General features: G+C 36.2%; 4 protein-coding genes across 13 annotated transcripts; 1 reads left to right on the top strand and 3 right to left on the bottom strand.

The window, feature by feature from the left end:
• Positions 1–20,788: 20,788 nt before the first annotated feature.
• LOC116267342 (40S ribosomal protein S10-1-like) lies at positions 20,789–24,776 on the bottom strand. The gene is made up of 5 exons (XM_031649030.2): positions 24,619–24,776; positions 24,476–24,524; positions 24,067–24,346; positions 23,837–23,963; positions 20,789–21,055 (listed from the first exon to the last, which is right to left on the bottom strand). Exons 1-5 carry the CDS (start codon positions 24,619–24,621, stop codon positions 20,978–20,980), a joined length of 537 nt encoding a protein of 178 aa, XP_031504890.1. The 5' UTR covers positions 24,622–24,776; the 3' UTR covers positions 20,789–20,977.
• Positions 24,777–28,788: 4,012 nt separating this feature from the next.
• Positions 28,789–38,315, top strand: LOC116267277 (transcription initiation factor TFIID subunit 7). 8 transcript variants are annotated; one of them, XM_031648916.2, is made up of 8 exons: positions 28,790–28,983; positions 32,322–32,436; positions 34,874–34,979; positions 35,093–35,176; positions 37,018–37,151; positions 37,230–37,349; positions 37,447–37,519; positions 37,774–38,134. In XM_031648916.2, exons 4-8 carry the CDS (start codon positions 35,167–35,169, stop codon positions 37,914–37,916), a joined length of 480 nt encoding a protein of 159 aa, XP_031504776.1. In that variant the 5' UTR covers positions 28,790–28,983; positions 32,322–32,436; positions 34,874–34,979; positions 35,093–35,166; the 3' UTR covers positions 37,917–38,134. The 8 variants fall into 8 exon arrangements, 7 of the variants coding, with proteins under 7 accessions (XP_031504775.1, XP_031504776.1, XP_031504771.1 ...); XR_004175559.2 differs by lacking the exon at positions 35,093–35,176 and adding an exon at positions 38,164–38,315 and having other exon boundaries at positions 28,791–28,983; positions 34,874–35,027; positions 37,774–38,005; XM_031648915.2 differs by lacking the exon at positions 35,093–35,176 and having other exon boundaries at positions 28,789–28,983; positions 34,874–35,027; positions 37,021–37,151.
• Positions 38,316–46,611: 8,296 nt separating this feature from the next.
• LOC116267139 (uncharacterized) lies at positions 46,612–47,363 on the bottom strand. The gene has a single exon (XM_031648724.2). The coding sequence runs from the start codon at positions 47,296–47,298 to the stop codon at positions 46,780–46,782; it is 519 nt and encodes a 172-aa protein (XP_031504584.1). The 5' UTR covers positions 47,299–47,363; the 3' UTR covers positions 46,612–46,779.
• Positions 47,364–62,796: 15,433 nt separating this feature from the next.
• LOC116267348 (calcium-binding protein CBP) lies at positions 62,797–66,628 on the bottom strand. Of its 3 annotated transcripts, none has more exons than XM_031649038.2 (5): positions 66,488–66,628; positions 66,020–66,347; positions 65,487–65,533; positions 64,061–64,242; positions 62,797–63,968 (listed from the first exon to the last, which is right to left on the bottom strand). In XM_031649038.2, the coding sequence occupies exons 2-5, from the start codon at positions 66,321–66,323 to the stop codon at positions 63,746–63,748; spliced, it is 756 nt and encodes a 251-aa protein (XP_031504898.1). In that variant the 5' UTR covers positions 66,324–66,347; positions 66,488–66,628; the 3' UTR covers positions 62,797–63,745. The 3 variants fall into 3 exon arrangements, with proteins under 3 accessions (XP_031504898.1, XP_031504899.1, XP_031504897.1); XM_031649039.2 differs by lacking the exon at positions 66,488–66,628 and having other exon boundaries at positions 62,797–63,089; positions 63,950–63,968; positions 66,020–66,481; XM_031649037.2 differs by lacking the exon at positions 66,488–66,628 and having other exon boundaries at positions 66,020–66,481.
• Positions 66,629–72,089: the final 5,461 nt, after the last annotated feature.

The raw sequence follows: 72,089 nt of genomic DNA, 5'->3' as shown, positions 1-72,089 counted from the left end.
CCTTTAGCTTTCATGTATGACCTGGTTTGGCTTGTATGTATATTTTCCTCATGTACCCATGCATGGAATTCATTGATCAAGACATCTGATATGTAAGATTGAAATTTATGTGGAGGCCTTAGGGGTGGAGCCAAGACTTTTTCACTAGGGAGACCCAAGTATAGTTTCGGAGCCCAAAAAATAAATTTCTCAAAAATTTGTATATAGACTAAGTAAAAATTAAAAAAAAAATTGCATATATATATATATATATATATATATATATATATATATATAAATTTTGAAAGGGGCCCCTCCCCCTCCTTTAGCCCTAGTGTTTAGGGTCGTGGCGGTGTTTGGTGTAGATCCAATGTATATCAAATAATACAACATTCATTCCATTTGGCACAAAAGCATAGAAGCTATCGAAGTCGAACGGACGACGGATGACTTCACCAGTCCAACTAAATACATTATGGCCTTTGGTATACGTATACTTTGTCATGAGATAATTTCCACTAGGCGACAATTGAAAAATTCATGTAAAAGAAGCAATCTAGTTAAAAAGTACTCCGCAGTAATTTCAAAAGACCATAATCAGTTTGGGAACTGATATGAACTTTATGGACCCACTTGGGAGAACGCTCTCAAACATCATTGAACCGGTATTGAAACTTTATGAACAAGTATGAACAATATAGTGAAAGCCAGTCCAATCCATGGCAGACTTAGCTCAGATATTACGGTCTGGACCTTGTCAATATTGAACTTTTCAAACAAGTATGACAAATAGTCAAACAGCGTGTGAAAAACATTGAGAATAAATTCGTTTAAAAAATAAGGGAGAAATAAGAATATGAAGATTCTCATACGTATATTCCTCAGAAAAGGATGGATGGGTAAACTAACTTTCATTTAGTTTAAACCAACATTCTTTGCATTCATATTTGAATAACTTAGAATATTATGTCAATATATGTATAATTATAATATATAATTATAATAGATATCTTTATGATAAAAAAGAAGTATCAATTAAATGCACCAAGGCACCAATTCTATGACAGATTTCAACTTACCTTTATTTTTAGACTGTTTTTCAAGCATTTTTCAAATGGGAAGTCCTCTTTTGATCTTGAGGCGAATGTTTACAATAACCGAATGCATATTGGCCTGCACCAGCCCATTCACATTGTATCAGCACTTAGTCAATGTGACCCTCCTCCTAAAAAAGCAGCTAATATGAGTAGGGCTGTCAATGAAATGGATTCAAATCGAATATACTCTTAACTACATATGCTTTTTCGGATATCTGATCAAAGAGTTGAAGGAAGGTACATGGTGACCAGGGGCGAAGCCAGGGTAGAGCCTGCAAGGGCCATGGCTCGACCTCAAAAAAAAAAAAATACATGTAAATTTTTAAAAAAATTTACTTGTCTTATATAAAAAATTTGAAAAATGATATTTCTCCCAATGCCAAAATTTAAAAATTTTAAAAACAATCTTGGACCCATGAGCCATGGGGAAGGGGAAATGGGTAGTGTATCATAAACCTCTGCCTTACCTGAAAATAAATAAAACATTAAAGCATTAAAATTGAGAAAGTTTTTAACTAGAATTAACCATTCATACATAATATTTTTCCTCAATCGGTTCATAATATGTATCGTTTTCTGAATTTCAAATTGGACCTTAGGGCTCCCTTGAAAATTCAAACAATTTTCACAAAAAAGAAATAAAAACAATGGGGGACACAATACACAGTCTAAAAGCAATATTATCATAATCAGCCTAAACCAGTTAGTGGTAAAACCGATTTGATTAGGTTGCTGATTCAAGAATGCCATATGCCATTCTTATTTTATTTTAAAAAAAAGTCAAACAATTTCTATTTTAATATTTTTGCTGACACACGACCAACTCAGCTGAATCATCCAATTCGTCGAGTTGGGAGATTGATCAATTCAATTCCAAGGTAACATAAAATTCACTTATAATATTATGAAAATTATAAGAGTAGGAACATGCCTTCTCATATTAGCCGCATAACATAGGATGCACTCACATATCTGTTAGGTCCATGTTTTACATATGAAACTATTTCACAGTTAATCTTTTTCTTTTATAAGTTGGAAATCTTTTCTACCAACTCAACTGTTTGACTGGAGACTGAGCTGAGAGTCCGAAACTATTAGATGTCCTTTTAATGTGTACAGACAATTTGCACTATATTGCATGTTGAGTGGTACTTAGGGCTGAGAAATGAGCTGAACAAACTCAAATAGCTAAATCTCAGTCATGTTTGAGACAGGTAGACTTGTCCCATCAGCTACTTTGTTATAATAAGCGGTTCAGATAATTTAATTTTGAAATATTGAGTTGATTTTTGCTCAATACTTCAAGTACTTTAAAATAATGTGCTTTATAATTCTATCAAATGCTGTAAGGCACACTCAAAGGGCTCCTTCTACTTCCTCCTTATGAATCTGAAATTAAATCTTTTTTTCTCTAGTTTTAGATCAGACATTTCCTAAAGCAAAAAGTAAAATGAGAATTCTACAGTATGGTTCCTAAGTCTAACCAAAGATTTTACGTAGATATTTTGTCTTATCGACAGAAGCATGTTGTATCCTGTCTATGAATCAACCTAAAAACCAGTAGTTATCAAACGCCCCTTGGCGTTTAGGTTTGTCTTCACTTGTGCAGGGACTCTGACACCCATAAAACCCGAACAAAGCGCGGCTTGACTACCCTGAACCCTGGGCCCCAAGGGCCAATTGAACTTGAATCTCACTCCATCGATCTACTGCTCACAAAGTAAGATCCATTAATGGACCCACCGGACACTCCTAAGGGACTACTATTAAGAAGCAGACCAGCCTTTAAAACCCTAGTTTTTCTTTCAAGTTCCTTAAGGTGCACTGACAGATCCGCCTCGGATGCTTTGTGCTGATCTTGTCTTCATATACATATATATATATATATATATATATATATAAACTAAATTTATGTTAAATAGTTTCTTAGACAAAATGTGAACTGTCTAATGTTCTTACGAACACTAATTTTATATAAATCATGTCCTAGTTCAAGTTATTTCAATGAAAAAAATTCATCTTTTTTTATCATCAAAATTTTGATGCTACAAGATACGTTCATTTTTAGATTACTAAAAAAATATAAAAAAAAAACCAACTTAATATATGTTTCACAACCAATCACTCTAAGATCATACCTATAAGGTTAGACTATAAAAATAGTACTTTTAGAATTAATTTTAATGGGCTAGTTTTTTTCCCTTACCCAATTGGTTTGTTGGGTTTTTTTTACTAATTTTCCATGAATTGACTACTCCTAATTTGTTCTCGCTTATGCATCTAAAATTGCAGCATATACACGCACCTTTGTGGCCATGAAGATCTTGTGAAACAAAAACCAAAAAAAAAAGAAGTAAGAGACACTCATCCACCAATAATTGGCATAAGGTAGAGCGATGTGAAAAGGACGGTACAAGAAGTAAAAGCAGGAATAACAACAATCTTGAAGCGAGTGTCCTTTTTTTTTCATGTTGTTTCGCCTCATTTGTGAAAAGGCAGGGAATAGGGATGGTGTTGTCAATATCAGTTTATCATTTGCTGATACACATAGGATCTGCTGCAAACTGAATCAACTCAAGCCGATAATATTTTTTATTATTTGTTAATTAATTTTGAAAAAAAAAAGGAAAATAATAATAAACCGATGCTGCCAACAAACCGAAACGGTATGGAAACCGAGACAGATGATACTCGCAGGGAAGGAGACGTGTTGATCAAAGGACAATTCTGTGATTGAAAAGCAATGCAAGTTAGAATGGTTGAACAAAACATTAAAAAAAAAAAAAACAGACGGAAAACATGAAAATGCAGGGTGAAACTGTATATTCATCACGAGAATCTAAAACTATTGAGAAAAACAAGAAGCTTTAGTTGCTTTTTAACATACATTATAATATGCTGCTGTGTTAGACAGACAATATTTTTCTAATATATATAGCAGCTGCTCATTGAATAAGGGATCAGATCCGAAGTTGCTTATGAAGTTTTGAATTAATAAATATCTGCTTCCAGCTCTTTTTTTCCTAAGATTTACAAACTTTTTTAGCTTTCATGTATGACCTGTTTGGCACATTTATGTATATGCTCCAAATGAACCCATGGATTGCATTGATTAAGATCTTTGTCTGACATCGATACTTTCCACATTAAATGAGAGCTGAAGCATAGGGTTTAGGGCTGTGGCGGTACCTGGTGTAGACCCAATTTATGTAAGATAGAACAACGCTCGCTCCCATTCCATTTGGCATAGAGACATAAAACCCATAGAAATCGAACCGACAAAAGATGACTTCATCTAGCAGCAGCCTCCGACCAGATACATTATGGCCTTTGGGTGCATCATGAGACAATTTCCACTGACCGGCACATGGAAAATTCTTGTAAAAGAAACAATCTGGTTAAAAAGTACTCTGCAATAATTTCAAAAGGCCATTAAATCAGTCTGTGAACTGATGCATAGAGACCCTAAACTGATATGAACTTTATGGACCCGCTTGGGATAATGTTATGAATTGGTCTAAAGCATTATTGAACCGGTATTGAAACTTTATGAACAAGTATGACCAATAGTGAAAGCCAGTCCAGTCCATGGCAGACTTGGTACAGATTATTACGGTCTGGATCTTGCCCATATTGAACTTTTTCTAACAATCATGACAAATAGTCAAACAGCATGTGAAAATCATTGAGAAGAAATTGGTTTAAAAGTAAGGGATGGACAAGAATATGAAGATTCTCATACATATATTTCCCATGAAAGGAAGATGTGGGCACACTAATTTTTAGTTAGTTTAAATTGACATTCTTGGCACTCATATTCTAATAACCTAGAATATTATGTACTTATAGTTAATTGTAATAGATATTTATGAAAAAAAAGAAAAGTATCAATTAAATACACCGAAGCACCAATTCTATGACAGATCTCAACTTACCCTTTATTTTTGTGCTGTTAGTAGACCTATTATTTCCAGCAATTGCAACGATTTCTCATGGTTAAAAAAAGCAATGTTGTCTAGATGTAATGGGACTTAATTTAATCAATTCATTTCAACCTTTGGATCATAGTCACAGATTTTCATTTCATTTAATGGGGCTTGTGTTAGACCAAGTCCTGAGTCAATTCAAAACATGGACGAATCAATCAAGAAGAACTTGATATGGGAAAATCCTAATCATCTACCAAGCATTTGGATTCAAAACAAAACCAAAAAATATAGAATGTCATCCTATGTTAGTAGATCCATATCCAAACCGTTTATCTGGACTGGATTGAAGGTTGAATTAAAAAGAATGAGAACGAACATAGATAGGGTCGGACAAAATTCCAGTTTAGGCAACCAGACTCATCTTGGCATAGCTAATTGGGTTTTGGCTTGTTAGTAGGGATCCGGACCTTAATACGAAACCTTATGCTACTTAGATATTGGTGTCTATAATACCGAGCATATGAAAATTTTGGAGGAGCATCACAAACCCTCCTTCACAATAAAGTGAAAGATGAAACCTAAAATTAAGACGATAAAAGATGGTTAACTATCATTTGGCTGTGACAAATTGTCGTTCAATTAAAGATGAGATCGGCGCTTTCCGGGTGAGCAAGGGGTATTAATCCCACCGCTCGAAAAAGGCCCGAAGGCCCCCCCATTCCCCCTGCCTCCGGGGTCTTGAGCTGCGTCGGTGTCAGCGATAGCAACGGTGCACCCTTCAACTTAGATGCCGCGCCCTACCGCCTTAAGACACAGGAACATAACGCCCACGGGAATCGAACTAGAGACCTGCATTAGTACAGGCCCCTAGCTCAACCAGCTACGCTATGCCCGATCGGCGCTTTCATTGTTTAATGTTTACTTATGGAAAACCGCATTTGGCATAAAAACTGAATTAGCCCAACAACTAACTGAGGTTAGCGCGGATCGCGTATATGCTTTCAATGAGTTGCATAGGTTATGAGAAGACAAAGTTATTCCTAAATTTACTACCTTGGGAGGAGAATTTTCTAATCAGGTTCTCAAATGAATTCAAACTGAATATTGTGCTTGGATAGTGGGAGGTAGAACTTTAGTTACCTCTCGATGGAGCACAGGGTCTTCCTTGTGCATGAATGTGAAGATGAAAACGCCTCTATGGGTATGGCTTCCAAGCCTGCACCCCATTTTATAGAACATAAAAATCTTCAATGTTGTAGGCAAGAGTTTCAAAAGGGAGCATACTCAATGTGGTTTTCCTCATAGAGACAGATTTGCTAGAGTTTGCTTAGACCTCCTCTTGAAAACCCACCTCAAGCCAGAGGGTAGAATTGATAGTTGGAGGCAAATCCTTGATTCATTTGGTAATCTAAAGGCATATACAGTTTTGACAGATGTTATGGAGTGAATTTCCACCACCAAAAGCATGCCCTAAAGTTGATTATTAAAAGAAGATCAAACCTTAATAAGGTGATAACTGAATTAGGGCAAAATCTTGAGATCAACTTGAGTTTCAAAAGATACACTAGCTAACTTTTCTTTCTTTATATTACAAATAATCATTTCCAATCATTAAGGTGCTTTGGTAAGTTTTCATTAAACCTTTTTAAAAAAAAAAAAAAAAACTGGCCTAGTTCTCCTCTTTTAAAGGACTTTTCCAATCATAGTGATCCCTTAACAAAGATTATTTCATTTAAAATATCTCTCCAATCATTTTCTCAAAATGATTCTGGAACTCTTTTTTCAATGACTTACCAAACACTTTCTTGTTTTAAGGACTTACTCTTTTGATTTGTTTTATAAAACTTTAAATTTCTAAAACACTTAATTAAAGTCCTTATCATGCACTACATTGCATATAGGTTGAATATAATGTTTAAGTGAATATGGAAATACACTGAGGATGAACATAGCCCTTGGCTTAGTTATCCCTAGTGAAGGTGCCGTAAGCGTCGTACTAATGCACTGGTCCCTTTTTCAACTTTCAAAACAAATTCTTATTGGCCAACCAAAAGAGATGAAAATAGTATCATTACTGCACATCTTCGTTTTGCTCCATCTAAATAGCTTTAGTCTTACTCTCTCTAGTTTCTTTAATCATTGGGCAACCATAACACCAAATCTCTCGTGCCTCTCACAACAAATGGGCACTGCTCTCTATTATCTCAGCAGCTGAGATACTTAAACTGATACCTTACACAATGAGTATAATCTTGCCTCTCAAAACAAGCCTTAAATACTAAGATATTAGATATGATACGAACATGCTCATAGTTGGAAGAGAACTTTTGGAGCTCTAATTATTAAGCCAGTGCTGATTTACTATGCACTGGTCTAGTACACACATAATATTTTATGATCCCAATCTATTATTTCTCTAGATAAAAGTTTTATCTAGGTTATTGACTATGGAAAAACTTCAGTCCTACAACAAGCAATTACATGTGCAATAAGACGATATAGTCGATGGGGAGACCAGTTCTATCTTGTTGGCTCTTCATGAGGTTAACGTCTCCTATGAGTAAACATGACTTGCAAAAGCTGAGTATCAGTCCTCTTAGCTTTTTCTTCTCTCTAGTCTGCTTTAAGCTGCCTAGGGTTAAATAAACTCCACCCAATATAAAAGTTTCATTAAGACCTTTAACAACACATTTTTGGAACACCCACCAGGAGTCAATAGCAAGCAGACAAACCTAGATCATAGAAGGATTCTAATGTTCAAGTTTACCTAGATCATAGAAGGATTCTAATGTATTAAGTTTCATTAAGATACGCAGCTCTCTCCCACAATGGTCCACATTTAAGTCTCATGCATTGCTATGAAATTTGAACTTAACTTTCTCTATTTCCCTCAAGAAAACCATAGCATTCAAGAGGAAAATACATCCAATATTCAAGATTTTAAGTAGTTCCCTGAGCTCAAGTTGCACCTCTTTTCGTATGAGGCCTCTAATGTTCCAAGAGATGATTCTCATCCTTCCTCGTAGTCTTATACAAGAAGACACTTGCACACTCTCTTGCATTTTATCTAGTCATATTATGTAAGACCGACCCTCTGCAGTTCTTTACCTTTCTGCCTCTGCCTCTACTAAGAGGACTTTTGAAAAGCTTGACATTCAAAACTTGAGGTTCTAGCTTCTGCCCTTCACTTTATGTCATAGCTGCCCATGTTAGACAGCATTTCAATATCCTCAAACTGCATGCCCTCCTTACCTTGTGCCAATTCTATTCTCTCTAGAGGGAGGGAGGATCTGGTCGACTAGTTGAACTTATATCAGTTTCTCTTCTGCCCACTTCCTTTCATCGACATGTTTTAGCAGTGCTACGTGGCATTCCTATCATGACATACATCTACGACAAAAAAGGACATAAAGAAAAATTTTTAGAAAAAAAAAACTATTGGGTTTGCTTGTCATTAAGTATAGGCTTAATGATAGACATCATAATTTCATAAGCATACAAACAAGGGTGGAGCCAGGAATTTTTCACAAAGGTGGTGGATTATAGTTTCAAAATTTTGACAAAGTTTGAAAATAGTTTTCCAAAATTTTTATATAGGATTGTTAGAAATATTTTTTTGAAGTGGGCCAGGGCCCCTGCCGGCTCCTAGCTCCGCCTTTGTGAGCGTAGCAACTTGTGATTTCTGGCTTGAAGAAGTTAGAAAGTTTTAAACTAAAGAACATGAGCTTGGAAATATAACCTTAGAGAGAGACTGACTTGTTTTAGGAAAGAGGCTAGGTTTTTTAGAGAGATTTTAACTCTGTTCTTTTTTCTAAAAAAATCTTCCAACTTCATTATTGATATAGCCTGAAAATGAACTTGAGCTCCGATCCGTTGACATCCGGATTTGAAGAAAAAAAAAAAAAAGTGGCTCTAATGCTCTCCCAAGAGATGGGACTCCTTGAGAGCTGCTCCGACTGGTTGGGTTGAGCTTCACAAGTCCATCACGTGCTCCTCTAAGGTCCTCTCACATTGGAAATGAATGTTTAATATTGAAGATGAAGATCATCAAAATAAAAGACAAAGTGAGGGAAAGATAAGAGAGAAAGGTTGAAGTGGGAGAGAGAAAGCTTCAACACTTAGAATGTGTTTTAGAGAGGAGAAATATGAGTTTATATAGATTTTGAAGGTGTCAAGGTTGATGGATTAGGGCACATCTTACTAAAACATTCTATTGTTACGTTAAGTTTCCAAAATCTATTAAATTTTCTATAAGCTCTTTTGACTTACTACCCAATCTGTAAAAACTGAAAAAAATCTAAAGTAGGCTCGTGTACATCATGCTATTTTCATGAAATTATTTTTAAATAATATGGAACCTTTTAAAACTTGTTTGAAAATTTTATAATCTCGTTGAGATTCTGTATTTTCTTCAAGTCAAAATATGGAGTTTTTATTAAGTTTTTTCAAAGAAAAACATTTTTAGATTCAAACACTGAGGTGACTCAAAATTGGGAATGGCAAGAGTCTAAAACTAGGATCTGAAACCGGATTTGGATCCAAACACTCACACGGGTAAAGATTATCGATTTGGAACACAAAACGAGTATAGATTTTGTCTATATATCTTGAATGTGGATTTAGATATGGTATGGATCTAGACTTGATTCTAAATATCGATCCAGGGCACAGATATAGACCAAAATCTTGAATTGGCTCTAAAATTATGGATTTGAAACAGAATCTTGGATTTGAATCGAGAATGAGATGGAAACATGAAACTTGGCTTTGGAACTTGACTCTGGTTTGGATTTTGTATCAGAATTTTGGATATATGGTTCAATTTTGGATCTAATGCCCATATTTTGGATCTAGGGCTTAGTTTTGAATCCAAAGAGGGAATCAAAGCTAGATATACGTCTAAGAAGCTGGATTTAGGTTAGGAATGGAACGAAGGAGGGGTTGAGCCCTAATATGGACCAGATACAGGTGCTAGAATCAAACTTGAAAACAAGTTTTGGATAAAAAATGAATCTGAAAACATGATATGGATCCAAAATAAAATGGAGCATGACCTGGCTCCCAAATGAGTCTGAATGCATGATATGGAACTGAAAATACATCTAAAGGTAGAATGCAAATCTAGAATTGATCTGAAGACATAGTTTGGATGGAAAATGCATCTAAAGATAGAATTGAAAATAAAGTTTGGGTCTAGAATGGGTTCGAATATAAAATAAGGATTCGAAATACATAGAATTGAGATTGGGATTTGGATTTCGAGTCAAAAATAAGTTGAGATGTGAATTTGGGTTAAGGGGTAAGAATTTGGAACTCCACGGTTGGAAATGTTGAAAAATTATTGGAAATCCTTAAGAAAGTGCTTGAAAACATAGGGCAAGTGTTTTTTGGAAATTTTACGGTAATTACAAGCAATGATACACAAGTCAAGCATGTCAAGGAGGATTGAACAAAATCTAAAATTCCCTGGCGGCAAGGGACTCAAACTTCTTTGGGTTGGAAAAGATGTTTGGGTGAGAATTAATCCAAGCATTGCATGAGGTAGAGGCTATATGAAGGCAAAAAGCTAGACTGAGCTAGAATGATGGTTAACAGTGGCAATCATGGCAACACATATCTTAAGGATGCCAACATTATGAAAATGATCTTTAGCAAATTATGATGGCAAAGATCAAGAAGATGGATTACCGAATGGTAAATAACAAGCACAAATCAAGGAATCATTGTAACTTCTGATAATGAGCATTCAATGAATATCCTGTAACTCCTTAACCTAAAGAGTTATCCCCGCTACAATGGCTTATATACATGAGATTGACACACTCTACCAATTCCAAGGCCGACTGCCTTCTCTAGATAAATAAAATTACTTTAGGCTAATTTATTTTATCTTTATCTTTATTTTTGTCCTTTAACATGGTATAAGAGCAGGATGCTTGATGCAGAAGAACGAAACCCATATATGGCCTGCAGACAACCAAAACATCACTTCCTTCTTCACTAAGGTGAGGATTTGATCCTGTTGAACAAAGATTTTGGGAATCAAACTTGAGCTTTCTAAGTCGCTGCCAAAGTATGACCTACCTTTACAAAATCTCCATGAAAAATTTGGAAATTTTGAAACACCACTCTATTTGAGGGAGGATGAAAAGAATTATGGTTGACCGTGACAATTATGGCAACACATATGATAAGGGTGCCAACATTATGGAAAGAATCTTTAGTAAATGTGACAGCAAAGGTCAAGGCAAAGGATTATACAAATGATTAATAACAAGCACAAATCAAGGAACCGTTGTGTCGTTAATGCTGATAATGAATATCATGTAACAACTCCTTAAAATAAGGAGTTATCCCAACTATAATGGCCTATATACAAGAGATTGGCACATTCTCCGGTCGATAGCCGATAGCCTTCCGTAGATGAATAAAAATACTCCACTTTAAACTTTCTTATTTTATTTTATTTTTGTCTTTTAATAGTTAGGTTGTGGAAGAAGATGGAAACACTAGTTATTTTCAAGCAATTGTAAAAGATATGAAGTAAAGCAACTCGGTCTCATCTATCACCTATAGTTCCAAAACAAATTCAAGCGGTCCTCACGTTCTATAATTGTGCAATCAATACTTCAAACAGTTGCTAGGCTCTATAAAGGGCATTCTCCTTGGTCTAAAAAGTTGTTCTCAGCGTGGACCACATAAGTGGCCCATGCTCGGATGACTTTCCGACTAGCTTCTACTATGACAATTAGGCAACTGTGGGCAACATCTTCGTAGTAGTGAGAAATTTCTTTTAGACTAGTAAGCTTGTTAGGAAGCTAAATATTGATTCTTCAATGAGAATGTGTTATATATGTCATAAATCTAAGGCATATAGCTTCCGTGTTCAAATTGTTACTAAAAATTCTTACTACAAGATGAAGTTTATTCTAAATAGGGTTATTGGTTTAAACCAGTCAGGTTTCCTTTTAGGTAGATCCCTCAATGGCAATATGAAAAGCCTATAACAGATTGGATTGGTGATTCTTCCATAACTCTAAGCCTTTTCTTGGATTTAGTGAGTAATGGGAGAAATAGTGTGTGTGTGTGTGTGTCCATGGCACTCAGTCATTATTGGCATAAGTGGTCAATAAGGAGACTATTTTGAAATGAGAATGAGACTTTGTTAGGGAGATCTCCACACATCCTTTTCACTCATCATAGAGATTAGATTGAGATTTTTCAAGCGAAAGATTGAGCAACAGAGTCTAAAAGTACCATGGATCCCTGGAGTAGTCATATGCCTTGGGGTTCTTGCTTTTCTGATGATATTCTTATGTTTTGAGTAATCACTATAACAGACAGCCTAGTTAGCTAAATTTCCACTTTAGTTTCTCAATAAATAATACAAAGTCTATAAGAGTAGAAGGTCGCAATAGCTCAATGAAAGGGGTTATTAAAGAAATTTTAAGACTATGCTTAGACATGTTTTTGTCTACTCTTGTGCATAACAAGGCTTAGTAGCATATATTGTCACTGATGACAAATGTTTTTAGAATATCATTTTTTATATTATTAAAGTCATATTACCCTTAGTGAAGGTCTTCAGAGCAATTCATTCAGATGAGACCCCAACTATGGAGTTTCTATATAATTGCATCAGAAGGGTATTGCACAATATTTTTTGAACCCGCAATTTATGTTGATGAAAGTGCAGATAAAAATGATGTGGTGAAAGTTAGATTTCTACAGTGTTTGGATGTAATGGCGCTCGATATAGAATAATGATGCAAGACTATTATAGATATGAAAAAGAAGATTGTTTTTTTCGAAAACTTGAAGCAATTGAAACAAAGAAGAGACAATCTCATGGTATTGGACAAGTTTTGTTTTCACATTCGTAGTTGTTTCATGAAAGAATAGATAAAGTCATCATGCAATATATTTGTTACTTTTTTCTTTTGTTAGTTGATTGGTAAAATTCCTTTTTTATGAAAACAAAAGAACTAGGGAATAGTGCAGTACAAATTCTCAGCCAAACTTGGCAGTGCATCAAGATGTGATCACAATTGGGTAAATAACAATAATTTGACATGATTGATTTTGTTCTTTTTGTTTTAAATGTTTATTGTTTAGTATTTATAACTCATGAAATTAGATAATAGATACATAGCATATTCTCCAACTAGGAGAAGAGAGAGGCTCTGCTAGGGTTTTGGCTGATCGAGAGGATTAGGCGTGTTGAGCGCTTCTTCCCCCTCGCGTTAGGTGGGGGAGGGACCGTGGGCCATGAAGATGCCTATGGCATCGAACGAGGACCTCCCTCCTCTGCAAGGATCTGAATCCTCTCCATTTGATAAAGGGGATCTTCCACCTCCTGCCCCCCCCTCACCATCTTCCCTTGGCTGTCGTATGGCCCTTGGCTGTCATATGGAAGGGACAACACTCATGGGCTTCTTTGGTTACTGCTGACAGCCTACCAGAGCATCCTTTGGAGGTGGAGATTCAGGATACCATATTAAAAATCAACATCCCTAAAGAAGCATATGAAGAGATGGACTGGTCGTTCCAATGGCCAGCTTTGGCTCGGCCAAAAGGTTCTTCCTCTAATTGGTGCACCAATTTCTCCTTTGTATTTTTTGAACTCACCAGTCTATAGGTAGGGAAAGCCTACCTGAAGTTCACCATTCTCACTAGTGGCACATTTTTCATTCAGGTTGAGGATGAACAACAACTACGTAGGTCTCTTGTTACCCACTATTGGCAGCTAGGAAAACCACTCACCATGCTGCCTAAGCTCTCTGCCCCTCTTTGGATTCGACTCCCAAATCTGCCTCCGAATATGTGGACTACGTAAATCTTCAACAGCATAGCCAAAGGTCTTCAGGGTGATCTTTTGGAAACAGACACTCAAATCAGAGACATTAATCAAGGGGGTTTTGCCAGAATCATAGTTGAACTTCCTCTGGGTGCCCCACTTCCCCCTTAATTTCAGTTTGTGTTAAATGATAGTCACACCATCACCCAACCCTTAGTCTATGACGGGAGATTACGTTTTTTCAGGTTTTGCAGTGTCAACTATCATACACCCGATAAATGCCCCAAGCGTGAATCCTGCAATCAAGGGACTTATCTTCATGAGGCGGCCAAAGGCAAAGACTCAACGAAGGCTTCCAACTCCAGCAAAGGGCCTAATGTGGAAGGACAAAAGGGATTACCTACAGAAGGATCATACTGATAGAGTTCGTCTGCATCAATCCCACCATGAACCTAGTAACGATATCACTACAAGGAGAGTTAAGGGCAAAGACATTATCAGGGATGCAACTAAGAACCGGGCCAACATGGTTAACCCCCTTCGATCAGATCGAAAGTTTGCCTACTGAAATACCCACGGGCTTTTCATTCAAATCATCCTCTAAGCTCAATTCTCAGCTCATTGTTAACGCTCCCCGTGATGGCCAAGAGGATGTCCATAATGTTGATCCACAAGCTGGTAATTTTCAACTTTTGTTTGCAGCAACGGTGTCACTCATAGTCGCGGGAGGGGCAGCAGACTGTCTGGCCATAGAAAATTTGCTCAGGATACTGCAAATCACAGTTTTGACGATCCGGAACCAGCGGCGCCAGTAGAAAAGCGTAAGTAAGCACGTGAGCTATTGCCTGGTAGAGGCCCCCTCAGACACCGCCCCACCATCTCACACCAATGACTTTCCTACGAGTGGCGGTGAAGGTAATCCTTCCGACCAGGTATCTGTTTCCTCCCCTCTCCAATGAAGTGTTTAGCATGGAATATTCGTGGCTTAGCTAGAAACTTTGCTAGGCACGACTTGCTTCTCACTGTCCAGCATGAGGCTATTGATAGTTTTTTTATTTTTGATACTCTCATTCATGTTGATCGGCTTCACATTAACTTTGGTCTACTTGGTTCTTATGCTACCTTGTCCAATGCTGATTTGTGTGATAGTATTGTACGTATCTTCTGTGGTTGGAAACCACAAAAATTCTTTGTTTTGGTCTTTAATATGAATAGGTATTAGATCCTTCTAGAGGTCACTGACAAACAGTCTCATGTCAAGTTCCTAGCTGGGGGTACCTACCCTCCTCCGCGTTATAGTGAAAGAGCTTGGGAGCTTACAGTTTTGTAGAACATCTTATCTGATTTCCAAGGCCCAACTCTTTTGACTGGGGATTTCAATGCTATGCTGGATAGCTCAGACAAAACCGGCCGCCCAACAAACCTGAACTCCTGCTCTTCTTTTAATAGGTTTGTTTCGAACTGCCATTTGTTTCCGTTGTCTAACCCTGATCACAGGTTTACTTGGAGCAACAACAGACAAAGTGCGAGTGAAATTTTGTGCAGGTTAGATTGGGGTTTTAATGTATGGAAGGCTCAATGGGGAAGCTCTATTAATTTGCAGATCCTTCCTAGATTGACTTATGATCACTCCGTTCTCAAAGTGTCTACTTGTTTCACTCCAAACTCTGCTAATCTGTTTTTTCAGTTCAGATATTTTTCAATTCTGTGCCAGAAGACCTCAGTGTAATTACCTTGTTCAAGAGGCTTGGAGTTCCTGAGCTTTTAGCTGCCCCCTGGTGAGGGTGATCAAGAAATTGAAACTCACTCGATTTAGTCTTCTTAGTTGGGCTAGGAGTTGTGTGGGCGACATTTCGCTTCGTACCAAAGCTTTTATGGGATGAACATGACAAGGTCCAATCTCTTGAACTAGCTTTTACTGTTAGTGACCAGAATCATGAGATTCTAATCTGAAAGATATTGCAAGCATTCGTTGAAGATAAAGGTAGCTTATGGAGGCAAAGAGCTCATGTCAGGTGGATCGCTGAGGGCAACCGTAATACGGCTTACTACCAAGCAATAGTCAAAGGCCGTAGAACGAAGAATTCCTTATCTACCTTGGAGTATGAGGGGACGAGAATCAACGATATGAACCACATTAGATCTATCTGTAATAAATTTTTGTGCTCTTCTTGGTTTCGAGGAGGGCTCAGGCTGCTGCCTGAGTAAGACGGCTGATGGCCCTATATTGTTGTTAGAAGATAATGTTGTCTTACTTCCCCTGACCACTCTTGACGAAGTGAAGCGTGTGGTTTCTCGATGGAATGGAATAGTGCTCTGGACCTGAATGGTTTTCCAGCTTCCTTCAATCAGCACCATTGGGGCATTGTTGGTCATTATTTACTGTAGGTTATTAATAGTTTCCTCTCTACTGGAGAAATTGAAAAATTAATCATAATTATATTGCCCTTATTTTCAAAAAAGAAGGTCTTTGTAAAGTTGATGATCTCAAACCTATTGCCTTATGCAATGTCTTGTATAAGATTATATCTAAGTTCCTCTTTTTTCGCATGAAAAATCACCTGCAGAAAGTCATTAGCAAAGACCAAGGTGTGTTCTTTCCAGGGCGATGAATCACATGGAATATTATCTTTGCTCATTAATGTATTCACTCGTTTGAGGGCCTGCATTAGAGTAATATTTGCTTTAAAATTGATTTTTCCAAAGCTTACGACAGGGTTAGCTAGGCCTTTCTTAAGAATGCTCTTATCGACTTGAGTTTCAGCATAGCTTGGGTTGACAGAGTTATGACATGTGTATCCTCTACTTCTTTTGTTGTCCTCATTGATGGGATTCCAGGAGATTTTCACTTTATGCGTAGAGGTCTGAAGCAGGGAGACCCCATGTCTCTATATCTATTCCTTGTTGTTATGGAAGAACTCTCTAGAAATTTAGAGTACAGACGTTAGAATGGTTCCTTCACCCCTCCCTATATCCCTCAGATAGGGGCTTGCCCTTCTCTTCTCACCTTTGCCGATGACATTATTTTTTCTAGAGGTGACTATCGTTCTTACAATGAGGCTATGCATGCTCTTAAGGCCCTTAAGCTTTCTTATGGGTTATGTGTTAACCCACAAAAATCTCATGTGAATTCCTTTGGGGAACAAAGAACTCCTCTCTCTTTCCTCAGCAAATCAGATTGGATGCAAGGTTGTCTGCCTCTTCATTATTTGGGTGTTCCCCTTTTTGTAGGTAATATGCAGGATAGCTTCTATGTCTCTCTAGTTCTGAAGGTAGAAAGAAACTTTCACTTTGGTCTTCTAAGCTTCTCTCTTAAGCAAGCATCTTTGTTTGATAATGTACGACCTCTTAAGCTTCATTGGCTACTGGTATTCTGTCTTTATGTTCCATAAGTCTATTCAGCATAAACTTGAAATTACTATGGCTAACTTCTTTTGGGGCAGCCAAGAAACTAAGAAAGGTGTACATTTGGTTGCCTGGAAGACTCTCTGCCGCCCGGTGTTAGAGGGGGGTGTTGGGTTGAAGCAGCTTGATGATTGGAACAAAGCTTGTATTGGTCGCATCACGCTGCGCATCTGCTAGGATGATGCCCTTTGGGTGAATTTTATGAGGAAGAAATATCTTTTTTTTCATAGCCTATGGACCTTAAAGCGCCTAAAAATGAGTCTTGGTTCTTCAAAGGTGTTAGGAAAAGCTGGATTCAAATCTAAGATCACAAAGATCAAGTCAGGTGGTCTGCTGGCATCGGCTCAATTCGTGGTGCTCCCCTTATTGCTCAATTGAATTCTTTGGAAAGATCTGCCTTTAAGTTCTCATTCATTAAGCAGGTCCTTACTATGACATGCCTATTCTTGACAACTTCAAGGATTTTCTTTTCCTAGTGGGTATGGAGAGGCCTAACTTAAAATCGTAGCAAGACCTCCTTCTTTGGCATAACTCTCCTGCCTCTAACATCAAAATGTCTGACGTGTGGGAGGTGGTGAGACAGAAATTTGACAAGGAACCTTGGAGGAAGTTGATTTGGTCTCCTCAGGCTCAACCTAGAGCGCAGTGGTATGTTTGGCTGGCTTGCAATGATCGTCTCCCTACCTTCGATCGACAAAAGAAAAGTGATATTTCTTTAGCCAACTGATGTGCTCTTTGTCTCAAAGATGAAGAGTCTGCTCATCATGTTTTGTTTTCTTGTCCGCATTCTTCAAAAATTTGGGGTTCACTACTTTTAAATTCAAGAGAAGTTACAAACCCCACGCACTATTGTCTTGGAGTTAAAACATTGGTTCTATTGTAGCTTCAAAAGATGTTGGCTTATGAAGTGCTGGAAAATCTGTTTTCACATCATACTTTGGAGAATATGGTGTAGGCACAATTCGGCAATCCATAGAGAAGATACATAATCTCCTCAACAAAACTCTCATGCCATCTGGCAGGACTGTGTTGATGGCTTCTATACTATCATGAGCAATTCTGTTGAGGACAGGAGAGACCTACAGGTTGACTACGGGGATTGTTCCTGATAAGTGCCCACATATTTTGACTGGTCAAGCTTGTCTGCAAGTTGTCTTTGTTGCTTCTAATGGTAGATAGGTAGTTGCTTTTCTGTTAAAAGATTCGAATGGTTTGCATCTTGACCAAGGTGTAGCGTGGTGAGAGATTTCAGAATATATTACTGATTTGTAACAACAAGCCTTGGATTAGAAGACTTCGGGCCATGTTTGAAGGTCGTCGGTCCTTCGAGAGTCGGCATAACAACTACAGCAACTTATTTCATAGAGTGCAAATTCTGCAACAACAACATGCTCATGATATTTTGTCTTTTTTAACCCAAACACTGTAAATTTGGTTCCTTAAGCTTTTGGTGTCCTCTTGGTTTGTTTTCCTTTCATGGCTCACTCTAGCCCTTAGGGTAGAGTGACTGCCATTTTTTTTTGTATATATATTTTGCTGTTGGAATAAAAGGTCAGGGGGGCTTTCCCCGCAAGGTTGTTGCGGAGATAAGAGATACATATAAAAATGAGAAATTGTCATCGGCAAAAAAAAAAACTCAACAATTTGGTGTTATCATATACAATATAAAGTTGAGTGACAGACTTAAAAAAAAAAGTGTTGACGATCCCTTATTTAATGATAATATTGATTTATATGATAAATAGATTGTAGAAAAGGAAGATCTTGTTTTACCATTTCTGCATTAAATGATTCTTGTTTAGACCTAGATTTCAATTTATCTTGTTTTGACAATTTCATCAGGTCTTTAGAAAAAAGGTAAGCATGATTATCTTCTACAAGTATGTAGATGACAAAAGTATCTAAACGAAAATAATATTTGAAATTTAGATAAGTATAATCGTCTTTCATGTTTATTAAGTTCTGCTAATTTTATTGTTGTTTTTCAATGAAGAAAAAGAAAGTAAGAGATGAAGAACGTGAAATTTCAAATGATTATGAAGCAAAAGAAGAATTTATCCATTATGTGGATGATTCAAATGAAGGTCCTTTGTCAAGTTCAGATGGAGAAAAAATATTGAAAACATCTGACTTGCCTTAAAAACTTATTATTATTTAACTATTTGTATTATTCCATTTATTTGAATACTTCCGAATGTTGTACTTAAAATCATGCATATTCCTTTTTCACTTTGTTCTTTATTCAAATACTTGTTATTTTGATTGTTGCTTTTTATTTTACATTATCTTAAGAATGTTTTTTAGTTGTGATGCCTACGTTTTGCTTCACAGTGTTGTGCATTAAGCATTATTGTGCATTGCATCGCCTTACAAGCTCAATGCATCGCTTTCTCATAAGGCTGCACAACGAGCCGAGTCAACTCGGGTTCGACTCAAACTCACTCAAAAAATCTCTGTTCATGCTCAACTCATTTGTAAACAAGCCGAGTTCGAGCTTACAAATATACTTGAAATGATAGACGAGTCGAGTTCGACTGGATTCGCAAACCAGCACTTCATATAATATTGTTAAATTCTAGTCCACCGAGTCATTGGTTTTAACTTTTAAAATAAAAACAAATTTTCATAAGTTATACGAGTTGAACGAACTAAACAAATTAATGTTTATACTAGTTAATCGAGTTAATACTTACACAAGTTAACAACTAAACGGGTTAAATGGGTTAAACGAGTCGAGTCGAGCTTGTTATATGGAGCTTGTCTCAAGTTTACTTTTTCATCAATACACTTAACAACATTGCCTAGTTGCATACTCAAATAAATGTGTAACATCTTAAGTAAGAAAAATTAAATGATATTAATAAAATTATACACCACATAATCCCGTCTATTGCTGCGTCAAGAACTATAACCATATGGTTGGTTGATCTTTTCAGAGACACTTTTTTGCACTGCAGTTAAACTAGAGAGACATAGGAATACGTCCCCCGCCAAACCACCCCAATGCAAGTGCCATCAAAATTACTACCAAGAGGATCACCAATCCCACACTCAATGACTCCGGAATAAGCCAAATGGACGACGATGCCTGACCATGTCGCCATGACAGTCCAGCCAACGATGCAAACGCATCGATTCTATCCGTTTACCTACCCGAACTTGAATCTATTAGTCGAATCTGACAAGGAAATTTGGATTCAATCGCTAATCAAATTCAAAATTTGCATAAAGTTTAACTGAAATTGAATTCAAATTCAATATCTGAATTCGATCAGATAAAGATCTAACCCGATTAATTATACATGTCAGACCTTATGTTAGACAAACACAAATTCGATTTTAGCAAAGGGGATTCAAGTTTGAGTTACATTCAAATTGAATGAAGAAAGTGGGGGAAAGGTCGGGCGCAGCCGCTCAGAGACAGGTCCTTTGACAAAGAACAACCATCAAGAACAGGGCAACAGACGAACCTTGCACCACTCCCCATGGCTAAGGAAAACAGAAACAGCACCGCTTCCTCAAGGCTAAGAAAAACGTAAAGAAGCAAGTAGCAAAACAGTGATGACAAGGGGAAAAAAAAGTTAAAAATGACTGCATCAAGTTGACAGGTATCTCTTCTATTCAAGTAAAGCAAAAGGTCATCATAGACCAAATTTTTCAAATACCACACACAGAGACATAAGGTTCCTCCAAAGGCAAATAAATCCCTACAAAATTTTGAGAGACATTTGGAAGTACTTGCAAGACCAGATAAATGGCATGAAATTATCTTAAGAAAGGGAACTCGACGGAGGGCCTCCAGAATAGCCACCACCCCCTCTTCCAAACCCAGGTCGTCCACCTGCACCCTGCAGCAAATCAAAGCAAAATTAGATCAAGCTCAAATGGATTTCCTAGATCCCATACATTACCACATCATAACTAGATCGTCACTCCACAAGCACAGAAAGAGACTCAGTTTAAAAGAACATGTTTTCGACAAAAGGTGAAAGCAGCTTCACACGTCAGGGAGACCAAGTGGCTGGAGATGCCCACATGGCAGAAGGTTGGAAACTTGAAGTTGAAGAATGTTAGTCAAACATGCAAATACGTCTGCTGGCACACCTGCGAGTGTCCCCAAACAGTAGAATGCATCATAGTTGGCAAGCTACAAACTCGGACTCGGATTGGCAGCCAACTGGATCAGCGGATCAGTGGGGAGACTTGGTGACTCAACCGGGTCAAGTACTAAGAACTGAACTATGAACATGCAACCGAGTTACCAAACTGTAGCTCTCTCTTTCTTTTTAATCTTTCCCCAAACGATCTAATTAACTACTCAATGATTAAAAAATTGGTAAAATCAGTAAAATGTAAAAAAAAAAAAAGGGTATGCTCTCTCCAGTGTTGGTAGCCACCGATGGCCGACCGACCACCTTCAGGGCATCAAAGAGAGAGAGAGAGAGAGAGAGAGAGAGAGAGAGAGAGAGAGAGAACATCGCTGGTTTAAGGTTTTGGGCTTGGAGGGAGGTTGCCCGAAAGGTAAAAACCTTCACCAAATGGTCCAACCTCCATCATAAAGGAATATATATATATATATATATATATATATATATATATATAGAGAGAGAGAGAGAGAGAGAACCAATCAATTCAGCCTCTCCTCCCTTTGTTTGGTCTTTCCATTCAGATTCAAGAAAAAGAAAACTGAATCAAAATCAATTTTTATCATTAATTTAGTTTTATATCACCAAAACTCATATTGTGCCTCACAAGTCAGCCGATTCTCAACCAGCCAGCGGTGTCTTGGTGTGGATTGATTATATCTTAACCCGTGAGACTCAATAAGTGAACGGTCCTGATCCGACTCGAGGGATTGTGGGGTTTGCCAAGTGTGGAATCCATATCAAGAAAAAAGGGTGGGTGTAGGGGCGTGTGCCAGGGGTTTCAACTTGTCACTTGAAATTTTTCAGAGGGTAGAAGACAATGACTTAGCTTTCATAAACTTCCAATCAAATGATAACTTCTCCTTTTGATATCTTAAAATTACAAACCAGTTTTTGCTAAAATCTTTCTTAAGTACTAAAATTACCCCCTCTATTTAAACATTTACTGGAATATGCTCAAAATATTAGAATTAGGCATGCGGGAAAAACACAGCAAGTTGGCTAAGATGACTTGCCCCTGTTGACACCTTCGCATTGTCTTACTCTTTGAAGTATAGTTGGTTAATGGTTATACATGTCAGCAAAAACATTGAACTGTCTTTTGAGGTTTTCTTCAAAAACAAATGGTTAAGAAAGACAAGGCCAGCTTATATTCAAGTTTAAGGACTTCCGACTCTTGGGGCACTGATAGTCATCAAAAGTACACAATAACCAGTAATCATTATCACAAGTAGAACATATTTTTTAAAAAAGACCCCTTATTTATGTTCCAATTAATTAAAATGAAAAAAAGTAGACAGACGCTTTTTAAAAAAAAATTGTCAAAACCAATTTAATGTGTTTTTTCACGTTATTTTTTGCTTCAAGTTTAAAAGTTAAGTTGAATTACTCATACTCGTTTTCTGTCCTTCCTAAGACATCATTTCTGTAATTTATCTAGTGAATTTTCTATGTTTCCTTATTAGTTTCTCAATTTGTAACTAATTTTTAACATTTTTCCTTTTAAAGAAAATTGCAAACTTTCCTACGAAAAACAACTTTGCCAGACCATACCCAAGAAAAACTTAAATGGTTAAAACCCGAGAATGATATTTATGCAATGCCAGTAAATGCAATATACTAATCTAGTAGATTCAAAACCCTCCAGTCTCAACAAAAAATCGTAAAATAACATAGCTAAAATAGAAAGAACAAAAACCAAAGGTCCAAACTCTCATAGTTTTTCCGATCTATGCATATCAAGTGAAACAACTTCAAGATTTTCCAGAAACTAAATCACGTGGAACAAAACGAACAAACTGAATTTCCCATCAAGCTTTTAGGAAGCTAAACATTGTGAAGATGGTCAAACAATCAAATAACTGCTCGATAATAGAAATAACATACACAAGCAGAAAACACAATTAACTAGATAAACCACAAGAACCTGCAATAAGAGGAAGCAACTGCCTATGTATTCAAGATCTTAAAAAAAAAAAGTAGCATATTAAAAGGTCGACAGGGCAAAGCCAGCTAAAGAATTGAAGATGTACTCGAAATGTATATTACGAAAAAAAATCCGTCAAAACTAGTTTGTGGTTCACGTATATTTTCTGTCATAAATTCGAACAAGACAATCTCACTAACCGAAAAGACATTGTTTGGTTTTTTAATTCAAAAATTATGTGTATCCTAGGGTTAATAATGTATAAAACCACACGTGAATAAGGAAACAAACTATATGAATCATTGCCCATTTCTTCTAATTTATTTTCATGGAAACTAATTTTACTACATTAATTTCGTGCCTCTACGAAGAATAAAATGCACTTAGCCCCACTTTCGTGACACTGGAATTCCCCCCAATTCAATTGACTCCTCCAAGTATAAATTATAGCTTCATATGCAACAGACAAATTGCTAACCCATTTTCAAGATGGCCACGAAACATAAAACTTCGAATCTGACAGAACGATGTTTTCAAAGATCAGTTAACGTAATTACCCTGAAGGATGGCTGGAATTCAGGCGGCGCTCCACCCTTGTCGCCAAATTCGCCACCACGAGGGCCGCCGCGGTACCCGTCCCGATCACCAAATCTTGGCCTGTCTCCTTCAAAACGTGGAGGGCCTCTGTAATCAATCAAAATAAGCAAATAAAGAATCATAACCAAACCGTAAACCTTGCCGCAGCAACCGGAAAAAACCAAAACGCGCGAAACTCAAATCAAGGGACCTGGGCCTATCACCACCGGGGCCACCCATGGGCCTTCCCATAGGTTTCACAGATTTCTTCAACGTCGCGGGGACAATCTCCGACGGCAGATTCAAGTAGGATCTCAAATACTCGATGCCATCGTTAGTGAGGTACCAATAGTAGTACATCCACGAGAAGGTCTCTCTCACGTACTCCTTCGACTTGAAGCTCTGCATCAACTTGATGACCTGAAGGTTCGGAACATCGATCTCTGGGTGCTTCTGCAGATTGAAATCCTTCTTCGCGTAGAGAACGCCCTCTGAGTAGAATCCCCAAACAAGGATCCAGAAATTCCAAACAAATCAAAATGCAACCGCTCGAACGAAGCCGGAATTCGGCAACAGATAATCGAGAAGGAGAAGAAGAAATACTAGTGACAAAAAGCTACCTTGGAAGAGGTACTTGTAGACCTCGTTCCTGTTCTTCTTAGGGATCAACTGAAGAAGCAAAAGAAGAAAAGGCGAGAGAAGTCACACCAAGGAAAGCCAAGAAAAAGAGGAAAGAGAAGGATGGGTAGAAAAAGACGCTTACCATTATTCGGCCGGAGTGTTCTCTTCCCGGAGGGAAGAAGAGGAGATATCAGGATGAACCAAAACCCTTACAGCAGCGAGCGGACGACGTGCCTCCGGCCGCTCCAGATGACAAAAAGACCAAGGGGTGACGGCGAAACCCTAGACCTCATAAGTACATGCGGCCGACGGGTCACGGATCATATCATAATTGCTCCGAACTTTCTCTCTCTCCCTCCCTGTGGGCCTCTCCTCCTCTCTCACTGTCTCGTATGTTACCATGTTGGTTGTGGTCTCGAGCATCAGGCTTCAATCGAAAACAAAACTTTTTGTTTAGTGGACTTATGGACTTGGCACCATTAATTCTTTCCCTTTTTTTTTAATTCTTGCATTTTTATAATCATTGTTTTGTAAAATCACTCTATGAATTGTTTCTCAAAGCTTTTAACATGACTTTTGAATTTCTTTAATGATATACATATATATATATATATATGAGACAAATTAAATTTAGTTTTATTGTATATTAAAAGACAACTTGTTATATATAAATTTTGACATTTAAAGTTTGTATTTGTATAAAATATGAAAAACAAAATAAAACGTGTTATTTATAGCTAAAGTTTCTTTTAAATATTTGTTCTATTCATAATCAACTTTGTCTCAACCTTCCATGTTGATTTATATATTTGGTAATGAACTTGTTTTTTATCATAACCTCCCAGTGCAATATATCCTTCTTCTTGTTAAGCATGAATAAACAAACTCAATTATTTGCAATGGCTGTCAATGAAACCTGCAACTTGCATGGTTTTTTATTATATGTAAATGTGATACATAAAATGTTATAGGAAGCAATTAAGTAGGAAAAAAAATAGAAACACACAAATAAAATTGTTACAATAAGCATGACATCTACATGAGTTTTGTCAAATGTAATGGTAGTTTTCATTTCAATTGTTTCATCAAGTAATTAATCTTCCATGATTTGGCCTTCTCAACAAGAATCATGTACATAGAAATGGAACATTAATAATGTCTATATTGTAGGTAGATGTGTGAATTTTAAAGTTAAAAAATGAATGTCAACCTTGATTTAATTTTTCTTCCTTATTTATGTAACTCATAGTTTACACATCCAAATCTATTCTCAGTCATAAATTAACTTATTTTGCAACGATGCATGATAAGATTGCTAATTTTGATTTGATCATACTTGTTATTCTCCCAAAGTTGCAAAATTTGTTGGCTGTTCCATCCTTGGATGATCGACATTATGTGTTTTTTGCATGTCATAATATTCCATAACTTTTGACTTGCTTGCTTCCCTAAGATGTTAAAAAGTTTATTATATCTTCAAAAATTATTCATTTAAAAAGCAAATGTTATACAATTCATGCATTGCTATTGTTTCATATCAAGTGAAAATTTAAGATCAGCTGTCTACTAATTGCTGCCAAATGGTTAAATGTTTAAAACCCACTTCTAAAAGCATAAAAAAACTTATAAAAACATTACAAAAACCATCATTACACTATGAACTACTGCTAATTCTACCACAGTATGGAACTTAAATGACAGTTTTGAAATATGTAGTGATCTGGCAACACCTACTTCAATTCCACCATATCAAGTTGGATCAAATCAAATTAAGTTATATCCTCAACAAAAATAGTTATATAGTTAAACAAATCAACATTTAACAGAAAAGATAGCATATTGTTTGACCGATGGCAAAAATTTGCACAATTCTTTTGTGCTCTATAGAAAATTTTTACATATAGCAGAAGTGAATAAATTGTATTAAATATAGGCTGTCCAATAAATGATATAATAAATGATGTTGTTTTAATCATAAGAAACCTCAATACCTTGCATGTATACAAAATAATAATAATCATATTGTATAAACAAGCTTAATGAGAATAAAAAAAACCACTAGTTTCGAAACAATCTTGATACAAAATAATAGGTTATTGATTACGATTTGAAGCTTAAAAGTGATATTTCAAATAAGATGTTTTGTTATCCACATGAACTTCTTAGTTAGCCTATTAACTAATTGACCAAACATACTCCAATAATTAATTGGACTATTAGATCAAATAAATGACAAATATTAATTAAATACATCAATTAATCAAAATGAAAATAATTGTATACAAAAATAATTGAAATAATATAAAGAATCTCAATGAAGGAAGGCTAAAATTTAAAATTATTTATAATTGAGTTTAATATCATAAATAATATCTTTAATATGAAAAAACCAATCTTCTACATACATAAATAATTAAAAGAAACACATAATAAAAAATACAAGTACTTTAGTATTGAGATCAAAATCTATTTGGTTAAAAATCTAAGCAAATAATCTCAAAACCCTTCAAAAGCAGGTTGCATGGTAGACATTGTAGAAATAAACTCGATAATAGTCCTGGCAACTGCTTATTTGTCGAAAACCTTATTTGACATAGAAAATCTTTATGACTGTTTTTACTTATTATAAAAGAAAGCACTTTGTTAATTCAATCAATTAATAAAACATGTTGACATTATTGGAGTATCAAAATTTTCAATAAATGTGTTAATTTCTCTAATGGGGAATAAGAAGAATTTTTAGTTAATAGAAAGTTATTTATTTAAACAATTAATAATATCTTGTTCAATTTAATAATTTTATGTAATAAAAAAAAACCATTTTATCTAACCAGATCAAGTAAGTAACTTTTCTAAAATAACTTGCTTGTTTAATTGGAAAGGTCGAGCAACACATTTAAGGACTCGGAAGAAAAGAAAATTGTTAAAGTTATTATTGGGTTTTAGGTTTGTCATTTTTTTTTATCTTGAGTTTGATGTTTGTCTATTCTGGATGTGTTCTTCCATGGGACAGTGCGGTCACAATTAGACCTTGCTTTAGTTAAAATAGGATTTTGTTGGGTTTGCTTTTATGATTCAAGCTATGTGACATTAGGCACATCCTTGATTTTGTTGGTTTTGATTGGATTCTTGGGACATGGGTGATTTTTTTAGTTGTCTATCCATGTTTTATTCGGTTTGGAGAGTCAGGTTCAGATCCTATTCAGTTCTCAAATTTAAAAACCGGAAACTTAGATGTCAGACTCAGTTAAGATTTGGATTTTGAATCTACAAGTCCGCTTTAGATCGGATCCTGATTTCAAATTTAGAAGTCAGATGTGGCTCAAAAATAATCTTTTCATTGGCCTTAAAATTCAAATCGAATATATGAATATATAGCAGGTCATGTACTCAGGGTAGGTTTTTTGTTAAGTTGTAAATGCTCATCCATCCATATTTATAAAACCCTTGCTCACAAACCTCAAAATGATGACTATTAGATTTCTTCAAAAGGTATGAAGATTCATATCTTAATCTTAGGCTTAACCTTAGCTTGAGGAAAGGAACAGTGCTTGAATTAGCAACTTCATGGTTCATTGATAGGATATAACACAAGTTTTAACTTAAATTGGCAGAAAATCATTGTTAGTATTGATTAAGCGCACTACAGTGCAATCGTCCGATGTAATCCTTTGGAGTCCCATTGTCACAAAAAACCCCATTTAAAAAAAAAAATACGCGTATTTAATGCCAAAAATAGTTCTGCCGTATAATACCCGTACTATTCCTGTTTTTAAAAAAAAAAAGTAAAAAAAAACGCGTATAATACCCGTATTATATGTTATTTTCCTATTTTTTGCTGTTTTTTTATTAATTATTATTTTTTATAATTTTTAAGATGTATTAAATGTTTAATTTTTAAAAAAAATTTGCCGAACTTTTCCCGTTTTATTCCCGATATATAAAACTTTGCCGTATTATACCTGTTTTTTTCCTCGCCGTTTAATACCCATCCCCGTTTTTTGTGACAATGCTTTGGACCAATGCATGCAAAATATGATATGATGATCAACCAAACATTGGCTCTATGGTTTAACTGACCCACATTTACATCAAAATTTAGTGGCCATTTTTCTATTCAATTACCTAAGAGATTACCTTGAGATCCAGTTTTGAGAGCTTTAGTGCGCTCTGAGGCGTCATCAGGACAGAACGCCTCGATGCACTTGCATGAGGCGCAAACTAGCCGGATGCCCCCCCCTGTCCGAAATTTTTTTCTCTTTAAAAAACCATGTAAAAAACACTTTATTCTTTTTGAACGAGATTTGCGTTCTTTCGTTTTTCACCTCGTTAACAAAAACAGGGCTCCTCGATCGCAAACACCGGCGATCCGTCGTCCTGTTTTTTCGCTCCAAGAATCAGAAGGCAGAAGCCCTCTCCTCTCTCTCCACCAGACACCGGCTACCACCTCTCTGTCTCCGGTGTGCCTGTCTCTCTTTCCGGCGAGCCCAGATAAAGACGCGCTCACGTGAGTTTATCTCTCTCTCTCGGTTAAGGCTCCGGCAGCAACGTCAACCGGGCCGGCAGCCATCGCCTCTCTCAGTCCCTTTTTTATATTGAAAATGGTGGGCCGCCGGCTGGCAGCAGTCCTTCCCTCCGTCTATCTCTGCTGCAACATGGACTGCCGGCGGGGAACCCCTCGCCTTACTTTCTGTTTCGTTTCTTTGAGTTTTGCATCATGTTCTTCTTGCGTTGCTTTTGGTCGTTAATCTAGATGTCTTTGACTGTTGATTGTGATTGCTTGGTTTTAGCCTAGTTTTATTAGATTTCTAATGAATGACCAAATTAGCTACTGTTTTATTTCTGTTTTTAATATGACCAGTTTGTTTCGATTTGGTTCTTAGATTAGTATGATGTTAACTGGATGAAACTTGAGTGTCGTTAGATTTTGGTATGGATTTAGGATCTCTTATTATTTTGGCGTCAATTAGATTTTTTGTTTCTCGTTTGATTTCTTTGATGTTGTGTCTAATTAATTAATTGAACATGTTTTTGCATCTTTAATTGATGGTTGCTGCATTTCACAGTTAAGGAGAAGTCTGTGAAGAACTGTTTGTTGAGTGGACATGAACTTGTTCTCTTCAAATGCTAGATTGTGTATGTTTTCTGGATCAATACATGAGCCTGTGCATCTGTTTTTGTGGAATGTTTACACTGCTTCATCTAAGGACTTGGTCCCATCGGCATGTAGCATTTGGAGCATTCTTTTCTGTTCCGATGATGGACTTTGAATACAATAAAACCTAATCTTGTGAAGGCTACTCATTGTCTGAAATATTATCCCTTGTCCAGCCTTCCTTTCCCAATGCCTCCGCTAAGGGGCCGTAATGGTTAGAAAGTCAAATCGCTTAGCCATCTCCTTGTAGGAATCTTGTGGAATCACTAGCCTTTTGTTCCCATTCAATGGGTGTGGTTCACTACCGATGTTGGGCCTCCTTCTTCCTTCCTGCTACTTCCCTCCAACTATGTCCGTGCAAGATTTTGTTCCAAGTTGGGCCAGACTCCCCCCATTTGATATTGTGCAACCTCTTCTTCTTTATTCCCCCTTTTCAGTTGGACATTATCTCTTCGTGATTCCCTAAAATCCACAGCCATCCTCTCCTTGCCTTTTTCACCTTCGTGGCTTCTTCTACACACAAACCTGTTTGTTTGCTCAAACCATCATAGTGGGCATCTCCTCTCACCTCCTTTTGTCAAGAAAGCCAAGACATTTCCACTCCTTAAAACACTAGCCAATGTGAAAAATCTATAGCAGGAGCTTCCATCTCCACTTACTCTCCCCCAGGATGGCTGTTATTTCTTGGTGGTAGATTTAACAGATTCGAAGTTGGTCTCACTTTTGACAATGAGATTAAGATTGGATTTCAAAGTTCGAATTATACATGGATATGCAAAAAAGTTAATTTCATAAAAAGGTGTTATATATTATTGGGTCGAATATTTGTGTGGAACCAAATCAGATTTTTAATGAACTAGATATTGTTATCCAAAACCAAATATGATTCAATTTCATATTGGAATTTGTTTTTTTTGTCTTTCTTCTTGTATGGAACGATTTAAAGTGGTTCAATGGGAGACCAAAATTCATTAACATGCCTAGCAAAATGAGGGATTGAAATAGGGCCAGTTCCAGTTGTAGGGGTTCCCCCACTCGACCTAGGTTGGTGCCCCTAAGGGCTGAGTCCTGGTCGAATCTGCTTCTTCGAGTCTCAATGTATCGTAGCTTCGTTCTGCAACAAGTAATAGCATGAATCATTTGTTCCAACGTGCTTGAGAAGCCTCTCTACCACCTAAGAGAAACTGGAGACTGGAGTCCTGCCATCGCCTACTGGTAGGCAGCAACGTGAGTCTCTCTCTCTTTTTCTTTCCTGCCATTGTCCAACCATAGTCCTGCCATCGCCCAACAGCCACGGGCCTCCCACTGTGTGGTTCTCTCTGTCTCTCCCTCTCTCTTTCTCAACCTTCTGGTCTGCTTCTGTGAGTCTCCATCTTTCTATATTTTGAAAATGGTCGCATAATCCCTTTGATAGTCATTCAATCTGCTTGTGGAAAATGGAATAATGAAATTTCATAAAAATAGGCACAAAATCTCTTATTTGTGTAAACTTTTTCCCTCACCTTCGTATAATCTCTCTCTCTCTTTCTTGCTTGCTTACTAGCTTATTCTTCTTGGGTTGGGGATTTTTTATTTTGTCGTTCAGCCATTTTAGGGTCATTTGGGGATTTTTGGTGGTTTTGCTTCCTGGTTCTTGCTTTTTTGTCTCACATTGTAATTTAGCTGCATGTGCCAATTTTTTAATGCATTTTACAGGCACTTTTCGGTATTGAATTTACCTAGTCATTATGGTTAAAGCAACATTTTTTATGATTGTGGGCCATAATAATTTCATATGCTTTAATTGATGCATTGTTTTTCATCAAACATGGAGAATTTGATCTAATGGTGGTTTGACCCTTATGCTATTTACATTTCGCACCAATGCCTATGATTTACAATTTCCTCTGTCGTGAATGTCCTGACCTATCATATATAATTATCTGTTTGCTGCTGATTATGTATATATATGTATATATATATAGATACATACATGCATACATATACATATATATATATGTATGTACATGCTACATATATATATATGTATGTACATGCATGCATAGACATACATATATATATATATGTATATACATACATGCATGCATATACGTACATATATATATATATGTATGTATTTTTTGTACTAACCATCTTTGCATGAGTGCCACAGACATGGTAAAACATATTATTTTTCACATGCTTGTGTAAGTGTTATTAACTTGAACAACAATTTAAAATAATTTGGAGCAAACACAAGATGCCTGCATGGTAAAACATATTATTTTTCACATGCTTGTGTAAGTGTTATTAACTTGAACAACAATTTAAAATAATTGGGAGCAAACACAAGATGCCTGCATCTCTTAACTAGTCTGTTTTGCCAAGCAGTGCGGTTGAGATCAAAATGGATGGCCTCGACTGGCAGGCAGGACGCTTGTTAATGTGTGCGCACTGACCTTTGAACGTGTCAATAACTTAGTGTGAGGCGTACGCTGACCTGATGCGTGTGCCTCATTGGACTGATGCGTGCACATCAGTCCTGTGCGTACGAAGTGTCTGATGCTCATGCATTATGCGCTGTGTTTATTTTTGTTTAAAATAACATTTTTTGGTTAAAGTAAAGTTAAAAGCATTTTAACTTTGGTTTTAATGAAAATTGGGGAAAAGGTTTCGATCAATTGAAACCCTTTTGCCTCTTCATGTTGCAGCTCATGCTGCTCAACTTCAAACTCACACCAGAAGACTTGGTGCCCGCCCCTCCCTTCAGTGAACAGTCCGGCGGCGACAGTAGTATCTCCACTGGCGTCAGCTCTCTCTCCAATGGTGACAGCTCTTTCTCTGCGGCGGTGGTATTCTTTTCACATTGCAGCTCAAGCTGCTCAATTTCAGAAACTCACACCAGAGATTCAGAAAATGCTGGCATTCACCCTTCCCTTCAATGAATTGGTTTTTTCTTGCTAGAAAATTATCTTGAGAATGATCATATTTAGCTTAAGATTATTTTATCTATGAAATTTGCTTTGTTTTCCTTGAACCCCCACAATTTTCATTCAGTTTCACTCTTTTTTTTTTCCGCTTTCTAGTTAATGGTAGAAGTTCGTAGCATTTGAACCCATCTTGTTTTTTGCAAGTAATCACATCTGAAATGTAGTAGCAGGTTGGAAAAATTCTTTATCCATCCAACTGGTTTGAATGTAACCTTCCCTATTACTATTTTCTGAACTTCATTCTATTGATTGGTCAGGCTGCAATGATCAGCCATGCAAAATACAAACAGAGTAGGAAATCAAGGTCGGTAAATGTTGAATTGGTAGGAAAATTGTCAACTATGAGATTGAACATATTGGATTGGATGAACATTGAAAGGGTAAAAGATCTTATTATCCATGAAATAGGGAAAAAGATTGTGGCATTATCAGTCTAATGGTTGTAGGTAATTTGCTGTAAACAAGTTGCTGCAGAAACAAAAAAAATCAGGTATAATACCGATGCAGAACAAAACAGCAAAAATCAGTAAACCAAACTTTTGAAGGAGAGTTTTTTTATCGCTTTTAAATCACGTCAAATTGGCACTTGAGAATTCAGTTTGGTTTTGATAAAAAACAGTCGGTTTGATCCATGTTCTTGTAATAGTGGCCACAATATTTTTTGATCGGTATGAAATCAACATTTAGAAGTCCAACTAGGCTGATCCATTTAGAGTTTATTACAGGGTGACTAACTGGAAGTCCAACTATGACTATTTGCATTAATCCAGTTAAATAGTATTTAAACATTTATTTGAATATTGTGTTTAATTGCTTCTTCACATTATCTTTTATTCAAATACCTGTTATTTTAATTGTGATTTTTTCTTTTTTACATTATGTTAAGGAGATTATATATTTCAAAATTTTAGTCATGATGCTTACGCATCACTTCGCATTATTATGCATCATATCGCTTCACAGGGTCAATGCATCGCTTCACATCAACGCACTTAACAACATTGATCACAACCCTCGCTGGTCTCCCTGAACAGGAGTGATGCGTGTACCTCATTACAGAACATTGCTGCTCAAATGGTAGTCATAGATATCAGCCATTTGACATCAAGCTTTTCTGTTCCCCTCTTCTCTCGAGAAAAAATGTTAACCTTCTTTTCTTTTTCACCTTCGCTAGTCATGAATGATGAAAGGATCAAATTACAGAAGCAAATTGCTTACTGCAGTACTTTGATATAGAGAGAAATAGGATCCACTTCTTGGTTGCTAATGTCATTCAGGGCATGTTTACTTGTCTATCAGGGATGCCCTTACTGTCTATACTCTATCCTGCACAATGCCACTTAAACACAAAACTATAGGTTCTGGATTTGTTGTTTAGTTTATCACTAAAAACATAAAACTATTATGGTTTTTCAGTATCAAAATTTTAATTTTTCACTTGTAGTTGAAAACTTTGACATGGTAGTGTTTTAGATTTTAGAACGCTTGTTCTCTTTTATATTCATTTTGCCATTGTAAGTGGGACCATTCAAATGCTTGAGGTTAAGGGTTATAGAAATGGTGAGACTAGCTGCCTTCACATATATATTATGCAAACTAGTGTTTTGATCATGCACTAAATGCTTGCTTGTGTTATTGCATAGTTACAAGTATCTTTTGTTTTCTTTGTATCAGTACTCCTCACCCAGAAATGTTTGGCTGTGCCATTTGCCCAAACGTACCCTAATTGTTCCAGCTCATTCATGTGTCATATTATGGGCTTATGGCACTAATAAAATTATCCTCTAGCATATCATGTCATGCATGTAAATTTCTAAATCAGGTCTTTGCTTTTTTTTTTTTGCTCACTCTTGAAAATTAATTCTGCTATTTTTGGTTTGATGTGATAGATAGTTCTATTAGTCAAGACAGCCAGGTCCGATTCCCATTGTGAACTATTCCTCGAGCTTAACGAGAAAAAGTTTCATCATGTTCACTGTTCATTTTCTATTATGTTGGCACTTTTTCTCTTTTTTTCTTTTTGATATCCTAAAATAAGGATATTTCTACATGTATCAAATATTTATGTTGACATAAGTGGGAGCCGGAAACTTGTCAATGTGGGTATCTCAAATTCTTCCTGTTTACTGTTCAATTTAGTTAGTAAGGATAAATTATTCCACATATTCCCAACAGATTTTAATTGGTTTCTTGCATTGTATGGCTGTGCATCCTGAAAATTTGGGTTTCTTGAAAGTCAGTTAGCAACGTAATATCTTATATGTTGTTTGCAGATTGTTCCATTAAAGAGCTTGGTGGTTTTTTAGCACCTTAAGATGGAAGAGCAATTTATTCTAAGAGTTCCTCCTTCTGTTTCTGAGCGAATAGATCGTCTTTTAAGTGAGAAGGGAACTTCTGAGGACAATTCACTTGATTTGTCTTTTTCTGGTACTTTTTCCTATTCCTTGGAGTATGATCTAGTTAATTTCCGTGATTTGTCTTTTGTAATTTAGTTGCACTGTGCTTAAGGACTCTGTAGTGAGCTGGCTACTTCAGTTCAGCATATCCAAGTTGGTAGTAACATGGAATGCAAAATGGTGTGCCGCCTCCCCCTCTGCATTCAGTTATTATGTTGAGCATTCGTGTGTGCATATTAATGTGTGTGCAATGCATGAGGTTCAGGAAATTAGCAGGCTTTTGATTTTTAAACTAGTTTTTAACTGAGAAGACTGCTCTAACTCTGTTATAGCGGTGAATGTGTTCCCTTTCCTTTGGGAACAAGAGTGACGTACACGGTTGCCTGTGATGGTAAAAAATCTCTGGTAAAAAATATCTCTATTATTGAAAGTTTATATGTCCTTTGTGAGATCAAGGAAAGGGTGAGTCCTTCAGAAATTTCTCCATCATGGGAGCTGGATTTTTGGAAAAATACTTCCATACATGAAATTCTACCAAGCATGGGAAGTAAATTTTGGTCAAAACAACTTTTTGAGACATTGGCTGCAATGCGTAAGTAATTGAGAATGTAAGAGGAGGTGATGTTTTTTCATTCATGTTGGGAATCATGTTTCCACCGTCATGGAAAACATAATTTCCTTATTCCGAGAAATGAGTCTCCCCATGCAAACTGGTATCCATATTGCAGGGACATAAACCAATATGTCATCATTTGATCAATTATGTCAATTAAATTCACTTTTTAGATGCAAAGCTCATTCTAGTAGGTTTCAGAGCAATTCGAGTGACCTTGGTCCAGGTTGTCGTACAGCTCCTTTAAAACCCTTCCAACCAGAAGCCTCCTGTTGTTTTCATCATGTTTTTTTTCTTCATTTGAAGTTTCTTCCATGTGTTATTGCATAATAAGCTGTTCCTTCAACATGTCTTATATTTTGTGGAAGTGGCACATTGGATTGCCTTTTTCAATTTTAAGTACTTTAATTGTGTTACATGGAATGTTATTATCTTGGTTCTTTGTCGAGAAAAAGTTGTTGGGAGTAAAATTGAAAGATTAATGAATTAATTATTAAATGGTTGCAACCCAGTCACAGTCACAGGATGCCTATTATTATTTATTTTAAGTGGCCTGAAGTTGAAGATGGTCAGGAATGCATTGTCTTGGACATTGAGTAAATGTCGGTCAGTGAAGCTTAACATATCTTTTCTTCTATCTCTGATAATTGTTTGGATCTTCTCATGCATAAAGAGCTTATCAGAAAGAAAACAATGCAATAGTACTTAGGGCTTATGCTTTGGTTTTGCTGGTTGTACAAATAAAGGATTAGTGAGATATGAGGCAGGCAAAGTAAAGAAAGTTCTAATGAGTTAGTGGGCAGGCGCGGTCAGTGTATGTGAGAGAGAGAGGGAGAGATGACAAGGTGCAGCATGAAAGTTATTATGCTGTTTCAGAAAATAAAAAGCGGTCGGTGTATGTGAGAGAGAGAGGGAGAGATGGCAAGGTGCAACATGAAAGTTATTATGCTGTTTCTGAAAATAAAAATAAAAACTGTATTTCGAGAGTCTTCGCTGTATAACCAATATTAGTTAAAGAAAGGGTAGTGTATAAACATTTTATTCTAGAACTATCTATATAATAATATAATACTTGTGGAGCTTCAAGTGGAGTATGTATGAAGCATGAACAAGGGAATGGAGCTCATATCTGACGTGGCTGTTCTTCTTTTCCAAAGGCTAGTACAATAAGCTGACAAACGTTGATTTATCTTTGGTCTTCCCAAATCCCAACTTAGACATGCCATGTCCTGCATATCTAAGTGTTGGACACTTGAAAGTTCAAAATATTCTTGTCAGACTTCTGTCAAGAGGCATGGGCCTCAGATTTTGGGGGTGTTTATGTAGATTTTGTTTCATCTTGCTATTTGTTTTCTTGGATTGATAAGCATCAGCAAGTCTAAATTTTTTGTTTCTATAAATATGACAGAAGATGGACGAAATGGAACATTCGTTATTGGTAATGATCGTTTCCCTGTCTCCCTACTGGATCTTCCATGCATCGTTGAGTCATACAAGACCTATGATGATAATGTGCTGATTAAAACTGCCGATATTGGTCAGGTAGGTCTCAATTGTTCTGCAAGCTTCCACTTGAAAATTCTGTCATCTCTACGGTTACTAAATGTGTGCTAGTGGTAGATAATCACTGTGAGGGAAGAAGGTGATCCTGCTCCAGACAATGTTGAATACAGGCATGGTCTCACTCCTCCAATGAGGGATGCCCGTAGAAGACGATTTCGTAGAGAGCCTGACATAAATGTATGCTTTATCTGAAAAGTGCTGGCTGCTTTTGTTTTGTTCTCTCTTTGTTCTTTTTGCATGTCATGTGGAGTTCATGTTGATTATTTTAATGCAGCCAGAATTTGTTGACAAGGTTGAGAGAGACATTGTCAACATTCTCACATATCGTGGTACCACAGAGAATGTAGATATCCTTTTTCCTGCCATCCTTTTTTTTTTTTCTGTGATACGATATATACAATATTTCTTTCTTTCTTTTTGAGCATCTCTGCTGGTTCTGTGATTGTGTGCCTCAGAATCAGGAGCTACGCCAATATAAAAAAATGTGTTCTTCCTGGGGTTCAGATTCGTCTTGATTTCTGTATTGTTGGTTCTTTGGACTTTCTCCTGGTAGTTTACTTCACTTAAATTTCTTGTTAGACCTTGACAAATTGCAGTTCACGCACTGAAGCTACGGAGCATGAAGATGCCAATGGTGTTGGCACTAAAAACAGACATGCACCATCTGAGAAGCCAGAGAATACTGGTACAAGAGGGGCTGATGATGATCCTGATAGAAGTGAAAGTGACGATTCTGATGATTAATGTGGTCCATAGTCAGCGAAGTATGGCTTGGTGGATTAACCATGGAAGCAACAAAAGAACTTGTACAAGCTTCTGCTGCATTTTTAGATGTATATAGAAACTTACCTTAGAATGCCAGCTATAATCATCGTCTATGAGATTTGATGTGCAATAACTTGTTTTTGTAAATGTAATTTGTTGTTGCTAAATAAGGTATCATATGAATTATTTTTGACTAATGTGTTGACGTTGATCGATGATACTGCAGCACAGGGAGATGGCGGTTGGTAGGAGCGGAAAAGTAATTCGGTGATAATACTGTGCTGTATGACTGTACTGGGTCTTGAAATAGATTTCATACTCACCACTTTTACATTTCACATGCACTTGTATTTAAAACATATAGTGTGCTGGTTCTCACATGTTGCCAATTTCCTCTAGCATTCGTAGCCTGCTATTCTCACGCATCTATGGCCTCTTTGTAAGGATTTCCATTATATGCATTTCATGTTTTTGTACGAATAAAATTCTATCTCTGCAAATTAGAACGTTATTAAAATCGGAAGCAATTTACTATTCACATGTAAACACCCTCTACCATGGTCTACTTGTTTATGAAAAAATTTAAGGTGGCGCGACGGAGGCTGAATTCTCTGTTTCCAGTCTTTCCATCATTGCCTGCCTTCTAGTTTCAACTTTCATTACTTTCAGAAAAAAGCAGCCGTCAGGGTTCCTGATGATAAATGTTGATCTCTCCTCCTGCCTTGTGATTGCAACTCTAATCTAGCCTCACTAGGAGGAAGCGAAATGTCTAGAAATTTCCATTTGCACTTGACCATGTTAACCTTGCTGGCGTCCGACTTCATCCCCCCCTGAGGGAACTTGTTGAGTCCAAGAGGTTCAGAGAACTTTGTCTGGCTAAAAAATCCTGTTACATGCATAGTTTGCGTCTTCCAAATAGGGTGAACAATGGACCTGACTAGGTAAAGATAGTCTCGAGCCTAAATTCAAGCCAACTCTGTCAACAAATAAGGCAAACACAAGTTTGTAGCGAGTTCGAGTTGAACCAATTCAATAGAATGACTCATTTTTGTAACTGGGTCGAGCTCAGCTCAAGTTCAACCAACTCAATTATTGAACTCAAAGTCAATTTGTAAAATTCAACCAACTCAATTCATAAACTCAAGTAAACTTGTAAAGTTCGAGTAGTCTTCCTGCCTTAATCTTGCCAGTTTTTATTTAACTTTATTTTTTTTCATGCTTCCCAAGTCACCAGATATTACAGGCCTGCGATTTCTTTTCAGCCGCTTCTATCCCCCTCTTGATATACGACGATGATCTTTCACACTTGCGCGGCCAAATTTGCCTTGAAGACTTCCCACCAGTAATTGTAAGATAAGGTTATTCTCCTCACTCTTATAATCCCATCATATCTTATGGTGGGTCACCCTTTCTTACTAATGAGAAAGGTTCCTATAAATAGAAACTTGGTAGCTGGGAGGCATTAGTGGTGTTTTAGGTGGCAAACTCGGGAATTGGACTCCCGTCGGCAGCCAACAAGGTCACAGGTCAATTGGTTGACTTGGTGACTCAGCTGGGTCAAGTACTAAGAATCAGACTACTTGACTCTAGCTCTCTTTTGTTTTCTATTTTTCTCCAAATGATCTAATTAACTACTTAATATTAAAAGACTTGGTAAAATCAATAAAATGTAAAAAAAAATAAAAGTATGTTCTCTCCGGTGTTGGGAGATCACCATGAGCCGACCGACCACCTTCGAGGCATAAAAAAAAAAAGAGAGATCAAGGACGAAGCTTGTTTGGGGTTTTGACCTTGGGGTGTTGTTGGAAAGGCAAAAACCCCCAACAAATGGTTCAACTCCCATTAAATATAAATATAAATATAAATATAAATATAAATAAAAATAAAAATAAATAAATAAATAAATAAATAAATAAATATATATATATATATAGAGAGAGAGAGAGAGAGAGAACCAACCAATTCAGAAAAAAATGAATAAAAATCAATTTTTATCATTAATTTAGCTTTGTATAGCCAAAACTTATATTGTGCCGACTCGATCGAGTCAAGCTAGTCTTGGTCTAGTCAACCGAGTCAATCGATTCTCGGCCAACTCATTCGAGTCTTGGTCAAGTCTTGGTGTGGATCGCTTGGGTCCTAACCCGTGACCCAGGACTATCCTGATCTGACTCGAATTGCCGGGTTTGCCAACTGTGGTGTTAGCAAGCCTTGGTTGCTGAGTTGAACTCCTCTATATACCCATCGACTTCAGATCATGCATAAGTTATTGAGCTCAACTCGATCTTGAGCAAAGCTCGAGCAGGACCTTGAAATTTAGGTTGTGTTCGGATGGATGCAAATGAAATAATTTTAATGAATGGAAAGGAAAAAAAAAAAAAAAAGGAAAGGGAGAAAAATTGATGAATAAAGGTAAATAAGTGAAAGGAAAAAAACTGTTATTGAACCTTGTTTGGATAGGAAGGAAATGAAATTAAACCAAATGTCAAAAATCATGTTTGTAAAGGAAAGAAAAGAAAAAGATTTACCTTTGTTTACAATAATGCCCCCAACACTCATTGTCAGTTTTTATTAGTGTACAAATAATAATATATATCAACAAGTGAAAGAATGATTATTTATTACAACTGTTCACCTGGAAGTTTTAAATGGACAATATGAATGAATGAAAAAATCTTATTATTTATTTGTTACAAACTAAAATGTTAAAGGGAAGGAAAAGGATAATATGTAGCGGCTCACTTATTATATATATATATATATATATATATATATATGTCTGTGTGTGTGTTTTGGATAAATTAAAAAATTCAATGCTAAAAGAATCATCAATCGTCATCATAGCAACATAAACTATCACTGCAGTATCAACCATGGTTAATAATATAGTGATCGTCTTTAAGGGCGATTTTCTTTTTTTTTATATTTAATGGTTTGGCAACATCATCACACACACACACACACACACATATATATATATATATAGAGCCGTAAAAGATTCCATGTGACAATTGCCTTGACACACTTAGGACTTACAAACTTGAAAACATGCCCAACCTTTTGATATGGGGACCACTAAGTTTCCTCATGGCCATCATTTGTCAAAAAGTTATTGAATTAATTATTGAAATGATCACTTTACCGTCTAAGGGACAGTGTAAATAGTATACTTTTTTTTTTCTTTTTTGATTTGAATAAGTCTCCAACATTAACCAAGAAAAAACACCACATTGTTATTTTAGTTATCAATACAAAATTAATTAAGTTATATATAGTTAATAGTGCAAATTTATAAACTTAAATCTTGCCGTTAAGGAGGTTGTCTTGGTCATGTTATCACATTGATCACCATGCATTGTAATAACGTATGCTTAGTTGAAAAGATGTTATTTTTTATTAGTGATGCAAAATTTAGGCATCTTTAAAAATATCCAAAAGATAGTTACTTCGGTTGACCGGAATTTTTTAGGTGTGTTTTTGAAAATTTTCCTAGATTTGGGAGGTGATCATTAATAAAGAAAAAGAAAAACGCTCATAGGGAGCCAGCGAAAAAGAACGACATTCTACATTAATTGCACTCAAACGTTTTGCGCGCTAACAAATTGCTGGGGAGTTGTTATTGTGGGCCTGATGAAGTTTGCCAATGGCAAAATGACAAAACAAAATAACGTGGAGGAGAGAAAGGAAACTTTTGCTTGTATTATTTTTTACATATCTACATATTTATGATGAGCATTACACAGTTTTGGGTAAGTCCCTAAATAAGACAACAGAGATAATGTAGGGATCAGATAAAAAACTGTTGCTTTATCTGTTAAATATGATATTAAAATCTGTTATGGAAAACTTATTTGATAAACCTTCCCAACACTCCCTTTCAAGTTGGCTTTCGTGGATTAAATAGTGCCAACTTGCTTCTTAATGTTTGGAACACTTCTCGCCCTAATGACTTTATGAATAAGTTTACAATTTGTTGAGATGAGGATACAAAGTGAGTTTGAATCTCTCCACTTAAAATTTTATCTTCAACAATATGGCAGTCAATTTCAATATGTTTGGTGCTCATGAAATACATGATTGGCTGCTATGTGCATTACGACTTGATTATTGCAAAATAAAGTGATTGGTTGTATGTGAGGTATCCCAAAATATTGTTGTAGAAGAGCTTTAAGCCATATAAGTTCACGTGTCACAAGTGCCCTGGATCGGTATTAAGCTTCAGTGGAAGATCTATAAACCATTGTTTGTTTTTTAGTTTTCTATGTAATGGGACTGTTGCCGATCATAGTGCATTATCCACTTGTTCGAGTCATGGGACATGATGCCCAGTCTGAATCACAATGTGCCTTAAGTCAAATAGGACATTCTGAAGACAATAATACTCAATGGCCCGCCGTTTCCTTTATGTACTTTAGAAGATGATTCATGACTTTTCTATGCGGGATGTGAGGTTTGCTCATAAATGGACTTAATATCTGTATCGCATGTACAATACTGAGCTTACCAATGATTTTTCTGTAGTGACTGGTATCTTTGAGGACCTCTCCTGCTTCATTATCAAACTTCAAGTGTTGTTTCATAGGAGTTATATGGCTTTGCTCCAATATAGCCTGTTTCATGTAGAATAATGAGAAAATATTTTTCTTGAGATAAAAATATCCCCATTTCAGATATTGCGACTTCAATGCCGAGCATATATCTAAGCTTTCCCAAGTCATTTAACTTGAATTTCTCATTCATCACTAATTTGAGATTCTTGATTCCCACTAAGTCGTTGCCTGAATTAATTATATCGTCTATATAGATCACTAGAAATATGCTTACTCGAGTCGTGGTCTTGGAAAGTAAGGAATAATTTGCATTTGATTGGGAGAAACACAAACTTTTGAGAAATGTTGTCAATTTAGAGGACCGATTTCGTGACGATTGTTTAATCCCATAAATGGATTTGTTCAATCGACATACCATATCTTTCTCCTCCTGTCAAGTGAACCCTGGTATATATACCTCTTCTGCCAAGTTGCCATGAAGAAATGTGTTATTAACATCAACCTGAAATAGATGCCACCTTTTAATGGCTGCAATGGCGAGTAAACAGCGGATGGTAGAAACTTTGGCAACAAGGGTGACAGTTTCATTGTAATCAACACCTTCGGTTTGAATGTATCATTTGGCAACAAGGCATGCCTTGTATCTTTCAATAGATCCATCAAATTGGTATTTGATCTTAAACATCAATTTGCAACCAATTGGGGTTTTGCCGGGAAGGAGCTTGGTGATGATCTAATTCTGGTTGTCTTGTAATGCATCAATTTCAGTGCACATGGCTTTGGGTTGTGCATAGCTTGGGAAAAGATAAAGACCCATGTTGCTCAAGTAAGGTAGTCATGAAACATTTATAATTGGAGGTGAAATTCGAATCATCAATATATAATGCAATTGGATAATGTGTACCTTTTAGTGTGTGCGAACCATCACTTGTCAACCACTTGTTGGAAACGGGTAGGGCAGAAAAATACTTGTAGTCCTTAAGGTGATTGGGCCTGTGTCTTAGGCGAGATGGATAGAATCACTAGTGGTGTCTGGGTTGACATTACTAGTGTCTTGGGTTTAGTTGTCTCGTTGATCACTAGATTGAATATTGTGGTGGTTATGATAAGGAATAGAAAGATCTTGGTGTTGGATCAGATTTGAGAAGATCTCATGCTCACCTAAGATTTGATCACTAAAGGGTTAGGGAAGGATTACTATTTCATCTCCATTAGTAACATTCTCACTTTTGTAAGGAAAATAGTTTTCACAAAAACGAACATCTCTACTGGTGTACAAAACATTGTTTTCAAAATCATAAACTTGATATGCCGCTTGGCCATATGAATATCCAAGAAAGGTACATCTTCTTGCACCCATATCAAATTTATGACTTTTATAAATATTACGAGCATAACATAGATATCCAAACATGCGTAGGTGTTTGTAATTGGGGGTTTGTTGGTACAAGACTTTGTAGGCCATTTTATTGTGATGTTTATCTGTGGGCAACCTATTTAGTAGATAAGCTGCTGTGGTAATGCATTCCCCTGAAAATTTGATAGCAAAATTTGCTTGGAAAAGTAATGATCAAGCCATGTTTAAAAGATCTCTATGTTTGCATTCAACTACACCATTTTGTTGTGGTGTAGCAACACAACTATGTTGATGATCGATCCCTTTTTCTTGAAGAAAATTTTGCATTTGAGAAAAAAATTCAGTCCCATTGTCACTTCTAATAATTTTAATTATTGTTTGAAATTGATTTTCTATAAGAATGGCAAAATTTTTAATCATGCTAAAGACTTCAGATTTCTGTCTCATAAGATAGATCCACGTAGACCTAGAAAAATGATCTATTATGGTTAAGAAATAATGTGCGCCACTTAACGAAGGTGTCTAGTAATCTCGCCACATGTCACAAAAGGTGCATGAGTAGTACTTTTAGCAACAAAGCAAATATCACAATTATCAAACATCATATAGGATTCAATGAGTTTCAAGTGAGACAATTTAAAAAGTTTTGGATTAGAAGCATGCCCAAGTCTGAGATGCCAATGTATTGGTTTGGTTGGGGTTATGCAACTCTTTCTTTATTGAGAACATACAAACCATTTTTAAGTCTACCTATTCCAATCATAGTCGTCGAGTGATGATCCTACAAGAAACAAAAGTTTTCATTAAACTTGTATCACATTTTGAGTCACTACAAAGCTTAGGGATGAAAATGAGATTGAAGCTAAATGTTGGGACATATAAAACATTTTTGAGAGTAATGGCGGAGGAAATAATCATGTCTCCTTGATATGAGACAGAAGTTTTAGAGCCATTGGGTAGGCTGATTGGTGGATGGTTCATGGCTATGGGTTGGTCAAAGTTTGATATGACATTGGTGATGTGGTGCATTGCACAGGTGTTAAGGATCCATAATTGTTTGGTAGTGGCACAAGAAATGAATGATGAGAGCTTACCTAAAAGATTTATTTTGGGGTCATTGGTAACTCGGCTTGAGTTTTCCATGAACTTAAGAACCTTTTGAAATAGCTGAGTTTGAGGCTAGTCAATAGCAAGAGACCCAGTGGCGTTCACCTTCGGCCTTGTTGGTGCATTGGAAGAGCCATACTTGTTAGGAAAATCGACAAGGACATAATACTTTACCTTGATGTGACCGAGTTTCTCGCAATGCTCACATTTTAGTCGAAGTCTTCCCTTGTCCTTGATTAGATTATGTTTGTCTCCATCATGGGATTGAATAGCAACAATAGAAGTATTTTTTCATTTTGTATAATATTGAGGTCGCTTTGTTTTTCTTCTTGGATGAGAAAAGAGTACGCTACGGTTGAAAAAGAAACCATTAGTAAGAGTTGACTTCTAACAGTTGCATAGCTAGCGTTGTGTTCCATTAGAAATTGCATAAGATGGTCATGTTGACGAAGATCTGTAGCAGCTTTTATGGATCCGCAAGAACAGTCAAGAACATCGATATATAATAACGCTAGTTCATCCCACAAGCCATTCATCTTAGTGTAGTAAACTGCAATGGATGATTGATGTTGTCTGCAATTTACAATTTGTTGTTGTTGTATCTTGTATATGCAAGGTCCATTCGTTTGGGTGAATCTGGCCTCAATGTCTTTCCAAACTTCTGCTGTGGACTTGGCATGGATCACACTAACAGTCAAGTCTTTGTGGATTGAGTTCAAGATCCATGACTAGACGAGATTGTTACATCGCTCCCATGTGAATTTGAGAGGTGCAGGGCTCTCGGGCTTGGAGTTTGACCCACTCACAAAGCCAAGCTTGTTTTTTGCACTAAGGGCCATTGTCATGGCCTTGTGACACATATTGTAATTTTCTCTAGTGATGAGATACAAGATCTGTACCTGGTCCATCCGAATGGTAATATGGACTTGACGTATTGAACTCGCTGGCTACATTATGAGAAGCACACAATTCCTTTCCTGTTCCACCGCTTCCTTCTGCCATTCTTTCCTTTGATTAAAGTTGCTTTCATACCGTGATGAAGTGTGTAATGGAAAATGACAAAACGAAATAACATGGAGGAGAGGAAGAAAACTTTTGCTTGTATTGTTCTTTACAGATCTACATATTTATGATGGGCGTTACACAGTTTTGGGTAAGTCCTTAAATAAGACAACAGAGATAATGTAGGGATCAGATCAGAAACTGTTGCTTTATCTGTTAGATATGATTCCAAAATCTTTTATGGAAAACTTATCTGATAAATCATTCCAACAGGCCCTTTTGTGCAACAATTTTTTCTTTCTTTTTAATTTTCATTTTCATAAAATGTTGAATAGATTCTATAAGTATTTATGGATACAGGTAAAAGTAAAACCATATCCTATGAGGCGTTTTGACATTATACATTCATGGAGTTCTGTTTCAACATGGAAACTAGAGGCTTAACAAGGTTAAAAAGTAGTTTGAAAGTAGAGACACGTTGTGACTGCCGTATAAATCTGCCCCAAAGCTTGGAGCAGCTAACGAAACAACAGTTTTAATGTTTCACAAACCTTTCTCAATCTTCACAGGTTCATGTGATACCTACAAATTGTCTCTACTACCAAACAGCCTCTTGACCAATTCACCACCACATAGATTTGGTGCTAACTTCAGTATATGGAATTAATGGAGTTCCACAGTTCACTTCATGAAATTTGAAGACAATTTCATTAACTATAGCTTGTGATCAAGTAATTTCAACAATTACAGGTTCATTCTACTTGGGCATTCTACTGTCTTGTGTTTCTCTGAGAAGCTAGCGAGTATGTTTCTGAATATCTAGATATCATGACAGTTCTAGCAGCTCATCAGATGCTTCCGGTATGCTTCTCAGTGAAGGCGTCCACCCCCTAGAATTTGGAGAATCAAAGCTCTGATCATAGTCACACGTTCCTTTCCATTGGCCTGAGATCATGTCGTCCATGGACACTCCCTTGTTCAGCATATCCGCCAACTGCTGCTTTGTCACAACGAGCTTGACTCTTATCAGCCTTCCACCGCCACAGGCGGATCTGCCATAGCAAGTACCTGCACGATCTTTTAATGCAGTCGATGTAAAAACAGGGCTCTGCTGTGTTTCTGCAGGTTCAGGTGAAGAGACTGGGAGAAGGTGGTAGAGCCTGCCTCCTCGCAGATGAGCTCCCGGTTGAAGATGATGAGAAGCAGCCGGTGATTCGGCAATAACATGGCCTTCGAAAACAGAAAGAACATGCTGAACCTGTAATGGCGCACTGTACTGGAGTACTTCACCATCTTTCTTGATGATTTTGATGACTTTTCCTTCAATAGCTAAGCAATTACCCATCAAAGCAATTGTTAGGTTTACGCAGTGTCCTCTATTCTGTATGAAATGAATGCCAGAGAAAGAGGCAGTACAGATGAATATTTATAGTGAGAAATGTTTTGGGTAGGCAACTTTTTCGTTGTTATTTTTCGATGGATGAACCTTGTCGTCTTGGGTTGCACTTTCTTCAGATGGTGGCAAAATATGCGCTTCCTGTTCTGCATCTTCCCATTGATAGTGGCCACCTGATCGGGCACTTTCTTTTGATCTTTATGATGTCTTGCAACAGAAGCATAAGACGACACGCTTCTTTCATGCCCCTAAAATTCAATAAAGAAACTTGGTGTTGAGAAACAGCAAGAATTATGCAATGTGTCGCAAGTTATAATGTGAACACTGAATATTCTTGTTAGATTAAAAGAAGAAGCGTGTTTTTGTAGACATATGTATTTTGATTTTGTTTTTTCTTTTTACAGCATAGATTTTAACAGCCTGTTCCGTGCTTCTATGATTGCTAATAGTTTCCAATTGCTGTTACCGCTTTATACATCCAGGTATTTATTAGAAAGTCGTAGCTTCACATTTCGTGAGTTTAGGATCTAATATTTTTGGATCAAGGAAACGCATGCCACTAGTTAACCACACATTATTGGGCTTTAAAATGGTAACTAAAGAAGCCCACCTGCGTCCCCTTTTTCCCGATGGATAGTCGGGTATTAGATTTGTCATGGGCTGGGCCAAGTTGGTTAAAGTCAGGTATATATAGGTATATATTGAGGGTCTGACTCGGCCTGATATATACGGCATGATATATACATTTAAACCCCACCTCTTTACATTTTTTATTTTGCTTTTTATTTTCTCTCTTTCTCTCTCTCTCTCTCTCTCTCTATATATATATATATATATATATATATATATATATATATATATATATATAAATTTTCATCATGTTGCTGGTAGCTAACTCCCTTGAAAACTCTTAACGTATTGCCGATGACTCCTTTAAAAACTCTTGATGAGTTGCTGAGTGCTTCTCCATTAGAAACTGTAGTTGCGTCACTGAAGATTTATGACATATTAGAAAAGAAAATGTTAAAGATTTCAAACACGAACTGGTAGATAGACCTGAGACGCTGGGCTTGGCCTGCCAGCAAGGTCTTCAATTATGCTTGAGCCATGCTTTCCAGAGCCTCGGGCGAAGTTGGTCAGCTCTACTTACCTGATAAGTATCAGGATGATTTTTCACACACACACACACATATATATTACTCGATCCTTGAATGGTAGACTTGATTGGGATTGTTAGAGCCATTGATTTTAAGGAAAACTAATAATAAATATTAATTAAAAAGTCCAGTTGTCATTCAAGAGATTGAAATATCCCTCAATAGAGGTAACAAAAGAACTTTATTAATTTTTTATCTTTTATGGATATTTCAGTCTTTTGAAAATATAGCTAAGTTTCTATTTTTTCAACTTAATCTCCATTGTATGATCATTATTTTAAAATCAATGATCCACACAGTTCTTATCAAGTCTGGTATCTACCGACCTTTATCTTTATCTTTATATATATATATATATATATATATATATATATATATATATATATATAACATGGTGATATCAAGTAATTGTTTATGGCAGATAATGAATCCGCTTTATCTGTTATCACGTGATGATTTGAAGTGAATTCTTCTTATAAGCTAATTAGTACTACAGCATAAGTTAAGCTGTGTCTCTAATATCCTAAATGAATGGAATCCGCCAGGTTGCCAATTCAGCAGTTCAGGTGAATTGGTTATGGCTCGGAGAGAAATAATATCTACCATTTAAAAAAACAAAATGCGCAAATATGGAAAACAAATTTAAAAATAAAAAATAAAAATAAAAACTGATCTGAATCAACTAATTCGGGGATTCTAAATTCTAGCTGATTTTGACGACAATGGTGAGGTCAGTCAAGTAAGATAAAGGAGTCCCCCCACTAGATCAACCTGGTGGGTGGATAGATGTCAATAAGCTTGATTGCTAGAGAAGTAAACGGTCCGTTGGATGCTTCGTTTTGCAAAACTTTAATGGATTTCCTTCCTCTTCATCTCCGCCTTTTTGCTTTTACAGGTAAACAAGTCCCGAGCTGTCGGTGGAAAAATCGGTGTTCATGAGTCCTCTTTTCTGCACTGCACCTCAATGTCCTTTACCTTTTTCGCTTTTTATGATGAAGGGGAGCACCTTTTCTTGACCTTATGGAGATGGACGGCGCCGGAGAGATGGGAGGCTTCGACGATGTGCCGGCCCATGTATGAACGGGATCCAACGTATCCAGAGTTGTGGGACCGTCCATCCATAAGATGAACGAAGTAGAAACTTTTTCACAAACGCTCACATATATTTTTCTTTTTTAAGCTTTGTAAACAATTTATTATTATTTTTTTAAAAGGACTAATTTAACTACTATGTGTTATGTGTAGTGCATTCAAAGTTTACAATATAGGAGAGTAGCATTCATGGGAATCGAACTGACAACTGACTTTTCACTGTTATGCCAATCCGACCAGATATACTTAACGCTTTCATTACAATAAGAGCCGACATGATCACCTGTGCCTAGTGCATGCTTGCGACCCGGCCCCAATGCACCAGCTTGCCCTCTCAATAAGAACAACTTTTTGTTTTCTCATTTTGTCATCATAAGTAGGGCATAATCTCTTTCTTTTATGGGCATTCAAGTAATTTCAGGTCCAGAAAATGGTTGATGATGTCTTCATGACACAAACACACAAACAGTGGCCCACTATGAATTTAGGTCATAGTGAGAGTCTCATTCCATGCCAAGATGTTCCTTCCACACTTTTCCCACTTTCATTACTGCCAGTGAGTCGTAATCGCAAATGAGGCGGTGCCACCTTTAAGATAGACCTAATTAGCTTTACCCAGGGATTGGAAGAAATATCTGTGGAAAAAAAAAATCTTGAGATATTTTGGGAAAAAGGTAAAACATTATATAATAATAGCTCGGTGCTACTTATCTAGACTGCAAATGATGGTAATATGATATTTAGTTGACGAAAATGCTATACCATGGGTTTCTAAGTGCCAAAGCAGCCCTGGACACTAGAAGGCTTCCACCTTCTTCGGGGCGGCGACCTTGTCATGCTCAAACCACAATGAAATGCAGTCACCTGAGTTGCTTTTCCACGAGTAACAGGGCTGGAATCCGAAAACATCACAATAATGACAGTCGATCATGCGTCTTAATTTGTCTTGCGAATCTAGTGGCTTTTAGTTATATGTCAAGCAGTCCGGTTGTTACTTTCCTGAGATCTAACCATACAATGGATGTGAAACTTTAAAGAGTTCAAACATGCAAATTAGATGTTTAAGTTAAATTTTGTAAGGTCTTTCTGAATTAGCGATTTAGCTTTTCTCAAATAATTTCCAAATTAAGATTTTTTTAATTTGCACATTCTGACATATTTTGTATATACTAATATGGTTGCTTACGTTTGTGAAAAATAGTTTACAACATTAGGAAGCACTCAAGGGAGGCATATTTGTGGAGACGTATACAATCAAAGAAACATATTATATATTATGGGTTGCTTATTTTGATATATTTTGTATCTACTAATATGGTTGTTTGAATTTGTGAAAAGTAGTTTAAAACATTTGGAAACACTCATTGGAGGCATACTTGTGGAGACATGTACAATCAAAGAAACATATTATATATTATGGGCCAAAAGAAATCTAAGACCATTAATGTTATACAATTTGATGTACACATCAACTTGGGAGATCATCTGTAAAGCAATTTTGTATATTTTTTGGCATGCTTTACTGCTCCATTTTTTGATTTTAGACATTCTGCATCGTGAATCTATAAAAAGACCTGAAAATGGCTAAGTGGCCGGACAACTCCTGTTGGATTTACAATTTGATTTCTTTGCGTAAGATAAGCTTATACTCTTTTTGTGGTATATATATATATATATATATATATATATATATATATATATATATATATATGCATTATCCTTTGGAATTATTCCATTTTTGTTATTATTCATTTGGGTCTATCTTTCACATTTAGCACTAGCTAGGATCAAATAGGTTCACACCATGTAATGGAGCACTACGTTCTCCAAGTCGAATTATTGTCCCCAATAACTTAGTACAGAACCCTTCAGTCTTCAATAAAGAAATTCTCCTCCGTTCTTCTTTTCATATCATGCAGGAGACGTATGATGACGCATTGATTTCCAAATCAAAGCACGAAATCACAAAGGATGCGCGATGCTGAAAATTAAGTCTCTTGATTATTTTCATAAAAGGTAGATCTAATTTTATGCAACTCTAGACAGACATGGCCGGAAAAAACGGAAAAAGAAAAAGAAGGGCGCCCCAAGGACTTCTCCAACAACATTTTTTAACTTAATTTTTTTTCACCCTAGAAAACTGGAGAAAAAGTTGTGTCGGGCACAGTGTGCGGAGTAAAAGATGGAAGGGCATTTTGATAATTTATTAAAAATAAATATTTTTCATTAATTTTTTTTTACTTTTTTATATTTTTCATTTTGTTTTTACAAAATTTTTTTTTTTTTATATGAACTAAGAGTATTTTAGTCATTAACCATATTGACTCATGAAATTCCTGTACCAATATGGCGCTTGTAACCAGGTTCAACAACACGGCACCTAGGTCGAGAGATTTTGTCAGTTGCTGCCTAACTAGTAGCATAAGACTCAGTGGTTTCTCCCCTCACCGCAGGGTCATAACACACGTAGGCAACACCAAGAAGTATGCCATTGAAACCAGGGATTGCCTATTGATCTGCCATTGGTCCAGTGGAACAAGTCCTCCAAGGAAATTTGGAGAATGAAAAATAAACACCTGAAGTGGGTCCTTAATTGCTTTTAATCTACTTTAACCTAAGATCCTTAAGATTTGGGATCAGTGGATTTAAGAGAGAGAGAGAGAGAGAGAGAGTTACAAAAAATAAATAAATAAATAAATAAAAATAATATATATAAATGTATATGTGTGTATGTATGTATTGAATATAAATTTACTTGCAAACGATTTGCGGTAAGGAAAAACTACCCGATCAACTTGGTTGATGGTTCACAAGGTGTCATGTAATGTAATATTTCCAAATCAAAGCACCAATTACCAGCCACGTTTTTATGAAGGAAGCCTGCCTTGAGCTTGAGAGCCTTAAGCCTGAAATATTCCATTTCAGTATTGGGTCTTTAACAAAATGGAATTTCATATTATTGTTGTTAATATTATAACAACCCTAAATTGAACTCTTGTAAATCAATCCATTTGTTTGAGGTCAGAGCTGTTTAGCCACAGTTAATTATAATAATATTTTATGGGGGAGTGAGAGAGTTATCCCATCATCCGGGTGAGAGCCGAAGCCTGCTTCCCCCTCCTTTCTCTTGCCCTCAGGGTTCAAGGCTGTAATGGTATCAACATTAAGATCGATAGGACCTTCAACTTGCATGTAGAACTAGTTCAAGGAGCATAAACATAAACAGGAGACTTTTTTTTTACGTTCCCTATCTTCCTCTTATATAAGAGTAAAGTGCAATCATACACCCAATCACTCTTTTAAAAGAATATATATATATATATATATATATTTGCTTCTCATGCAATAAAAAAGTGTGCCACTAATTGTTAATCTTGTTCAATATGAAATGATATAAGGTCTGTGCCACAATTTCACATAATCCCATAATTTTCTTTTGAAAGAACAAAAAATTAGAGAGTCTGAAACACTACCCTGCAAGAGTTAAAAGGTTTTCATTGGGCCGGCTCGAGACTCGACCCGTTAGTAATCAGGCCGGGCCGATGGATTATCAGGCCTTGGGACCGAATCATTTGCCCGAGGCCCAGCCTGGACGGATTATATAACGAGTCGGTCAGGGCTTAACCTGGCTGGGCCTTAACCAAACATATGATTTACCTAAACAATTTCGTTCAGGTCATCTTCTCTCTGTGAAACCTCACGAGCATTTGTCCTGATGAAGATAAAATCTGGATCAAATTGTTCTAAAAAATCCATTGCTTGCAGTAGCAAAGGGAGAAGAGACTTACACGGTGCCACCATCCGTCCCTCATCTTTTACACTTCAACAGCTGGTGCTAGACAGACGCCGGAGACCACCCCGACTGGTAAGCAACAACTTGCACCTTGTAGGCTGTATGCTATAATTTCAGTTTGCAAACATTTTTTTTTAAAGTGTGTAAAATGTTTATTGGGATTACCGGGCCACCGACAGGCCAATTGTATTGGCTGAGCCCAGCCCATTAGATTATTGGGTTGGGTCAGGCCTGAAAAGTTAGGTCTGATAGGGCCAGCTACAGCGCCTGGGCCCGGGCCCAAGCCTGAGTCGGACCAGGCATCGGATACCTGTTGGTGGCTAGGCTTGGTGCCCAACCTTAAAAGAGAGAGAGAGAGAGAGAGAGAGTTAATTTGTGAGAAATTAGACTTGCTGGAAGGATTGTTAGTTTGAACTGACACCTAATATGCAATGGAAATTAGAAGTGACTCCAATGGTTTTGGTCTAAATGCACTTGTTAGATTTCTCTGTCGAATATTGATTTACTGGGTTGGTTGCAAATGCGTCACAACATTTATTTTTGGATTAGTGAAAGGTACATCCAATTGCCCGAAGGAAAGCCTTCTCCCAGAAAAAAAAAATCAATGCTGCTGTGGGCCTAAGCCATACGTCAATTAATAATAAACTGTTCCTGCCTAATTGATGCAAGGGGATGATGGTCCATCCTTGTCGAACTAGTAACCAGCAGCCTACAAGCAACTGGCCTGAGCCAAGGTTATGACTCTTGGACATGGATACTTATATAAAGGAGCGACTATATACCGATTATGCTAACCTATGTGTCAAAACAACATAAGGTTCTAGCCATCTGAATTTGTCCCTGTGGTTCATGAAAATCGTAACACTTTTGATATTAATGTAATATGTGGGAATTTTGTAATTTTGTTCATTGTGCTAGACCTATACCAAGATGGGAGCTGTAAGCAGGAAAAACACTCATATGTAGGAGAGTTCTAGGTCCAAGCATAAGCAAGTCCGGAAAAAAGTTTGTGATTGGATTCTAATGGAAAGTAAGATGTCGCAGTAGAACTGATAGAAAATATCATGATTTGAACACTTTTTCATATTTGATAATCAGAATAGAGCTTTAAGGGGACAATTGTACAATTTACATTATCAAAGGACCCAAAATATCCTCAAACTGCTTTAAGGGATTCGTGAAATTTTGAATCAAGTGCTTCTCATTTTGTACAAACAATAACGCATCTTCAGCATAAAATTATCATGATGCTTGCCATCAAATTTTCAGGATGGAAGCGAAATTACTAAACTCTATCTTGAAAACTTCAAATCTCGTATCTCTTGAATGTTATTTTAACAATGATAGGAAGCAATAAGAAGGGTATTGGATCTTCTTGTTGAATGCTCTGAGAGCTCCCTGAAAAAATTGTAGACAAAATCTATGTTCTTGAAATTTCAAATATCATATCTTTCAAATGCTACCATACCATTGGTAGGAACTAATAAGACAGTGTTTTATCTTCTCATTGAACACCTCAAGAACTATCCAAAAAAAAATGTCTGGTTCTCTCGGATATATGTTTTTTCACATTCCATGATCCATTCAATAAACATGAAAAATGTAAACAATGTATGAAAAAAAGTCTCCCAATCAATAGCATTTTGAGCTTTAACAAGCTTATATCAAATAAAGAATGTACTTTTAGTTATTCTAAGAGAGTGCGTACCTTCTTGTGTGCAAACAAATCACTTTCTTGGATATGTTTTTCACTTAAAAGATATGTTTTCGGTTTTAAGATATAAGTCTTTAGCAAATACCATATATTTGGCTCACCCTACATTGGTAATTATGAGCTTATATACAACATCACTTATAATAGGTCAAAAGAGTTTAAAAGTATTGGAGTGCTCCATTTTCAAATGAGGATGATGCAAGTGACATTTATGTGCTTTAAAAGTTTTCCACTAGCAAATATAAGATAAATATCTATCTTGCTAGTTTCAATTAAATTTAGACAAGAGAACATATAAAGCTGTCCAGATCACCAAGGGCCTACTCCTTTTTCATTTGAAGCACATCCTTCATTATCTTATCATTAGTCTTATCATTAATAAATGTCCAATATAAAAATTTGTTCTTTTTTTCTCATCATGGAAAGATCCACAAACATTTGTGTTTTAGAAGAAAGACCCTTAAAAAAACAAATAAAATAACTTTGAGTTGTCTCTGTTTAAACAATGTGACCTCTCATCATCAATCATTTGCTAGCAATGTCAATTTAAACCTTTATTTGTAAAAATGAACATTATATTCTCTCCATTAATTAAGAACAAAATATTTTTGCTACCAAAAACTATTCCATCTTTATATGATATTGCAGGTTAAATTTGGAGATCTAATATGTTGTTCAAGAAATAAGTCACCTTCATATGTTGAATTTGGACATGCAAACTATATTTCATTTGCAACACGCTTCTTATGTCATCCTATAACTTCTACACAAGTCAAATTTGACTCATCCAATTGTTGTTTTTTCATAGATGATCATGATGTTGATGTTATCACTGAAAGAACTCTAGAAATTGATGGTAGTAACTATAAATCAACCCAATAAGGGCAACAACATCATTGATGGGAAATGTAATCTTATTTTATTTAAAAAGTAACCTCTTCATTTGCTTGAGCAGTAAGTGTGAGAAAACAAGAAGACATAGGTGAGTGAGAAAGCAAGAAGACATAGGTGACTTTTTTATCTAACGTATACATTTGTTTGTTGATTTATTTCCTTTAACATGATAGTCGAGATTATTTCATCAAGGATAGTTTTTTAACCTTAGCCACCTTGGTGCATTCTCCCCATTGTCAACACTTTTCTATATGGCTTGTTTTAGCGTTTTGGATATAACATCCATGGCTTCTACACCAAGCTCATCAACATCAGAAAAGCAATTTCATTGATAGTACTAAGTTCAGTGCTGACAAACCTCTAATGCTTCATTACAGTTAAGCTTACTTTACTTACTTTTCTTCTATTGAAAAATCAATTTGTTCATATGTTAGTATCATATGTTGTCTATAGTTTTATTAATTGCCCCAAAATATCCCAAAGATTCATAGAAGATAATGGTTCATAAATTGTCAACTCTAGATTCATTAGTTAGTGTTAAACATAACCACATCTTCCTAAGTTAGATGGTTTCCTCTTTATTGGAATCTGTTTCATACAAATTATTGGATTGACAACCTCATATAAAGCATATAATACTTTGATGGATCACCAGTTAAAAGATGTGCTTTGGCTTTAAGATATAAGTCTCTAACAAATACCCTATGTTTGGCTCACTTCACATTGGCAATGATGAGCTTGTATATATGCTTTAAAGGTTTTCCACTAACAAAGATGTTTTCAGTTGCAATGCAAATATCTACCTTACCAGTCCCAATTAGAAGATAACTTGTAAAACTGTTCTGATCACCAAGGGCCTTCACCTTTTTCATTTGAAGCACATCCTTCATTATCTTAAGAGTTAGAAATAGACCACTTAAAATTTGTTCTCGTATTTTCATCACGAAAGGATGTCTAGCATCATAAAAGGTGCCCTCAAACATTTGTGTTTTAGAAGAAATACCCTTAAAAAACCAATAGAATAACTTTGAGTTTGTCTCTGTTTAGACAATTGAAATTTGGATATATGAACTATATTTCTTTGTATGTCATCCTATATGTTCTACACAGGTCAAGTTTGACTCTTTCAATATGAGGTATCTAGATATATAGTCTTTCATTTATAATTGTAAACATGTAATAGACTTGAAGGATATCTAGATAAAAGAAGATCTAAGTCATTTGACAATGAAAGAAAAACCCATTCGACTAGCAAACAAATGTGAAAAGGTGTTTCAAACCAAACAAATCCCCACTAATGGAAAAAGAATAGAAACACCATGATCTCAAGGAATGCACATGGGAGCTGGAATAAGACATGAGAAAGAATTGCCCCCATTAATTTTAAAGGAAAACTATATTTTAATTTTAGGGACAAAATTTTCTTTGAGGGGGATAGAAACATAATATCCGTTAATTCCAAAACGAAAATTTTGGTTTTTTAGCTGTTATTTGGAATAGAAGTAAAAATGCACACATGCTTACCTCTACATGTCAAGTATATGTTCCTATTTGGACCTGTATGTAACCCACACTTTGACACAAACATCATTTCACCCTTGTTTCAATACATAAATTGTCAATATTTGTGATGTTTAGAGTATCTTGGTTGCTCATAAAAGGTTTCCCAACTTATAAGATGCAAAAAACTTTATATGTGGTTGGCTTGATAAAAGAATGCCTAAACCAACAATCCAATTAGTGTTGACATTCTCCTCTTGGTAACGATCATTTGTCTCTCCCATTACAGTAAGAGGGTCATGATTTACTAAGAATGTTGAAGGTTTATTTTCTTAGTTTCCCTTATATGTTATTTTTTCAAAAATTTTCTATGCTGCTTTTTGAAATGACTGATGCCACCATGTTAACAATTAATTTAGATTTTGGTATAAGCTTATACTTGCTTCTTCCTTGTTATTGAAAGCGTCTACGTTCTTCATTGATGGACAAATAAGTAAGCTAGAGCAGTTAGCAATCACCCTTCCAATTTCTTTATTCATCAAACTATTAGTCACATGACTTACGGTCAACACTTCATCTATAGCCCAATTATTGAAGAAAACTATCAAAGTTTCATGACCTTATTTAGAAAAGAAAACAACAAAGTACCTGCAAGTCATTGCTCATTGACATTCTTTTTGGTATAAATTAGTTTACCATATTTTGCATCTCATTTAAATGTTCAACCACCTCGGAGCTTCTATTAAACTTCATATTCATTAATTGCCGAATGAGAAAAACTTCATTAATCTTTTCTTTCATATCATACAAATCATGCAATTTTATGTCTAGAGAGTATGTCATAGATTAAGTTCATATATGATGAACATTACCGTGTAACCATTACCTAATGGTTGCAGTAGCTTTTCTCATCAGACCTCTTGTGATCTTTGTTTAGAGTATGTGCAAGTTTATCTCTTTCAATAGGCATGGTCATACAATTTTTTAATATAAAAATTGTTATCCATTTTAGCCTTTCATACTTGCCAATTTCTTTCATGAAGATTAATCATCCTTTACTTTGTATCTTCAATCTTAATCCACATGAATATGAAGCATGAGTGTCAATTAGCTCTTTACTACTTGTTAGTGAGAAACTCAAAGGTATAGAATAGAAGGCTTCTCTTCTATCTAAATTTTGCAAAAGTTCAATGGACACTTTGTATCTGCAAGAAGCATCCCAAAAGAGTAAATCAATTTCAACTATCACTTCCACGGATGAACATATCATGAAACAATAATAACAAACTATTAAAGGCATCAAACAAAAGAAAGAGCAAATCAATTACATGAAAACTCTATGTGAAATCAGGTACAATGATTTTTTTCTTCCAAGTCTTCAAATTTAAAAAAAGAAAATGATGTATGTTTCTAACGTATTATAAAGCATTGATGAGAGTTTGTTTGCGGTACCTATCAATATTTATGTTTGTTTCTCTCAATATGACTTTGGTGGCTAAAATTGTATTTGGATTGTCTTTGACCCAATAAAGGAATTTGGGGCAGAGGGGGTGGGTGGGTGGTGGCGCCAGGAGCCCTGACCCCCTTCATTTTTTTTAAAATTTTACAAAATTTCACTTGTCCTACATAATTTTGAAAAATGATATTTCGTCCCCTGTCAAATTTTAGAAACTTTAATTCACCCCATCTCATGGAAATTTTTTGGCTCAGTTCTTGTTTGGGATCCAATGTGGCTTCCTAGATATTGGCCAAAATATATTTTTATTGCCGTGAACTATAAATGCCACGGCCCCGATTTGCACTTGTTTTTACTTACAATTTAGTTATGGTAAAAAAATCCATAACACAAGATTCTAAGAGCCAATTCTCTGGGGTCGATGTTGTGACTATCAGTTTTCATCTTGTATTGAAAATCTAATTAAGTGGTATGCTGCTTCGGCTGATATGCAGGCTAATATATATGTGTAGGTGTATACGGGGAACATGAAGAGTAATTTAAAATAATTTATTTTAAAAATGATTTTTACTATTTTATGATTATATCGGCTGACATAGATGGATTTAGCCTTTTCTGTGTTGAATTGACTTCATGTGGGTCAAATGTGTATCGGCTGATAAAGACCATAATGCAATGGTAATGACAAAATTCCCTTGGGATGAAGAAAGGACATGGAGTCGACAAAGATGACATGACAAGCTATCTCTGCTCACAATAATAATGTGACTTCTAGAAGATGTGAGTTTTCTATATCCTCCTCACTTTTGTTTCCCTCTTTTAAAAACGGTCTTTTTTATGCATTTAGGCAAAACTAGGGAAGTCAACCAATCAGATTTGAATAGGTTTTAACCATATCCATTTTTTGGATATTCATATATTCGGATTAAAAATCAGAATTGAAGAAAAATGATATCCAAATCAGAATTGAAAGTCCGATTTCACAATCTGAATTCGATCAGAATATGATTTTTACATTCATATCCGAATTTAAATCTGAATTTTGAACTGTATCTAACCGATTTCAAAAGGTAAGACCATTGGATATATGATATTTATCTAAAACTAAACCTGATCCAATTGGATATATATATATATATATATATATATATATATATATATATTGAATTGGAATTCGAAGTCGAATTGATGCCATTTTTTAAATCCAAATTGATCTGATCCAATTTCTTAATTGAATACTATTTTTTTTTCCATACGCGGTTCGGTTGGATATCCAATAAACAAGATATGTTGACATCCCAAGGCAAAACAATCAATTTGCCTATTCATAAGTTTTTTTTTTTTTTTTGGTTCATGTAAAATAGGTGACAATCAATAATAGCTTTGTCAAGTTAAATGTAAAGGTTTAGGGCACGTTTGGGTGACACTCATAAATGCTGGTTTGTTTAAGGTGTGTTCGGACTGACTGAATTGAAGACAAAATGACTTCTTAAAAAAGGAGTTAATAATTTAGTGCCCTCACGTTATTTACAAAAAATGTCATTTTATGCTACCATCTATCGAATGGTTTCATCATCCCCAGACAAATTTCCTTGTTTTTTTCCCTTTTAAATTTACATGGATCAGTGCTATGAAAATTGGACTTTGAATCGGACGATCCGATTCAGCTACTCTGTGAAATTGGTTATGAATATGAATGCTATTATTTTTTTTTGGGAAACCATAGATGAAACAAGACATAAAATAGTTTTTTAAAATGATAAACAACGACAACGGCACCCAGCATCACGTTGATTCTCATCGATCTGTCACCAATTGAATCTCAATCAAGCAGACAAGTGAAAGTCTAATCATCAGTTTAATTCTCGTGAGTGCGATTCTTTTAAACTGCAAACTGTACATATTTAACACTTAGTTAACGGGTTTCCTACTCCCCACCCAAGTTTCGAAATAGGCTTAGACCCAGAAGGTAGAGGAAAATGGAGAGAGACTTCGGCGTGCATATTCTTTGGTCTGCCTAAAAAGGTTTTTGGCCTTTAATACTTTGGTAACTTTTTTACTTATCCATCGTTGCAAAGCTTACTTCAAGCTACAAGGCAGACAATTTGTCCTTTGACCTTTTCTAATTTCCCATCTTCCTCTCTTTTTCGTAAATTCTTAATGAATAGGATAGAGTTGCTCATGTCTTCCAGCAAGTTTTTTTCTTAAAGACTTAATTAAGCTTTTGGAAGAAGAGTTCTTGCTTCAACATTCAAGATAAGCAGTTGGATGCATTTCCATGGGATATGTTTTTGATACCTTTTCCTATTTTGGACTTCTGGATACTTTTTTTATTTTATCGTTTTGCTTTCCTCATTTACCAATCTTTTACAGTGATAGGACTTGTTACACGAAATGACAACAATTCACTCCTCCAGATTTCTTTCTTGCGTGTTTCTTAAAAAAAATACACCTTGTGGATTTTATACTTCAGTAAAATTTAACCTTTCTCAATATAGCTATACAAATTTGGTTAAGTAAATTGAAAGCCAATTGTTTATGTTTGTCGCATGTCTGAACAAGAACAAAAATGACAAACAAGAATTGTAAAGGAACTACAAATCCTCTCATATGGATTTATTGAATCAATAAAGTTCAAAATCCATGAGAAGCCCCGAGGAAAGACCAGTTACAAGTTTGATTCCCATGAGGTATCTTTCATTGACTGTAAATAGTAACTATGTGATGTTTAGTTAATAGTAACTATGTGATGTTTAGTTGACAGGTGTTTCACTTCATAACCAAGTCCTGAACTAGAACCCCTTTCCCCACCCCCACTCCCCAAAAGGAAAAAAAAGAAAAGAAAAAGCTTCTTAGAAATCTAGTATTTGTAGTTCATGAAACACTCAAGGGCCATTCCAACTATATCCTCACAATTCACAAAGGGTCTGAATAATCATCATTCCTAGAAACGAATCCTTCATATGAAAAGGATGAGGAGATTCCCATTGCCTAAGTGATGCTCAACCTTTCACCATTTCCCCCTAACTCTAGGGTTCAAGTAAGGGTCATATCTGCAGATATCCGATTGAACTGATCTGAAAAAATTAGATATGAAAAAAAAAGAGAAAAATCTCATTGATAAATGAGATTGGATTCAGATTTAAAAAATGACGTCCGATCATATTCAAATTTGCATATACATAAATATCCAATCAAATTTAAATAAAAATTCAAATTGGATTTATTTTTAGACAAATATCGCATATCTAATGCTCGTACATATTGAAAATTAGTAAAATTCGGATTCAGAATATAAAAATCAAATTTGGATTGTAAAATCAAATTCAGATATGGCTTTTTTTTTTTTTTAATTTATATTCAAATCCATGAATATTTGAAAAAGCGGATATGTTTAAAATATATCCAATCCGAATCCGTAAGTCCAAGGCTGCATTGATGTGTGGCACCTCAACTAATACAAGAGTACTACCCCCATTTGCAGCACAAGGGGAGTCGACGCATTGACATGTGACACCACAACAATAGTAAAAAAACTATTGAAGTTTGCTTCCACTGAAAGCGAGCCAGCTTTTGCGTGAAAGCAACAAAAAAAAAAAAACAGCTGTTTTGACAAAATAAACACAATATTTCTTTTAACTAACGAAGAAACTCAAGTGTGTGCTAAAAATTATTGAAATAAAAGATATTATCTCTATATCTGTAAGCCTGATTTTTGAAAACTTCTCCATTGCAGCACAACTGGAACTCCCACATGGGTCAACCCAAAGCATTACTAAGCTAAGAGGGACGCAGTTCCTGTCCACTTGGATGGCCCAACGGAACTGTTTATTACAAAAGATACAGAGAACAATCACCATAGATTAATCTATAATGTTGAGGGCAACGTCCTGATAATTTTACAGATAAAATTGTACAGATGTACATCGCACAGAAGTGTCAACAGATGAACAAATAAAGAAATTGGCATAAACAATACAAATGAGAAAAAAAAAAAACAAAAAGAGGGAGGGTCTCATATTAACCATTTTAGCACGCAATGAATGGAATGATCATTAACATGAAGGAATCATACGAAATGGTAGCTGAGCCTGTATAGCGTGGATCTTTCTCTTTGAATTTGTCTGTCAAACCCTGTATAAAAAGGAAGAACAAAATGGTGAAATCCTGAAAATAGATTGAGATGACCATACAAAGTATCCACCATCTAAAAACATACTAATAAATTCTGCTAGTTTTCAGAAGCATGGTATCCACACATTCAATCAGAGAATCAAAGAACACCTCATTTGCTATAAAACCATTCCGTTCTCCTAAGGTCCAGAATTCACAGTTTGAGGATCATTTTCAGCTAAAGGTTTCCTCCTCTTTTTTTTTTTTTTTTGATCTTTTCTCGGGTCTTCTGCAAAACTAGGTTATCAAGCCTGTTGGTGGCATGGCGTGCTCTCCACAAGCCAAGATTTGGTCCATAGAACGAGGTCCAAAGTCAGAAAGTTGACTCGAAATTTCAGTTGAGCAGAACCAAAAACCACGTAATTACAAACTGGATAAATATAATATGCCTGGGAGTTGGTCGCACCTGACTATTTTCAAGGCAAGACTTAAACACCATAATCGATGAAAAACAAGGGAAAAAGGGAGAAACCCAACTCCCAACAGAGATATGTGTGTCAAATCCCATTCTGATGAAAAGGCTCCTGCATCAGATGGAGACTATGGCCAATGTGGATGGGGCATCTTTTCCGTAACAGGAAATGATTGGATGGTTGGCAAAGCAAAATAAAAATGTCTTATACTTTGGTTAAAACTAGAACAGTCATAATATTAAGTGAACACGAGCCCAGCAAGAGTATGAATACCGTTCTGAACAAATAGTTTGAATAAGAGAGGTAAACCGGTATAACAATAACAGTAAACTTCAAGGGAGAACCCTCAATTATGAGAGATGGTCCAATATTTTGAAAACCACAGTGGAGGTGGTTACTGTTTCTTACCTTGATGATCAATCCACACCTGCAAAGATAGACCAGAAAGTAGAATGAAGCATTAGCCATCAGCCATATCCAACGTCCAGAAACTTACAAGACAGAAAAGCACCAACTTACTCAACAAAACTGTCGAAGTTAAGCACCCCCTGTACTCCATACTGGTCATTGTTTTGATACTTGGACAATAAAACTTGAAGAACTGTGGGTGGAACCGCATAGCCAAGACTCAGTAAAGCATCTCGAAATTCTCCTGCATCAATCTTCCCACTCCTGTCTCTATCAAATCTTTCAAAGATAGCCTGTAGATCATGACCATAGAACAGAAGATTTGGTTAACTGGAAGTATAACTGTTATCAGAATAGACAATTGGTGTATGCTTGTATTTCACGTAAGAAACAAAAAGATAAGGTAGCAAAAGAAATTTGGTGGGTGCATTTTAGGCATCACTTATCCAAAGAGTTGGTGATTTTTGCTGCTTTCCAGCATCGCTTATCTCAAGATTTCTGTTATCTGACGTTGAGGTAAGATTCAGAATAAAAAAAAATCAAGCCCTAGGTTAGTACAAACCTCAACAGCTTTAGATGTTGACAATTTGAAACTACAGACATTTTCTTTATTATGTGCATTCCATTCTCCCATGATCTAATTAATCCTTCCTTTGTATTCATATTTAAATGTTCGTCATCCCTTTCGCATATATCATAGACATTCATTCACGATTTGGGACAAAATATAACCTAAAAGCTTTCTTGTATCAAACCAGAGATAACACCATGACATGGCAGTTCACCAGTAACTAGATTACCATCATTTTGAACTTTAATCAAGACATTATTTGGAATTCTGACATGCAATTTGCTTCTCAGTGGTGTCTTTTTGTGCCAAACAATAATTCCAGAAGCACAACATTTGTCACCTACTTACATCAGAAAGTTTTAGAATGAGCTTCCTATTTAGACTTCATGTACACAATGCATGCATTCTGAGAGGTGCTTCAATGAATTCAGCAAAGAAACACAAAAAGTCAAGACAGATGACGAGATTGGCAGCCAAGGGCTCCATCATAATTCAAAAAGTGAAACTCTTCAGATTTTCTATCCATCAGGGAACAATTGAGAATCACTTTGCTTAATATAGAAAGATGGATATTCGAAAAACAATCCACAGGTTGTGAGGCAAGGGGTACTTATTCTCAGACCAAAAGAAGTTAACTAGCACCAGCTGCAGTTTCCGGCTTATTCAACGATTGCAATTTATCCAAAAGCCTATCACATGTTACTTTTTGGAAAGGAAAGCCTGGTTGTACAAAAACAACAAGAATCATATCCTATAGTTGGCCTCTAGCATCTTCAGCTAGCAGAAGTGACAGATACATTCAGGTTCACAATTTACATATACATGAAAACTAAGATTCAAACCTGACTTCATCATAGGTGGATACAAAAAATTGGTGTATAGACCAGATATGTGTAACTTCTAAGACGCAGAAAGAGACATGTATAAGAGTAAAACAAAGACCGAATTTAAAAGAAAACCACTTACACGCCATTGTCCTAGGCAGGTCCAAAGCGCCACAAACTCATTCGGCCCTGTTCGTAGAAAAGGAACCAGTTGAGAAATTAGCTCCAGTTTAAACACCAATTATCAAAAAATTATGCTAATGGGTAATCTTAGACACTGAACAACGATTAAGAGCAAAAAAAGTCAAGCTATAACTCGATACATTAGGACGAGAAATTACTGCACAATGACGAGGCCATCTCAGAATTTACATGTTAGGCTGAAAAGAGAAAGACCAATAATGGAAAAGTGCCGTATAACATTAGAAATACAGAGCAGGTTGAAGATCAGCCACATCATTCATATACCCAGGCAAATCAAAGATGCCATAGAAAATGAAAAGAAAAAAAGAAGAAAAGATGCAAGCAATAAGCTGAGAATGTAAAGCGCCTGCATCATAAAGCAAAAGTAGCTACGTCAATGGTCAGGCCACTAGCTAACAGACGAAGATCATAAAAGGAAATGATCGATTCCCACGATACATAAACTACTCTAAGGTGTTCAGAAATCCTCACCAATCTTTGAGGAATCGCCGGTCGAGTTGAACAGGAACATGAGGAGGCGGACGGTCCGCATGCTGAACGGGTGGTAGCCTGAGCAGAGGGCCGCCTGTAGCTCCCTCTCGTCGATGAAGCCGCTGAAGTCCCTGTCGACCCTCTGGAAGCAACTCACTATATCCGGCGGAGTCCCCGGAGGGAAGTAGCCGCCACCACCATAGGCCACAGGAGGAGCTGTAGGCGGGTAAGCCTGGCCATAACCTTGAGGATACCTACCAGGAGCAGGCGATTGCGGTCTCTGCCAAGCGGACGATCCGGTCATGGGGGGTGCAGATGGGGCGTTGTACTGATACGGGTAACCGCCATAGTTAGCCATCACCAAGAAATCAATAAAAGGCAAAGCAACGTAGAAGAGAAGGAAATCTTCGATCTGGGGAAAAACAGAAGAAGGCCTGCAATTTTTTCTTAGAAGACCATTTTATAAACCTTAGAAGGACGAAGGCAGAAGGGAGACGTAGATGGGGTCGCCGCCGCCTTTTACCATACGACGGGTTTCCCAGCCGAGCGCCAGCAGCCTTTTGTCCAAGCAGGCAAACGGAGCCGATGAAACTCCGCAGAGACTTCAACCGCGTCTTTACTTCCGATATTTTGTTCGAATAACCGCTTAAGTTCTACTACACTAACCGCCTAAAAATTATTACTGACGACTCAAATATGTAAACTAATTACATCGATAAAATTTATTTTGCCCTTAGTAAGAAACTTTTGATAATTTTATTGATTTTTCAGAAAAAGAAAGACAGAAAATAAAAATTGATAAATTATTGCAAAATCAATTTGAAACTGTAACTTGTCTTTCTAAAATAATAATGTTATTTCTTTGTAACATAGCAATAATTGTAAATATAAATTTATTTACAGTATGCTCCACTATAGTGTTACTGCTCAGATTAAACGCGTGGGCACAAAGATGGGCAAGAAATTTATGACTCGTGTAGTCTTCATGGCGAAGGTTTGGCCAAGTCAAAGGTCCAAGTGGACCCAAGTGCGTCATGCCTTTTCAGTGTGAGTAATGAAATAATTTTTCCGCGTAAGAATTGATTTTAGTAACGAAATAATTTTTCCGCGTAAGAATTGATCTAAGGGACCATTCGGGATACGGAACCAAAACCTTCACTATTATAATACCATTATTTTGTTTGTAGGGTCGGCGGCACGAGGCCTAGCACCACTTATCATTTTTTTTTTAAATGTACATATAAATTTTAAAAAATTTCACTTGTTCTATTTTGAGAAATAAACTTTCGATCCTAATCAAAATTTAGAAACTTAAATTCGGTCCATCCTCACCACAAAATTTCAGTTCCACCCTACTTATCTGTCTTGTATATTGTTTGATAAATGGTTTGATTTTAAGAACAAAACACAACATCTCGTCTTACAGAGCTCTTGTTTCATGTCTGTCTTTCTATCTTGTCTGTTTAGTCCGCGTTTGTTCTACACTAACCGCCTAAAAAATTATTACTGACAACTCAAATATGTAAAATAATTCCATCCATAAAATTTATTTTCCCTTATTAAGAAAGTTTTGACAAAGCGGGCTCTACAATTCACATATTTTAAAAATTATTCAAAATTTTATTGATTTTTCATTTTATTTTAGAAAAAGAAAGACATAAAATAAAGTGTGCGAGAATTAATAAACAATTGCAAAATCATCTTAAAATTGTAACTTTTCTTTCAAAATAATAATAATAATAATTTCTTTGTGACACAATAATTGTAAATAATAATTTATTTACATTATGCTCAACTATGGCTACCACCGAGATTCTAAGTGTGGGTCCTAAGACCCGTAAGGAATTTATGACTCGTGCAGTTTCATGGCGAAGGTTTGGCCAAGTCAAAGGTTCAAGTGGACCAACTGCACCATGCCTTTCTGAGGATGAGCAGATAATTAAATAATTGTGTCGAGTAAAATTTAATTTTTTTATATAATTTAAGGGTGAGTGGTTCATTCTACTATGTATCCGATTTGGATTGGATATCCAACCAAAGCATTATGAAAAAATTAGATATGAAAAAAATTAATATCAGAATAAGAAATTGGATTGCACACGGATTTAAGAAATGACATTGGATTTAATTCAGATTCAGATATACTTAAATATCTGATCGGACTCAGTTACAGATTCAGATCAGATTTATTTTAAATAAATATCATATATCTTATGCTGTTTCATTTAGAAAATCGGCCAAATTCGGTTCAAAATTCAGATTCAGATTTGAATCAAATTCGGACTGTGAAATCAGAATTTTGGATTCGGATATGACTTTTTTTTTTATTCGTATTCGAATCCGAACATGTGAACATCCGAAAAAGCTTGATTAAAATCGGTGGAAACTTTTTTCGAATTTGCTTTTGATATCTGGTATTCATTTCCAGTGTGTTTGCTGTTAGCATCCAATTTTTTAAAATTTGGATTGGGTTCCCTCTTGAACAGTGGAATCCACCCCCTGCAAACACACCTAGGGTTGTACATGAGCAGACTCGGTCAGCTCGACTCTACTCTACTCATATATTGCTCAGTTTGAGCTCAAGTCTAGCAGTACAAATTCACGAGCTCAACTCAATAGACCCAGTCCTCCTTTAAACTTGTTTACCAACTCCCCATTTGACTTGATATCTTTTTTGGGTTTTAAGCTTGGAAATTACAAAAGAAAAAAAGATAACCTAGAGCTTACTCGAATTTGAGTTCATGTAACTCAAACTCAACTTGTTTATAAGCTCGAGTTTTCAGTTAAAGCTTGAGTTCAACTCGAATTGAACATAAGAGAGCCAGTTTGAGCAAAGCTTGAGTTGGCTCGCCTCATTTTGCAGCTCTGAACACACCCCAAGAGATTGTTGAAATAAATAATAAAAAACTATAAATAAAAAAAAGCAAAAAGCAAAATCTGCTCTAGCATGGACGTTGGAGTCAAATTCAAATTCAAGGAAACACCAAAATCACAATACCAAACATATCAAAACCAAATTCAGACGATTGGGTTCAGTTGAATGTCCAAAAAGAAAGTCAGATCTAGAATCCAGTAAAAAATTTATTCTTCTTTCTACTTGTCATTTCTTGCACATGCCTAAAGTAGACAAAAACCTTTAATATGGTTTTCTATATATGCAGAGAGCCAAAGACGAGACCAAGGATGTCTAGGCTTAATTCATATTTCCTACTGGAAATTTAAACCTTTAAATGTCTTTATTCTTTGAACAAGAAAGAACACTGCAATCAAGAGTTCATTTACATGCTTCTGAGTGCGTGAGAAAGAGAAAAGGAGCAAATGGATGATTTTATATGCAAAAAGGAGAACTAATCCGTCATGTTTAAAGACTTGAAAATACCCATCATATCTGTTTTCATGGCCTCAGACCTCATATATATATATATATATATATATATTACCTTGGTAATTAGAAAGAGAGAGAGAGAGTGAGAGAGGTAGAGAGTATACGAATATGATAGGAAACCCTTTGCTTGAATGATAGACAAGGGTGCGAGCTATACAATATATTGTTTTTAATATTTCAATTACAACAAAATATATTGTTTTTAATATTTCAATTACAACAAATGGATACTAACACAGGCTAACAGAAACTTGTAAGGATAACATGATATTCAGGATACCTTGATATATGCTTGGCCGCTCTCTGCTTCTCATCCCCACTCGGATGAAAATTCTAATAATGTTCTCATCGCTTTCGGATAGAGCTGGGATTTGGTAAGGTAGTCCAGCCGTTAGCCAAACTAGAAGTGCAGACAGTTTGAATTTTGCCCCGGCCTTGACATATGCCCAGCTCCATATGCTCCATATATATATATATATATATAGTCGGACCCACAAGACCCAGCAGAACAACTAATCGGGGCCGGTCCGGTTCAGATTAGTTTGAACCCATTGGTCACAAAAGCAGCCCATGCCTGGCCTGGTCCGTTGCAGGCCAAATCCCTGATTACCATTAGGGGCCTGGACTGGTGCCCATCCTTACCTTCAATCTGTTCTCCGTTCTATATTGAAGCTATAATGTTAATGTTTATACTTTTTATAAGGGCAGAATATTCATTTGAACTTCATCATCTTATATCAATTAACAACAATTAATACCAGTCCGGTGAAGTCCACAATTCTACATTTCTACAATATACCATGAGACAGCTTCATTCTTATTGTTGCTGATCATAATAGGATCACATGCAAACTAGCACACAGTTGAGCAGTAGAATATAATGAGCTTAATGTGATCGACCACTCTGTTCGGAACATATGCTTGTATGGAAAAGGAGGATGAAAGTAGTGAGAAAAGATACACTACTTGAATAGAACACTTCGGTAGCCTATTCCCTTGTGAAAGGCAGCCTGACAACTAGTAGAGCAAGAACTTGACAGCTGTATTAAGTTATATTGATTTCACATGGTATCTTCAAGGTTTTCTTTATGTTTATTTTTTTGTTCTATGTGTATGTTTTCAAAACAAATGGTGAAAATAAGATATGTACATACTTTCATAATGCAAAAATACATGTATCTTCTTCCATTGTGAACACTAGATTATAGTAACTTGGATCATAAGTACATAGCACTACCTTTACAAGTATGTCTTTATAACACACTACTTTTATTTAATCAAGGACAATTACGACAATTACAAAAATAATTTTCTTAGAAAGAAACCACATTTTTGGTGATGCAATAACAACGTCATCGGAAGTCTATCAAGTAATTTAGTGATGCCCATGTTTGTCTCACATTTGTAACGTCTATCATATTAGAGAAAAGTAGTTTTCCATAACGCTCTGAGACATGTAAAAAAATATGGTCATCAAATAATGTGGTTGCTTTTCATTACAAAATGGAACAACAGTGAATGTTTAATAATGTGCTCTGGGATGGCGTTCGTGTTACAAAAGATGGTTCCTACCATGCTTTTCATGTTCCCCAAAGAGAAATTTGGTGTTGGTTTTCCTTTTTCCACAAGAAAAGGGAACCCAGCTTTTGGCATATTGCTATTGTATTTTTGTATTTATGTTGATGGAGACACTAAATTAAAAGTCAAACATCCCCGAGGGAGTTGGTGCAATGGATGAGGCAAGGGCTGATAGCGGCCAGTCTTTGTTTTGAATTTCTACGATGTAAAGTTTCCATGCTGCAAAAGAGTGCCACGGATGCCCAAGTTGGGACCCAGTGGGAGTGGTACCCTAAGGTACCAAAAGCAAACCTTATACCCTATAAGTACAAGGAGTTAGGAGGAGGCTTTGGCCTTCAGCTGGTCAGTGCATCTCCCCAACTCGCCTACAGTAAAAAAACATTCTAATTTTGATAAATTGATCTAACTTTTTGAAGAAAAGGGTGCCTCTAGCGCTAAAATACTTTCAGCCTGGTGGTAGAAGAAAAAGCGTTATTGTTGAATGAGGCCTTTGACTTTAAATACACCTAGCTGCTTAAGGATTTGGCTCTTGATTAACCAGTACCCAAATTGATCAGCTAATTAACCGCCCAAGGTGCCTGTTGGGGGAGCGCCGGTGAGAGAGATCTGCCACTAAGTCTCCTTGTGCCATATACTCCCTGGAAGGCATCCTTGGATGAAGACCTTACCTTGTCCTTCAGGCCTCTTGAACTTTCCTTGAAATTGTTCTTCTAAGGTTCGGCAGTTGTGGCTTATGCATTCTCATTATGAGAAAAAATTTCATGACTTTGTCTTCTTTTATATATAAAATGGAAAACCAATTGTGGTGAATGCTATACACGGGAAATTATGAAAAGCCAACAATGTCAGAATGGGCCTGAATCAGCCAACTCAAATCGAATGGCACAAAAAACAATTCGTTTCTATGGCTGGTTCAAGAGTGCCATGTGTTAGTTTTAACTATTTTATATGATATTTTTAAGAAATTATCTATTTTCAAACTTTTTACTATATTTTTGTTTACACTTTGTCACTATTTTTGGCCAATTCACAATTGGTACAGTAATATTAAAAAAATTGCAACTAACATTTTCTGTTTTTAAGTCCAGTTGAGGGCTTTATTTGACA

The sequence above is a fragment of the Nymphaea colorata genome, chromosome 13, assembly GCF_008831285.2.
Source record: "Nymphaea colorata isolate Beijing-Zhang1983 chromosome 13, ASM883128v2, whole genome shotgun sequence".
In the NCBI taxonomy this organism is placed as follows: domain Eukaryota; kingdom Viridiplantae; phylum Streptophyta; class Magnoliopsida; order Nymphaeales; family Nymphaeaceae; genus Nymphaea; species Nymphaea colorata.
Note: the sequence above shows the minus strand (reverse complement) of the source record. Positions and strands in the feature narration are given on the sequence as shown.

Excerpts from the sequence above, each read along its gene's own strand:
- LOC116267277 (XM_031648912.2), top strand. The coding sequence starts at position 34,916 with ATGGAAGAGCAATTTATTCTAAGAGTTCCTCCTTCTGTTTCTGAGCGA. Across the intron at positions 35,028-37,017 it reads ACTTGATTTGTCTTTTTCTG|AAGATGGACGAAATGGAACA; the intron begins GTACTTTTTCCT and ends TAAATATGACAG. Across the intron at positions 37,350-37,446 it reads GTAGAGAGCCTGACATAAAT|CCAGAATTTGTTGACAAGGT; the intron begins GTATGCTTTATC and ends ATTTTAATGCAG.
- LOC116267342 (XM_031649030.2), bottom strand. Across the intron at positions 24,347-24,475 it reads CTACAAGTACCTCTTCCAAG|AGGGCGTTCTCTACGCGAAG; the intron begins GTAGCTTTTTGT and ends GATTCTACTCAG. Across the intron at positions 23,964-24,066 it reads CCCGGTGGTGATAGGCCCAG|AGGCCCTCCACGTTTTGAAG; the intron begins GTCCCTTGATTT and ends GATTGATTACAG.
- LOC116267348 (XM_031649037.2), bottom strand. The coding sequence starts at position 66,377 with ATGGCTAACTATGGCGGTTACCCGTATCAGTACAACGCCCCATCTGCA. Across the intron at positions 65,534-66,019 it reads CGGCGATTCCTCAAAGATTG|GGCCGAATGAGTTTGTGGCG; the intron begins GTGAGGATTTCT and ends TTCTACGAACAG. Across the intron at positions 63,969-64,060 it reads AACTTCGACAGTTTTGTTGA|GTGTGGATTGATCATCAAGG; the intron begins GTAAGTTGGTGC and ends CTATCTTTGCAG.
- LOC116267139 (XM_031648724.2), bottom strand. The coding sequence starts at position 47,298 with ATGGGTAATTGCTTAGCTATTGAAGGAAAAGTCATCAAAATCATCAAG.